Source organism: Pantherophis guttatus, chromosome 18 (genome assembly GCF_059756535.1).
Source record: "Pantherophis guttatus breed Tessera chromosome 18, ASM5975653v1, whole genome shotgun sequence".
Lineage (NCBI taxonomy): Eukaryota > Metazoa > Chordata > Lepidosauria > Squamata > Colubridae > Pantherophis > Pantherophis guttatus.
The window spans coordinates 8,609,911-8,680,000 of record NC_142080.1 but is presented as its reverse complement, the minus strand read 5'-3'; the positions used below and the strand labels follow the sequence as shown (position 1 = coordinate 8,680,000).

The following is a 70,090-nucleotide window of genomic DNA, read 5'->3' as shown; positions in this document are numbered from 1 at the left end:
CAAATCCCTGGTCACTCTGGGAAGCGGAGGCCGGACAGTCCCCAGCAAGTTTCCTTTTTGTATCTGTGCAGCTGCAAATCTCAAAAAACAAGTACAGCTCTCCTGAGTCACGGGGGATGAATGCACAACATTTTTTTAATGACCGGATGTAAGAAACGGGGTTGTTTGTAACAGGATATTGGCCTACTATGTCATCTGCAATTTTGCAAGCTTTGGGAATGAGGACTTCATTCTGGAAACATCCCCTGGCTAAAGTTCAGGAACCAGTGAGCGGTCTCTGAGCATGTGCAGAGAGCTTTTTTTTTTCTCTCATTAAGATGCGGCAGAGAGAGTAGGCACCTCTGGAAGTTTTGGACTGGGCTCAAACTTGGCCCCTCCTGTTAAAGATCTGGTTTTTCCAGCTCTGGTGCCCTCCTGAAGGTAGAACGGGACTACAATGCCCATCGTGCCCTGCTGGTGGCTTGAGGAGTCTGGAAGCAAGCATGCTGGTGCTTCCAGAAATTGTTTAAAAGTGCTAAGGAGTGGGGAAAGCGATGGCTCTCCAAAAATTCCTCGCCTCTGCTCAGAATTACCTGTACACAGGTAAGTCCTCAGCTTACGGCCACAATAGAAGCACCGAATTTCTGTTGCTCACCGAGACATTTGCTAAGTTGAGTTTTAGCCCCGTTTTCCCAATTCTTTCTTTGCCACCGTTGTTAAATGAATCGCTTGCGGTTGATAAATCAGTCACCCGGTTGTAAAGTGGATCTGGATCTCCCCTATTGACTTTGCTTGTCAAGAAGGTCGCAAAAGGGAATCATGTGAGGGCAACAGTTGTAAGTATGAGTCAGTTGCCAAAAATCTTGAATTTTGATCACGTGGCCATGGGGATGCTACAAAGGCCGCAACTGTGAAAAAACGGTCGTAAATCCCTTTTCTCGGTGCTGTTGTAACTTTGAACGCTTCCTAAACTATTGTTAAGTGGAGCATACCTGTAGTTTGGGACCATGGGCTTTGTAGTTAAGCCGGACGGAAGTCACCGTCTTGCTTTGTTAACTTGCCTGGCCTAACGCAGCAAATATTGCTGCATTTTCTTCCCGCTCCAAGCCGAAACGCCGAAGGACCAGACTCCGGCATTAATAATGCAGTAGACAATGTAATTATTCCTGCCTTTTTAAGCCTCAGAAAAATGTGTTTTTGGGTCAGGCGGCTGGCTGCCTCAGCATCCTCTCTGGTTGGCAACTGGGCTGCCGACGAGCGTTAGGATGGCCCCGGATTCCTCTCCTTCTTTGGTATTATAATAAACATGATTAACAATCACAATATAACCCGCCTTCCTAAAACGGGCGTCCTCTTTATTTGAGAAGGAGAAATAAAAGAATAAAAATCAAACGAGGCGGCCGATTTCTTCAGCAGGGTATTTGCCTTGGAAAGCTGCTGCCTTGCCCAAGACAGCTGGGATTAGAGAAACATCTCTGAACATGCGTCCCCAGATAAATGTACTTCCCCCCCACCACTATCTGACCCCCTTTCTTAAAAGGCGGCAACTGTGCTGTCTTGAGCCCCCCTGCACCTTTTCAAACCCCCACAGCGTGAATGGAGCATCTCCACGCACAACGGCTTTTGCATTCCCTGCAAGATGCAGGATGAAATTCCCAGCCTTTGGGAACAAAGGGCTACAAGCAGCAAAGCGGGGTTTTGTTTTTTTTCCTCCCGCTCACGCGTCCTCCTACATGTAAGGCTGCTCCAGTGTCCTTGGAGAACCCTGGTGCAAAGTCACACACGCGTGTGTGCACACCGGAGAAGCTTTCTCCCTTTTTTCCCTGCGCACCCATGCGCCCCCCACCCCACCTCCATCCCGAAGCAGTTGTGGAATGCTGAAAGACGCACTAAAATCCGGGGGCTTTGCCAGCACATGACGCAGGATTGACCGATGGGACATGTCCAGCAGCCCGCCTCAGGGGTGGGGGTGGGCTAACATAAAGCTGCCTGGCCAGAGCTCCTAGGCCCAAACCGTCTCCTCCTTCCTTCATTTGGCAAAAGGAGTTCAGCTCCTAGGAAGAAACTGCAGCACACAGGGGATGCGCATATACCCCGTGGTTGAAATTAAAGGGAATCAGAGCATTTATCTCAAACTGGGAACATGGGAGCTGCATTCACACAAGATGTAGGACAGTGGTGAAATTCACATTTTTTTTTACTACCGGTTCTGTGGGGCGTGGCTTGGTGGGTGTGGTGTGGTGTGGCTTGGTGGGCGTGGCAGGGGAAGGATACTGCAAAATACCCCAACCTTCGTGCTTTCCGCCGTGCCCTTAAGACCCTCATGTTCCAACAAGCGGGGCTAAACATATGAACATGTGAATGAATTTTTTAAATGTTATCTAATTCTGGGTTTTATTTAATTGACCAAACTAAGTAATAATTTTAATTAGCAATTTTATGATGTTTGTGTGTCTATATTTTTCTTGACTGTACACCGCCTTGAGTCCTACGGGAGAAAGGCGGTATAGAAATATAATAAATAAATAAATAAATAAATAAATAAAATCCCCATTCCCACCCCACTCCAGGGGGAAGGATACTGCAAAATCCCCATTCCCACCCCATTCCAGAGGAAGGATACTGCAAAATCCCCATTCCCACGCCACTCCAGGGGGAAGGATACTGCAAAATCCCCATTCCCACCCCACTCCAGGGGGAAGGATACTGCAAAATCCCCATTCCCATCCCGTTCCAGGGGGAAGGATACTGCAAAATCCCCCTTCCCTCCCCACTCCAGGGCAAGGATACTGCAAAATCCCCCTTCCCTCCCCACTCCAGGGCAAGGATACTGCAAAATCTCCTGGAATGGAGATTTTTGCAGTATCCTTCCCCCAAGAGTGGGGTGGGAATGGAGATTTTGCATTATCCTTCCCCTGCAACGCCCACCAAGCCACACCCACCAAGCCACACCACCGCCCACAGATCCGGTAGTTTAAAAAAATTTGGATTTCACCACTGGCCTGGGCCACTCATAAACCTGTCAGCTTCTTTGCCACTTCACACCCATCAGACTTTGGAAATGCAACATCCAACGGTCACAGTTTTAAAGCGAAACCAAGGAGTAAAAGTTAAAAACATGTCGGAGATCAAATCAGCTCCTGGATCAATTCAGTGGGGAGAGTGAGTTTTGTTTGCGGCTCCCACTCAAGGGATGAATTTAAGGCCACTCTGCACAGCTTCCAAGCTTCCAAATACAGGTAGTTCTTGAACCCAACATTTTCATTGCTAAGCAAGACAGCTGCTAAGTGGGGGGTTTTGCCCCATTTTATGACTTTTCTTACGACCGCAGTCGTTAAGCGAGTCACACGATTGTTAGATGAATTCTGGCTCGCCGTTGACCTTTGCTGGCCAGAAGGTCGCAAAAACATGACCCCAGGACATTGCATAAATGTGAACCCAATCCTGAGCATCCAAATTTTTATCACGTGATCATGGGGATGCTACAGCAGATGTGCGAAAAACGGTCACGAGCCACTTTTTTCACTACCATTGTAACTACAAAGAGTCGCTAAATGGACTGTCGGTAAATGGAAGACTATCTGTAAGGTCACATGCCACATGTTGAAAAGAGAAAAAGGACACCAAAATACATTGGGGAAATCCAAAGAAATCCCACCAAAACTTTTACAAAATGTTCTGGACCCAGATTTTTGCTCGCCTCTGGTCTCTGCCCGCTGAATCCTACACCAAATGCATTGGACTACATCTCCAAGCATCCCCTGCAGGGCTTCCGTTATGGAAGTTGCAGTCCAGATATCTGGGTCTCCATTGGGTCCCCCCGATGTACGAGTTGGGAAAGTCAAACGACGAGATCCAGGGGAACTCACTGAATGTCGGCGTTCTCCCGAACCCTAAACGAATCAAACTCACTGCGTTTTACTTTGCATTCAGAGCCAGGACAAACAAAATGACAAACCAAGATCAAAATTAAGTTTCAGGTGTTGTAAGACTGTAGTTAATTCTCTTAGTTGCCCCAGCTAAGCAGTCAAGCCATCACCAAGTTTCACCCAACAACAGAGATGGCAACCAAAGATCTCCGGGGAAAGGCGATAAATTAGAATGCAGCTTTGCTGAGTAACAGATAGAAATAACCCCATTTCCCCGAAAATAAGACCTCCCCTGATAATAAGCCCAATCGGACTTTTGAGTGCATGCGCTGAAATAAGCCCTCCCCCAAAAATAAGCCCTCCCCGAAAATATTTAAACGCAGAGCTGGAAATCAGGTAAGATGGCAAGAGGAGCCCCGTCTTGCTCCACGCGCCCCAAAATAATAAGACCTCCCCGAAAATAAGGCCAAGCGCTTATTTCGAGGTTCAAAAAAATATAAGACAGGGTCTTATTTTGGAGGAAACACGGGTAGTCTTAAAGGAGGAAGGAAGGAAGGAGGGAGGGAGGGAAGCAAGGAAGGGAGGATGGGGAAAAGGGGAAGGAAAGAAGGAGGGAAGGAAGGAGAAAGGTGGGAGGGAGGGAGGAGAGGGAAGGAGGGAGAGAGGGAAGGAAGGAAAGAAAGATGGGGAAAAGAGAAGGAAAGAAGGAGGTAGGGAGGGAGAGAAGGAAGGAAGGATGGGGAAAAGGGGAAGGAAAGAAGGAGGGAAGGAGGGAGAAAGGTGGGAGGGAAGAAGGAGAGGGAAGGAGGGAGAGAGGGAAGGAAGGGAGAAAAGAAGGATGGGGAAAAGAGAAGGAAAGAAGGAGGTAGGGAGGGAGAGAAGGAAGGAAGGATGGGGAAAAGGGGAAGGAAAGAAGGAGGGAAGGAAGGAGAAAGGTGGGAGGAAGGAAGGAGAGGGAAGGAGGGAGAGAGGGAAGGAAGGAAGGAAAGAAGGATGGGGGAAAGAGAAGGAAAGAAGGAGGGAGGGATGAAAGCAAAGGGAAAAAGAAGAATATGCCCTCCAAAATTGATCTCTGATAGAGATCAATTTATGGAAATCAAATGCTCAGAAGGGTTGAGCTGGCACCTCATGCCTGGCACTGAGTACAGCAATAGCCTGATTCCCAAGAAACGTTGCCATTTCCTTTGCAACTTCGCTTGGGCTCTATCCTCTAAATACAGATCGTCTCGACTTACAACCATTCGTTTAGTGACCGTTCAGTTACAACGGCACTTAAAAAAAAGCAACCGTGATGACTATTTTTCACACTTTACAACTGTTGCAGCCTGCCCCCCGGTCAGGTGATCAAAATTTCGGACACTCGGCTGCAGTTTCATATTTACGACGGTCGCAGGGTCCCCGGGTCATGTTTTGTAAACCTTCTGCCGAGCCAGATTCAAATTAACAACCGCATAACTAACGTTAAAACTGCAGCGACTCATTTAATATCTGTGGTAAGAAAGGTCGTAAAAATGGGGACAAAACTCACTGAACAACTTGTCTCGCTTAGCAGCCAAAATTGCAGGCTCAGTCTGTGGTCATAACCCGAGGACTACACATGCAGGAACATGTGAGAATCGCTGTCCGAACATGTGTCTCCACCAGCCTGGAGAAAGGACTGAGAAGCTCCTACTCCCCTTTAGCCAGGGAGCTATGCTGCCTGGCCTACTCTACAGGGTTGTAGTGAGGACCAAGCAAGTCGAGAGAAGCATCATTTAGTGAATCCAGTTAGTTGTAAATTAATCTCGTTATTCCAGTTAGTTGTAAGTAGAGGACATTTTGGAGTCGCACGAACCATTCATTTACCGGTCCCAACAGCAAATGTGTCTTTGGAACTGCCTGCTACAGCAGGGGTCTCCAACCTTGGCAATTTTAAGCCTGGCGGACTTCAACTCCCAGAATTCCCCAGCCAGCGAAGCTTTAAACCTGGCGGACTTCAACTCCCAGAATTCCCCAGCCAGCGAAGCTTTAAGCCTGGCGGACTTCAACTCCCAGAATTCCCCAGCCAGCGAAGCTTTAAGCCTGGCGGACTTCAACTCCCAGAATTCCCCAGCCAGCGAAGCTTTAAGCCTGGCGGACTTCAACTCCCAGAATTCCCCAGCCAGCGAAGCTTTAAACCTGGCGGACTTCAACTCCCAGAATTCCCCAGCCAGCGAAGCTTTAAGCCTGGCGGACTTCAATTCCCAGAATTCCCCAGCCAGCCAAGCTTTAAGCCTGGCGGACTTCAACTCCCAGAATTCCCCAGCCAGCCAAGCTTTTAAGCCTGGCGGACTTCAACTCCCAGAAGCAAAGCTGGCTGGGGAATTCTGGGAGTTGAAGTCCTCCAGGCTTAAAGTTGCCAAGGTTGGAGACCCCTGTCCTACAGGACCCCTACACACAACTCGCTTTGGCCAAAGGCTCAGAAGGTTTCTGGTGTCATGATAAACCCACCCCTCCCACAAGGGCAGGAAAGAGATCCAGGCCAAATGTGGGTTTGTTCCAACTCTGATCTGCTCCCGTCCCACTCCAGCCCCACGCAAGAATTGTATGGCGGAGAAAGATTATTATTAATCTTTTAAAGCAGGCCTTTGTGCTCGGAAATGGTGGGTTAGCAAGAGAGTTATTTTTAGGCCTGCCTGTGTGTTGTGTGTCGCTTCGGGGGCTCACAACTGCTAGCAGAGAAGCCGATAACACCCAGGACTCCTGCTCCATACGACACCAGGCCCTGCAAAATCACCTTCCCTTTGCACGCATGTGTACACAAATTCACCCGCGCAGACCCACCTTGCAACGGATGCACCTCAAATTAAACGCCCAGCCTTTTTCCTTCCCACCCAAGACCCCCTCGGTTGCAAAAGAGCGGCCTTTTTCAGCTGCCACATTGCAAAGCAGGACTTCCCCACACAGACCTCTGCGCGGGTGCTTGCGGGCGCGCACACACCCAGTTGTCGACAGATTGTGTGGCATCAACATTTATCAACGCAGGCAGCTGCTCCCTGCCCCAAAATAAAAACAAAAAACCCAAGAGGACGCATGGACGCACCGAACAGGGTGAGGAGCAGAGACGCTCTTCGTTGCCCAGTTTTTATTTTTTTTTAAAAAAAAAAGAAACCAGCAATCTCAGTTTGTCTGCTTCCAAGCTACTTCCCACTGGGCCACCAGGGCTCCCTCGAGACGCATTCTTCCTCCAGGCGCATGGCACACAGATGCAGTCATTTTATACACCGGGCTCCACGCTGCATTGCACACAAAGTCTCTGGCCATACACACACACACACACACACACACACACACACAGACACATACCCTCCCCAAGGGACACCCACCCACCAAAGGATGCCCCCCCCCCGGGTTGTGTGCGCACCCCAGCTTCTCCCTGGCACATCGTTCCCCAAAAGCCACACACATTTTTAACATTCACAATCCGGGAAAGGAGGAGGATTGGAGAATCCCCAACGCCCAAATCAGGGTTTTTGGGTTTTTAGGGTTTTTTTTTTCCCGAGTTTTTGCAGAGAAGCACATCTGGGTCTTTTGACAGACAGCCATCAGGAGCAACCTGACAGGTTGGATGGTTAAGACATCTCTTCCAACCCCCCTCCCCACTTTTTCTCTTTTAACAAAAGCCCTTTGGAAAATACCCGGCTTCCTTTCACACCCACCCACATGGCTAGAAAAATGTGCCGCTGCTGAGATTTTTGGGGGGAGGGTTTGAAAGAGAGGAAAAAGGGGGTGAAAGAGAATTATTTATTTTTTTTAAAAAAAAACCCATTTTGCACATCAGGACACGCTCAATCCAGCCTGGGCTTGTATTTGGGGTTTGTATTTTATTTTATTTTATTATTATTTTTTGCGTGGTGGCCTCTTCCATTTGAGCTCCAAAGCGGAGGATGCCCGCAAAGACCCCGGCGGCCGGTGCGCGCTTTCGCACGACGACCCAACCCAGGTCAGCCAAAAGGCCAAGCAAGAGGCCAAGCAAGCAGCGGGGCTGAGTCCCCCAGCCTGGAAAAGGCTCCGTTCAAAAGCTCAACCCGCTTTCGCGGAGGTCGTGGGAAGGCGAAGGCGGGTCAACTCGGGTTCAGGCCAGGGCCAACAACCGGAGGAAGCATCTTCTCCATCGGGCTGGGTCGCTTGCAAAGGAGGACAAGCGGCAGGTCGCGATCCCGAAATCCTTCCCGAAACGTTGCGCGGGGCAAAGCGAGGAACCCGCGGCGTCAGCCTGAAAAGCCGAACTTAAGTTTTTTCTTCCTCCGATCCGGGGAAGGACCGGAGAAGCGGAGGGACTCGAGCCCTTCCCCGCAAAGCCCCGGCGGGCTGCGCTTTAGCGAGGAGGCACCCCGGGAGCGCACTCTGTGCATGCCCAGAGGCTCGCTTCCCCGGTGGGACTCCCTCTCGCTTGCCGCTATCCTCTCCTGCGCCTTCCAAGCGGCGAGAGGGTCCGATCCCCTCCCCATCCCGTCCGTCTCGCCCTCCGGGCACTCTGTTCACGCTCAGAAGCACCCTCGCCCTCCCCTCCCCAGCGGCCCTTTCCCTCTTTCTCCGCTCACTCACCGGGGACGGGGCGGCTCGCCTTGAGCGCCCGGCTGGCTGTCCTTTCCGCCCCGGGTTGCAGCGGAGCCCGGGACGCGCAGCAGCCTCGGCTCGCCCGCGGAGGCAGGAGGAAGGTGGGGTGGGGGGGCGGAGAGGAGAGGAGGGGGCGATCCCAAGCGCGTCCCCGCCTCGCCTCGCCTCCCTCGCCCGCCCCCGGCTTGGCCTTGAGTCGCCGCCCGTCGCCCAGCCGGGTTTGGAGAAACGGAGCGGAGAGGAGCGCAGTGCGCAAGGAAGGGAGGCGGGACCCCTTTAGCGGAGGGAGGGAGGGAGGGAGAGGGGAGAGGAGGGGGCGCGGGGCTGGGTGGGTGGGAGAGCAGCACCGTCAGACACCCCCCCCCACCCATCCATTTCCCCGCTCCTGAGCCTCACGCCTCCTTTCTGCCTCCGGAACGAGAGTGCCTCTGGGCGTACGCAGAGCGCTCCCTCTTCTCCGCGCAAGGCAGCAGGCTGCAGCCGCCGCGGTAGAATAAGGGACGGGAAGGAGGGAGGAAAGGAGGGGAGCTGGGGTGGGTGGCGGGGAAGAGCAGCACCATCAGACACCCCCACACACACCCCATTTCCCCGCTCCTGAGCTTCACGCCTCCTTTCTCCCTCCGGAACGAGAGTGCCTCTGGGCGTACGCAGAGCGCTCCCTCTTCTCCGCGCAAGGAAGCAGGCTGCAGCCGCCGCGATAGAACAAGGGACGGGAAGGAGGGAGGGAGAGAGGTGGGTGGGAGAGCAGCCTCCCCCCATCCACTTCCCCGCTCCTGAGCCTCGCGCCTCCTTTCTCCCTCCGGAACGAGAGTGCCTCTGAGCGTACGCAGAGCGCTCCCTCTTCTCCGCGAAAGGGAGCCGCCGCGATAGAACAAGGGAGGGGAAGGAGGGATCCCCCCCTCCCACGCGTGGAAGGAATCCCACAGCCAGCAGCAGTTTGGGAAGCTGGCGATGTGTTCCGAGTCGTGCAACAGTTGCTTTAACAGATGAACAGAACTGGAAGGGACCTTGGAGGTCATCTAGCCCAACCCCTCACCCTTGAATCCCGGTTAAGAAATAGGTAGGTAGGTAGGTGCGCACCATGAAACCCAATAACCAGGCTACAAAAGGAGATGCGCGGAGTTTAGCGCAGTGTGTAAACACGGTGTTTGTGTATGTGTGTATAAGGGGGTGTTAAGATTATTCCGGCTGGGAATAATCTGGTCTCCTGCGGGCCCGTTGGCACGTTTTGGAATCGAGTCCCCGTGTTTCGGTGGCAGCGCGTGACCTACTTCACACAGGTGTGCGCCAAAACAATGCCACGTGATGGACTTTCGTTCTTGCCTAACGCGACCTCCTGCAAGCTTGCTCTTTAACATTCTGGCCGCTTCCTCCAAAGTTTAGGGCGTGAGAGTTGCGAGTTGCGTTCCCACGACCCCATGAAAACGTGAGTAGATGAATTAAGCCCCTTTTGCGCCAAAGGTCTGGGCTGGATTTCCAAAAAGGAGCCTGGATAACTCAGCAGACTAACGCATTGTAATTTAACTCCAGCTGTCTGCAATTAGTAAGTTCGAATCTCGCCAGGCTCAAGGTTGACTCAGCCTTCTGTCCTTTCTAAGGTAGGTGAAATGAGGACCCAGTTTGTGGGGGCAATAAGCTGACTTTGTATAAATATACAAAAGTATGAAGGCTATTGCTTAGCGCATTGTAAGCCGCCCTGAGTCTCCGGAGAAGGGCGGCATAGAAATCAAATTCGATTTGAAATTTGAAAAAGCAGATTTCTAGCCAGGGAAAAGCTAACCTCAGACGAGCAGGTGTGAATGCAGCTGCAAGGTTTTGGTTGTTGTTGTTGTTGTTGTTGTTGTTGTTGTTGTTGTTGTTGTTGTTGTTGTTGTTGTTGTTGTTGTTATTATTATTATTATTATTATTATTTAATCTTTAGTGAGATTCACAGCCTTTGAGGCTGGTTAATAGCTCAGCAGCTCGAGTCCTAACCAAGGACCTAGGAACTGTTAAGGTATCGTCGGAGGATGTAAGCTAAAGCTAGAAACCTCTCTAGGCGTTTATCTGGAGATGCTGGAAGAGGAACCGGGAGCCACACCTCTTTCCTTAAAAAGCAAAACCAAGGTGCCTGTCCTCAGGGCTGAAAAAAACATCATTCTTAACTCCCCGGGTTATCCTTGCTTGCAGATGGTGCAACGGCTTCGCTCTTCCACAGCAAACGGGTGTGCAGATGCACTCTCCCCGCCTTCCCCTCCGTTGTGGGATTTTGCACACCTGGGTGCTCCTATGTTCTCAGGGAATCCGGTTGCCTCCTGTCTCAAATCCTTTTTGTTCTGGGGGGAATGTTATCAATGGGGTGGGGGAGGGGGCTGCAACACCCCACCGGCTCCACTCATCATACCTGAATCTCTCTCCCTTCCCCCCAAAAAAACTTAATCTTAATTTCTAATTTCTTTCCTGCCCTCTGCACATCTTCGATTAGTTTCTCTCTCTCTCTCTCTATCCCTCTGCCCGTCTGTCTATTATCTATCTATCTATCTATCTATCTATCTATCTATCTATCTATCTATCTATCTATCTATCTATTTTTCTACCTACCTTCCTACCTACCTATCTATCTATCTGTCTACCTATTTATTATCAATCTACCTATATTTTTCTATCTACCTATCTACCTATCTATTTTTCTACCTACCTACCAATCTGTTTACCTATCTATTATCAATCTATCTACCTATCTATTTTTCTTTCTTTCTATCTATCTATCTATCTATCTATCTATCTATCTATCTATCTATTTTTCTACCTACCTACCTATCTACCTATCTATTATCAATCTATCTACCTATCTATCTATCTATCTATCTATCTATCTATCTATCTATCTATCTATCTATCTATCTATCTATCTATCTATTTTTCTACCTACCTACTTACCTACCTATTTTTCTATCTATCTATCTATCTATCTATCTATCTATCTATCTATCTATCTATCTATCTATCTATCTATCTATCTATCTATCTATCTAGGCTAGAGAATAGAATAGAATAGAATGCAATGCAATACAAGTAGAATAAAAACTTTGTCACTTTAAATGTACACTAATCAGCATACATTAAAATGAAATTTCGTTGCATTCAGCTCCCAAAAGATAACCATTATGCATATACCCCCCCCCACACACACACACACAACACAGAAACACAGAGAGAGAGAGAGAGAGAGGGAGAGAGAAATTCATCAAGGAGGTGCAGAGGGCAGGAAAAAAATTAAGATTAAGGTGGTGGGGGGGGAGAAGAGAAGAGAGATTCAGGTATGATGAATGGAACTGGTGGGATGTTGCAGCCCCCTCCCCAGTTGGCAACCCCAGCACAATGCCAGATCCCCGGGGGTCCCATGCGTGCCTTACAATTTGGCATTGCAGGCTGCTCCGGTTGCCATGGCAACTGGCTCAGAGCTGGCAGTGGGGGGGGGGGTCTAGAGGGCCGGGTCCTAATTCAGCAGCATCTTCCTTCCTTCCTGCCAGTCCCCAAACGGTGCCGTCGTCGTCTCCGTCATGACGCAGGTGAAGGTGTGCGAGAGAAATCGTGCCCCTTTGTGCCTTACCTTCTGCATTTGGTTCTTCTGGGTCGCCTCCACCTGAATTCACCTGGATTAGCTTGAGTTTGGGCTCCAAATACAAAGGAAGCATCAATCAAGCCAAACAGCAAACTCAGGCTTATCCCCTAACCGAGATCAGCTGCTTGTGAAAAATGCAGCTGCCGAATATTTGAGCCTTGCTCAGGTGTGGCACACAACCTCGGCTAAATTCAACCACCTGAGCCCAATAACTCCCCTCCCACAATGGCCTTAAATCACAAAAGACTCCCAATTGTAGCTCTTCTTGCTGGGTTAAAAACCCAGTCACAGTATGCCCCCTTCTGTCAACGGCTGGCGTTCCCAGGCTAAATGGCAGCCTTGCCTCTGAGCATCCACAGAGGGCTTTTCTCTATCTCTCTTGGGCCACGCTACAAGAACAATTGGAATGAGAGATGGGTCAGAGCCAAACTCTCTGCTCACCAACAATTCCTTGCACAAGTTTTACTTAGTTCCTCCAACAACCAGCATCTGGATGGGGAGGAACAGACCCAGCCTCAACCTATCCAAGACTGAGTGGCTGTGGTTTCCGACATCCCGATATAGTCAGTTGGCGCCATCACTGACTATTGGGGGCGAGTCGTTGGCCCCCACGGAGAGGGCTCGTAACTTGGGTGTCCTCCTGGACTCACAGCTGTCTTTAGAAGAGCACTTGACGGCTGTGGCCAGGAGGGCATTTTATCAGGTTCGCCTGATTTGCCAGTTGCGTCCCTTTCTGGATTGGGACTCGTTAAATACGGTCACTCATGCCCTCGTCACTTCCTGCCTGGACTACTGCAATGCTCTCTGCATGGGGCTCCCCTTGAGGAGCACCCGGAGGCTCCAGTTGGTCCAGAATGCGGCCGCGCAGGTGGTTATGGGAGTGATGTGGTGCTCCCATGTGACCTCCCTCCTGCGCGAGCTGCACTGGCTCACGGTGGTCTTCTGGGTGTGCTTCAAGGTTCTGGTTATCACCTTTAGAGCGCTCCATGGCTTAGGACCGGGGTATTTACGAGACCGCCTTCTGCCACCAGTAGCCTCTCACCGGCCAGTACGCTCCCATAGAGAGGGGCTCCTCAGGGTGCCGTCGGCCAAACAGTGTCGACTGACGGCCCCCAGGGGGAGAGCCTTCTCTGTGGGGGCACCTGCCATCTGGAACGAGCTCCCCCCGGAGATACGGAGGATCCCAGACCTACGTGCTTTCCGCCCTGCCATCAAAACATTTCTATTTCAGCAGGCCGGCCTGGCTTAACTCTCCTCTTTTAAATTGTTTTTAAAAAAATTTTAAATTTTTAAATTTTAAACTTGTCTTATGAATTTGGGGTGTTTTAAATTTCATTTTCCGGGCCAATTATTTAATTGTATTTTAATGGTTTTTTAACATTTATATTATATGTATTTTATTCGGCTGTTCACCGCCCTGAGTCCTTCGGGAATAGGGCGGTATACAAATTAAATAAATAAATAAATAAATAAATAAATAAATAAATAAATAATAATAGTCCAGTGCCACAGCTGGGCTCCCTTGAGCATGTACAGAGTGCCTGTTCCTCACTGCCCGAAGCCAAAAAAAAAATCAACCTCGCTCAACCAGAGTCTGCCTGAGGAGACTGCAGTTCAGAAGTTTAACCGGTTGCATTAAAAGCAAAACAGCTTCAACCTTGTAAAAATGATGCCAGTCAACCCACCTGTCGGATTCGTCAACTGGTGTTACGCAATCCCAGAAAACGGGCTACTCCCCTTATAAAACTGTCTTATGGGACCCGCCCGAATTGTTCTGCTCTGAGCTCATTTCAATTTTTAACCCAACTTTATTAGTTGCATCCTCTTCGCCTTCCATGTTCGAGGTCTACAAAAAAATATATGTATATATGAAATGCAATTTATTTCCGGTTTTGGGCAATCTTTGGGGAGAACCAAATCAAGTTTGTTTCTCCCCCAAATCCTGGGATTTTCTTCCCCGATCCTCAATCTGTCCTTCCTTCTTGGCCTCCGGAGATAAGCATTAAAAAAATTGCCCAGGATCTATTATTGCCATTTGCAGCCCGAAAGAGCAAAATGTACTTCCAAAAATCTCCTCTGAAAGTTTTTTTTTTTAAAAAGCAAATTTAAAAAAAAAAACTAGCTCCACAGGGATTTTGTGTTAGTTTGTTATAGCCAGAAGAACAAAGTGTTTTGGGGGGCAAGAAACTTAGAGGAACTTTTAGAAATGGGTTTATATACAACGTGATGCAAACCCAGCTGGATCAAATACTTTTGTTATGCTTGGTCAGGCAGTCAGCCAGATGTTCAGACTTAGATTTGGCGTTTTTGTTTACCTACTGAGTCCTTCCCAAGAACCTGGGAGAGGCAGATGTGGCTGTCGGATGGCATTAAAAGTATCACCACAGGAGAGAAAGCTTTCCAAGTATACCTGCCGTTTGCAATGGCCTGATAGTGCTCCAGATGTTTTTGGATTACATCCAAGGTGCTTATTACTAATGGGACTAATCTTTCTTTTGTCCCAGTTGTTGTTCTTCTGTTTGCAGGTCTTTCTATTTTGTCATTTTTCTCCAGTTCTAAGACCACACCTGGAATACTGCATCCAGTTTCGGTCGCCACATGGCAAAAAAACATGTAGAGACTTTGGAAGGAAGGCAGAGAAGAGTAACGAAGATGAATAGGGAGGCTAAAACATGGAGAACGGTTGTAGGGATTGGATGTGTCTAGTCTAGTGAAGGGACGCGGTGGCTCAGTGGTTAAGACGCTGAGCTTGTCGATCGAAAGGTCGGCAGTTCGGCAGTTTGAATCCCGAGTGCTGCGTAATGGGGTGAGCTCCCGTTACTTGTCCCAGCTTCTGCCAACCTAGCAGTTCGAAAGCACGTAAAAAAAATACAAGTGGAAAAATAGGGACCACCTTTGGTGGGAAGGGAACAGCATTCCGTGCACCTTTGGCGTTGAGTCATGCCGGCCACATGACCACGGAGACGTCTTCGGACAGCGCTGGCTCTTCGGCTTTGAAACGGAGATGAGCACCGCCCCCTAGAGTCAGGAACAACTAGCACATATATACGAGGGGAACTTTTATCTTTACCTCAGTCTAGTGAAAAGAAGGACTTAGGGTTGACAAAAGCGTCTGATGATAGTGCGGCTCGGCGGGGGGGCAGGGATTTCTGCTACTGGTTCTCCGAACCACCCACCGCCATCGCTACCAGATCGGTCAATCTGGTCCGAACCAGGAGCATTTCACCGCTGCTTTCGGTGTACATAAAAGAAAAGATACGGTTAAGGTTTAGATCTTGTCTTTCCATCTTGTAGAAAAAGGTTTCTCAGTTTTGCCTACTTTAAGTTGAAGTTCACCCATCTTAAAAGTGTCCAAAGTTGAGAAATGCTAGTCTAGTGAAAAGAAGGAGTAGGGGTGACATGATAGCAGTCTTCCAATATTTGAGGGGCTGCCACAAAGAAGAGGGGGTCAGTTTATTCTCCAAAGCACCTGAAGGGCAGGACAAGAAGCAACGGTTGGAAACGCATGAAGGAGAGAAGCAACCTGGAATTGAGGAGAAACTTCCTAACGGTGAGGACAATTAACCAGTGGAACAGCTTGCCTCCAGAAGTTGTGGGTGCTTCATCCCTGGAGGTTTCTAAGAAGAGATTGGACAACATTTGTGAATGCTCCAACACTGGAAGTTTTTAAAAAGATGTTGGATAAACACTTGTCTGAAGTGGAATAGGATTTCCTGCCTAAGCAGGGGGTTGGACTAGAAGACCTCCAAGGTCCCTTCCAACTCTCTCATTCTATTCTATTCTATTCTGACGGATGGACAGGCCCAGCCTCTGCATTCAACTCCTGCCGTTTTAATGCAAAACCTGGGTAGCTTTTCGTCAGCGAAGGAAAATTGTGAGAGCGCTCGCGAGGAGGGGGGGCTATTTTTAGCTTCCTTTTCCCAAATGCAAAAGAACAGCTGTTGCGGCCTGTTTTGCTCGAGAGGGGGGTTAATGAGAGCTAGATTATCCACTCCCTGCCAATTTTTTTATTTTCCTTTTCAAGGGCCCCGTTTGACCTGCTTCGCCAGGCTCTTATTGACTGGGGAAGCGCCCGGGGTGCCTCGAATCCATGTTGTTATTTGGCCCTGTCCAGATGTGTCCAACTCCAAATCTCAGCACTCCCGAATAAGGGCCGGAACACTTAAATCTTCAAAAAAGTGCTTTAAAACTGAAGTTTATTTATCTAGTCTTTCCCAGCAACTGAAAATGGTAGCAAACAAAATAGGGCAAGCAATTACGTATATGTTTGGTATTTATTTCCTCCTTTGCAAACACTTTTTGATTTTTAGGAGTGGAGTTTTAGAGGGGAAAAAATGATTCCAGGCTGAATTCTTTGGCCTTTTTTTTTTTTTTTTTTTTGCAGAAAAAAGCCTGCTGTTAAGAGCTGCATTATTCCAAATGAGAAGATGCTTAGCAATCATATGAGGTCTATCAAATAATTCTCTGCTGATCCGTTTCCTGAATCAAGAATAGGTAATTTTTTTTTAAAAAAAGTTATTTTCATTAATAATTAAGAACCATGTTTTATTCATTATTATTGTTGTTGTTATTGCTATTGCTATTGATAGATAAATAGATATTAGACAGTTATATAGAAGATAGATGCATAGATAATAGAGAGAATAGATATGTATGATCGATAGATAGATAGATAGATAGATAAAAGATAGATAAAGAATAGAGATGATAGATAGATAGATAAAGGTAAAGGTTCCCCTCACACATACGTGCTAGTCGTTCCCGACTTTAGGGGGCGGTGCTCATCTCCGTTTCAAAGCCGAAGAGCCAGCGCTGTCAGAAGACGTCTCCGTGGTCATGTGGCCGGCATGACTCAACGCCAAAGGCACACGGAACGCTGTTCCCTTCTTACCAAAGGTGGTCCCTATTTTTCTACTTGCATTTTTTTTTACGTGCGTTCAAACTGCTAGGTTGTCAGAAGCTGGGATGAGTCATGGGAGCTCACCCCGTTACGCGGCATTAGGGATTCGAACTGCTGAACTGCCAACCTTTCAATCGACAAGGTCAGCATCTTAGCCACTGAGCCATCGCGTCCCTGATAGATACATAGATGATACTTAAATGATAGATAATAGGGATGATACATATAATAGATTAGGTAGGTAGGTAGGTAGGTAGGTAGGTAGGTAGGTAGGTAGGTAGGTAGGTAGGTAGATAGATAGATAGGGATGCATGGATGGATGGATGGAGGTAAAGCTATATAAATATATTCTTTTGCAAAAGTTATTTTGAACCCAAAGGCATGATTCCATGTCACATTAGAGTATAATATCCTGCTAATTAAGCTACATATTATAAATGAATATTCAATGCAATTTTTTAAAAAAAATTTGATTTATATGCCGCCCTTCTCCGGAGACTCAGGGCGGCTTACAATGTGCTCAGCAATAGCCTTCATCCTTTTGTATATTTATACAAAGTCAGCTTATTGCCCCCACAAACTGGGTCCTCATTTCACCTACCTTAGAAAGGATGGAAGGCTGAGTCAACCTTGAGCCTTGGCGAGATTCGAACCTGCAGTAATTGCAGGCAGCTGGTCTTAATAACCAGCTTAATAACAGGGTGCCTTAGACCACTGTACTACCAAGGCTCTTGAGCAGAATAGTAAAATATTTATTTATTAAATATATAAGCCTCCCATCTCACCTAGATGTGACTTAGGTGGCTTCTTGTTGTTAGTTGCGAAGTTGTGTCTGACCCATTGTGACCCCATGGACCACGTTCCTCCATGCCTTCCTGTCCTCTACCATCCTCTGGAGTCCATTTAAGCTCACTCGCTGACTGCTTCAGTGACTCCATCCAGCCACCTCGTTCTCTGCCGTCTCCTTCTTCTTTTGCCCTCCATCGTTCCCAGCATTGGGCTCTTCTCCAGGGAGTCCTTCCTTCCTTCTCCTTAGGTGGCCAAAGCATTTGAGTTTCCTCTTCAGGATTCTGGCCTTCTAGAGAGCAGTCAGGGTTGATCTCCTCTAGGACTGACCGGTTGGATGGCCTTGCAGTCCAAGGGACTCTTGCAGGAGTCTTCTCCAGCACCAGAGTTCAAAGGCCTCCATTCTTTGGCCTTCTCAGCCTTCCTTATGGTCCAACTTTCCCAGCCATCCATTGCAACTGGGAAAACCATAAGCCTTGCTTATATGCACTTTTGTTGGCAGGACGATGTCTCTGCTTTTTAGTATACTGTCTAGGTTGGCCATCTAGATGGCTTAGATCCAATTAAAAGCAAGATAAAATATTATTAAAAAATAAGTGTTAGCATTAATATTTATAGTAATTTTAGTATTATATTTATAATAGAAACAGTAGAATATACTACTCCATTAACATTAAGGCATCAAGCAAGTTTGTTTTGTTTTTTTTCATTAGGAGGCGTCTCCTCTTCCACTTTGTTTTCAGCAAACACATCTGTTCGCTTCTGACTTGTGAACCTTGCCAAAAAAAAAATCCCGGCCAAGCCTTCCCGCACCCGTGCACAAGCGCCATATATTTTTCACCCATCATAAAACCCCTGCTCTCCCGGGCGACAAGCTCATAAAACCTCACCATTCAGTTATTCATGGGCGGCTCCCCACCATCCGGGGCTAACTTGGGAATCTGCTCGATTGACTTCCCCGGCTTCCCGAGGCTCCGTTCCACTTGAAAAAACCTGCTGAGCTTTTAATAAAACTCATCGCAGCTGGAATGCAATCTCCAGTTCCTAATTAAAAGAGCAAACCGACTTTCCGAGAAGAGGTGGGGGGGGGCTCTCGTTGCCGTAGCTCAAGAGCGAGAAATTTTGCTGGAGGGTATTTTAAAAAAAACACAACATACACCCAGTTTTTGCTGGAGATTTTATTTTATTTATTTATTTTATTTTGTGTTCCTCTTTGGGAATTTGTTGCCGGTAGTTCCTGAGTTACGACCATAATTGAGCCCAACATTTTTGACGGTTGTTTAAGTCAGCTTGGCCCCATTTTACAACCTTCCTTACCACAGTTGTTAAGTGAATCGCTGCAGTTATTATTAACATGGATGTTAAGTGAATCCTATTGACTTTGCTGGTCAGACCACGGGTGGGCTGCTGGGGGTTCGCAGGGGTTCGGGAGAAACTCTAGCTAAGATTCTGTGCAGTTCAGAGAACCCCCAAATCCCACTCCTGGCTGGCCCCACCCACCCTGCCCCACCCCTCCCAGGAGTCCCCACGCAGCCCGTTTTGGATGCAAGTAAGTGCAGGCCGTGCGCGGAGGCTCAGGGAGGGCAAAAAACAGTCCTACCTGAAGTTTGGGAAGAAGTTCCAGAGGGCCTCCAGAGCCTGGGGAGGCCGTTTTCGCCCTCCTGGAGGCTTGAGGAAAGCCTCTGGAGCCTGGGGAGGGCAAAAACGCCCACCCACCCCCGCCATGGTGCCACTCCCACCATGGCCATGCCCACCCAGCAACCGGGCAGAGAACCCCTTGCTAAAATTTTTGAAGCCCACCCCTGGGTAAGACGGTTGCAAAAGGGGATCATGTGACCCTGGGATATGGCAGCCATCATAAATATATGCCAGTGGCCAAGCGTCCAAACTTTGAAAATGTGACCATGATGGAGATGCTTTAATGGTGGTATGAAAAATAGTTATAAATCCCTTTTTTAAGTGCCGTTGTAACCGGTCATTAAATGAAAACTTGTAAGCTGAGGTGTTTCTCCCACCATCTTGTCCAAAAAACCTTGAAAGCCTCGTTATCCCCTCCTTAGAGACCCTGTATCCTTGTGGGCCAGGCCTTTCAGTAGATTGTCCTCCAGCACCACAACCACTGAACAGAAAAGAACAGATTAAAAGAGTTGGAAGGTGTTCTGATTTAGGCTTCCTTAGAAAGTATAAAGCACAATCTTAGTCCCGCAAAACCTCTTTTATTCATATGACTGTAAATTACTTTCATTTACAGTCTGCAAGGCTTGATAAACAGTCTTTCAGAGGAAGGTTATCAACACCCCCCTTATCTCCCTTGGAATGCTGCCAGAGAGCTAATTTCCAGACGAAGGGCAAGGCCAAACTTGGCACAAAGTCACAAACACAATTTTCAAATCTTGAATTGGCCAGATGAACTAATTGTTTCCTGCAAAAGCTCACGTCCCATTCGCTCTTCCTTTATATCTTATGGGAGGGACCAATCATCTCCAAGCCTTACTCCCAAGTCGACCCTGTTTCCTTAATTGTTCTTGTCGTCTGGCAGCTCTGCGCATGCACACACTGGGAACAGGCTCCTGCTGTTCTTCTGCCTCGCTGCTGTCAGACTCCAGAGGCTGCACATAACTATCAGATGGCCTTGGCCCTCTCTCTGCCTCCGAGGCAGAGCCCTCGTCCGAGCTTTCCCCAGCCCCTAGGACTGGCCCAAGTTCCTCCCCTACCTCCTCACTGTCTGACTCTGCTGCCAGCTCCGCAGGCCGCTGTCAGACCACAACAGGTGCTTTTGCAGAATAGCTTGACTTCTGCTCTTCTCCCTGCAGTTCTTCGAAGGCAAAGAGCTGCGAAGGAGTATTTCGTGGTGGCCGCCACGCTTCAAGATATCATCCGCCGCTTCAAATCCTCCAAGTTTGGCAGCCGTAATCCTGTCCGCACCTCCTTCGACGCTTTCCCAGACAAGGTACCCAACAAGTGCGGCTTCGGGATGAGTGGTGCATCGGCCAATCTGTGTCCCCAGGAGGTTTTGGTGGGTTTTCTCTGGGAACCAGCAGAGACCCCATCTCGGTGTGTGTGTGTGTGTGTGTGTGTACGGAGTCTTAATGCAGCCTCCGTTTGAGCTTTCGAGTCCTGTTTTTCTTCTCCTCCCTTCTGTGTGAGTAAGAAGAATAATTTCTCTGCTTCCTTGGTTGTATGTCCATCTTTGGTCTCTGGCCAGCCGTGGGGCTTGGACCTAGAGCTTGTAAGGGACCTTGTAAGTCATCTGAGGACCCAGATTGTTGGGGGCAACATGCTGACTCCAGCTGGTGGTTATATAAAGTGCCAATGTGTGGATTTTTATGCAAATTGCAATATAGTATTTTCTACCCATGTATAATTTTAATTGACTACAGTCCCTATAGATTGGAGCTAAAAATTTAAAACACATGACCTGTGAGTTTGACGGAGTGGTTTCTACCGCTGATCTTGTTGCCATTTTGCACTTCAGTTGGTCGTGTGCCAGCTATGTGTCTGGGATGTTTTGGTTTTTTTGGTCTATGACCGCAATAAAGTCTGCTGACTCTGTAAACCACTTAGAGAGGAGGGCTGTAACGCACCGCGAAGCGGGATATAAGTCTAAGGGCTATTGCTATCTAGTCCATCACCACCTTCCCAAGCAGGAGACCTGACATCATTTCTGACCGACGGCAGTCCAGTCTCTTCTTGAAAGCCTCCAGGGATGAAGCTCCCACAACTTCCGAAGGCAACTTCTCTTCCATGGGGTTGATGGTTCTCTAGCTGTCAGAAGATTGAGCTGGATTTACACCAGGTTCAAACGCAATTGGTTAATTTGACAATCAGCAAGCTTTGGAATCCAGTCTTTCGGTTTTAGGGGGTTGTGTGAACTGGCCTTTGCTTCTCCTGGTTCATCCATTATGCCCGTTGCGGGGATTTGTCCAACTGAGCCCACTGTAGAACTCATCAAAGGGATTGGCTGCATTGGCCACCAGGGGGCACCAAACGACCACGTTGATCCTTCCCGGGACTCATCCAAACATACATAGCCAGATGTTGTACAGGTAGTCCTCGATTTACAACCACCACTGAGCCCAACGTTTCCGTCGCTCAGCGAAACATTTGTTAAGTGAGTTTTGCCCGTTTTGCCACCTTTCTTGCCACATTTCCTCAAGTGAATCACCACAGTGGATAAATTAGTAACCCGGTTGCAGTGGTGAAATTTAAATTTCTTTCCTACCACTTCTGTGGGCGTGGCTTGGTGGGGGGGGGGTCATGTGACTGGATGGGCGTGGCTATGTAACCATGTGACTGGGAGATCAAAAGACAGAAATTCACTAACAATGTCCTGCTGGAGCAGGGTTTGACTAGATGATCTCCAGGTCTCTTCCAGCCCTGGATTATCCTCTGAAGCTGCGTCTAGTGCCAGATCTGTAGTCCCTCCTTCTCTCCTTTTTCCCTCCCTTCCTCCCTCCTTCTTTCTTTCTTTCTTTCTTTCTTTCTTTCTTTCTTTCTTTCTTTCTTTCTTTCTTTCTTTTTCTTTTTCTTTTTCTTTTTTTTTCTTTTTCTTTTTCTTTTTCTTTTCTTTCTTTCTTTCTTTCTTCTCTCTCTCTTTCTTTTTCTTTCTCTCTCTTTCTTTCAAAAATGGACCCCCCACCCACCCACCCTGTTTTTGGCCTACACCCCCCGTTTTTGGCCTAGCAGGCTTCAGGGAAGTCTGCTGGGAGCAAAAACGGACACCCCTCCAACCCTCCCCCCCCAGGGTTTTTCAGGAACCCTGGAAAAAAAAGCTTCCGACGATCGCGCACCACAGCTGTGATCATCGGAGCCTTTTTTACCTTTTAAAAGCATTTTTTTACTACCGGTTTGCCTGAGCTGGTAGTAAAAAAAATGCCTAAAAAGTTTTTTAAAAAATTCCAACAATCAGCTGAGCGACCTGCGATCGTCGGAACTTTTTTTTTTTTTTTTTTTTTTTACTTTTTAAAGCATTTTTAACTACCGGTTCTGCTGAACCAGTAGTAAAAAAATGCTGAAAAAGTAAAAAAAAAAATGTTTTACTTTTTAAAGCATTTTTAACTACCAGTTCTGGAGAACCAGTACTAAAAAAATGCTAAAAAAGAAAAAAGTTCCGACGATTGCGGGTCGCTCAGCTGATCGTTGGAACTTTTTTTAAAAAACATTTTTTACTACCAGTTCGGCGAACCTGTCGCATTTTTTACTACCGGTTCGGGCAAACCAGACCGAACCGGTAGCATTTCACCCCTGCCCAGTTGGTAAGTAAACCTGGCTTCTCTGTTGACTTTGCTTGTCAGAAAGGCATATTTCTGATTTGTTTTACTTTTATCTCAGGCATGACGCTGACGGTACGACTACATTTCCACCAATCATGTATTCAAGTTTCTTGTGCGGTATTTTTTTTCCCCTCCCGGATGAGAGCAGGTTCTGCCCCCCTAATCTTTCCATCCATTCTTTTCCGCAGCACACATTGCATAAAATCGAAATTCCTCCAGAACAGGAAAAATCGAAGCATCAGCTTGGCTCCCTTTTTAGCGCGCTTAGTTCATTTATTTTTAATTAATCTTTTAATTAGCACTTAAATGCTCTTTACCGCTATATTCATAAATATTTTAGCCTAGTTTATATTGCGTATACGTCTCATGAAAATATTAACAAAATGCCACCTGGGCTGAGTGTGGAAAGATTTAAAACTGCTTTTTTGGGATCAATTACAGGTAGAAAATTTTGAGCAATGCGTTTAAAGGAAAATCGCTGAGGTTTTTTTTTTTTTTTCTTCCTTAGTGTCTTGTCTCCTCCGTGCAGTTTTAGCACTGGGGCCTCTTTGAGCTCACCATTATTTCCAAAGGAGAGTTAGAGAAGCATTCTCAACCCTAATTGAAATACCAATTTAAAAAGCAACAGGAACACAAGCCTGATGAGCAAATGAGGGCTCCACAGGGAAGGAAAAGCCATTTTTAGCATATCCCTAAAGATTTTAAGGGACGCGGTGGCTCAGTGGCTAAGACTTGTCGATCGAAAGGTCGGCAATTCAGCGGTTCGAATCCCTAGTGCTGCCACGTAATGGGGTGAGCTCCCGTGACTTGTCCCAGCCAACCTAGCAGTTCGAAAGCAGGTAAAAAAATGCAAGTAGAAAAATAGGGACCACCTTTGATGGGAAGGACAGCGTTCCGTGAGCCTTTGGCATTGAGTCATGCCGGCCACACGACCACAGAGACGTCTTCGGACAGCGCTGGCTCTTCGGCTTTGAAACGGAGAGGAGCACCGCCCCCTAGAGTCGGGAACGACTAGCACAGATGTGCGAGGAAACCCCCATTTCTCTGTGGTGCAACAGAACCGCAGCTAAAGGTGATTGCCAACTTCGCAATCTGCTTGACGTGCGAGGAATTGGACGCAACTCAAAACAGGTCTTTTTAGGGCTTTTTTTAAAAAAGCTGACATCCCACCCCACGGCTCCCCAAAGCTGCCCTTGTTTTCAGAGCAAGACACCTTCAAAAATTAAGCAATGTGTTTGTTTGTTTGTTTCTTTTTAAAGGAAAAAGAAAGAGCTTCCAGCCGTCAGGAATGTTTAAAAAGCTTTATTTTTTTTAAATTTTCCTTTTGCTTCTATCTTCCGGTTTGCAACCCCTTTCCTCATTTCACAATGACCGGAAGGATTGTGTTGTTTTTTTTTGTTTTGCTGAGCTCAACTCTCCTTCCCCTTCTGGGCCCGACTCTTTTGCAGACCCTCCCTCTCAAAAGCTGCAAAAGAAGTTTTTTCTCACACTAGGAAGGGGAAGGAAGCACAGGAGAAATACGAAGGAAAGGGTGATGGCGATTTTTTTTTAAAAAAAATACATACCGAGGGGGAAGCTAGGAAGGTGAGGGGGTCCTTCCTAACACATCCCCCTCGGTGACACGTTGGGGGCTTGTCCGAGATGGAGAACTGTGTTGCAGCCGAGCCGCCCCCCAGTTGCTGGGGGGTAACAGGGCAGGAGGACAGAGAGTGGTGGGTGCTCATTCCCGAGGCTCATCGGGGGCAGGGATCTTTGCGCGGGTGGGCTCAACCCCCCAGATCTCACGGGCGTACTGGGCGATGGTGCGGTCGCTCGAGAACTTTCCGGAAGTCCCAATGTTCCGGATCACCTTCTTTGTCCACTCCTTGGTGTTCTGCAGAAGGCCAGAAACAGAGGAATTGAGAAAAGGAAGGAAAATCGTTTTCTGCTTTTTTTAAAAAAAATACATTTTTAGTGGGAGTTTTATATAAAAACTAACACAAACTAAGAGAGAGAAAGGGAAAGAAAAAAAAAAGAACGAAGGAAGAAAGGAAGCTGAGAGAATGAAGGAGAAGAAAGGGAGAGAGGGAGAGAGAGAGAGAAAGAAAGAAAGAAAGAAAGAAAAGAAAGAAAGAAGAAAGGAAATAGGGAAGAAAGGAAAGACGGAAGGAAGATGAGAGAAGGGAGGAGAGGAAAGGAAAGGAAAGGAAAGAAAGATAAAAGAAGGGAAGGAAAGGAAAGGAAAGAAGGAAAGGAAAGGAAAGGAAAAGGAGAAGGGTAGGAGGGAAGGGAAGGGAAGGGAAGGAAAGGAAAGGAAAGGAAAGGAAGATAGAAGAAGGGAAGGGAAGGAAAGAAGGAAAGGAAAGGAAAAGAAAGGAAGAAAGGGTAGGAGGGAAGGGAAGGAAAGGAAAGGAAAGGAAAGAAGGAAGATAGAAGAAGGGAAGGAAAGGAAAGGAAAGGAAAACTTCCATTTTCCATTGTAGCAAATATAAGTACCATCGCGATTTATGACTGATGGGCAGGCTTTGTCACAATTGTAAGTCACATCACAAACAATCCAAATTACTAAAACCATTTAAAAAAGTCACCATTGATGAGAACGTAATCCAATTTACTAAAAAAATATGGCCCCTTATCCGATGCACTTATTACAGATTTGCACTTGCGACTTGCAGCCTCTTTAGAAATGGGTCTCACGGTTTTAAAGAAAATGGTTGATGATGGATAAAAGACCGAAAAACGGGGAAAAAAGATTTTTTTTATCCTTATATTTCAGCATCCGTACCCCTAATCTTTCTCTTTTGTTAGACTAGGCATCCCCAGTTCCTGCAACCGTTCTTAACAAAATGTTGTAACTTCCAGCCCCCCTAATCATCTTTGTTGCTCTTCTCTGCACTCTTTTTCCAGAATCTTTCCTCAACATCTTTTTTTGTATCGTGGTGACCAGAACTGGATGCAAAATTTAATTTTAATCAACTGGATTAACTACCATGTTTCCCCGAAAATAAGACCCTATCTAATATTTTTTTTGAACGCTGAAATAAGTGCTTGGCCTTATTGCCATGCACTCAAAAGCAAAAAATTGGGCTTATTATCAGGGGAATGTCTTATTTTGGGGGAAACAGGGTATCTATCTATCTATCTCTATAATTATATTTATTTATTTATTTATTTATTTATTTATTTATTTATTTCTATCTATCTATCTATCTATCTATCTATCTATCTATCTATCTATCTATGTATCTTCTCTCCCTCTAATCCATCTGTCTCTCTCTCTCTCTCTCTCTTCTCTTCTCTTCCTCTAATCCATCTGCCTGCCTGCCTGCCTGCCTGCCTGCCTGCCTGCCTGCCTGCCTGCCTGCCTGCCTGCCTGCCTGCCTGCCTATCTATCTATCTATCTATCTATCTATCTATCTATCTATCTATCTATCTATCTATCTACTCTTCCTCTAATCCATCTGTCTGTCTGTCTGTCTGTCTGTCTGTCTGTCTGTCTGTCTGTCTGTCTGTCTGTCTATCTATCTATCTATCTATCTATCTATCTATCTATCTATCTATCTTCTCTTCCTCTAATCCATCTGTCTGTCTGTCTGTCTGTCTGTCTGTCTGTCTGTCTCTATCTATCTATCTATCTATCTATCTATCTATCTATCTATCTATCTATCTATCTATCTATCTATCTTCTCTCCCTCTACTCCATCCGTCTGTCTGTCTATTTGTCTGTCTGTCTATCTGTCTATCTATTTTCTCTCCTTCTAATCCATCCGTCTGTCTGTCTGTCTGTCTGTCTCTCTCTCTCTCTCTCTCTCTATCTACCGTTTTCCCGAAAATAAGACCCTGTGCTTGGCCTTATTGCCATGCACTCAAAACCCCAATTGGGCTTATTATCAGGGAAATGTCTTATTTTGGGGAAACAGTAAATGCAAAATTTAACAAAAATGACGCTTTTCTCTACCAGCCTTAGCTTGATAGTAGCTAATACGACTTGGGGGTCCTTCTGATTCTATCGTCCCTTGATTCAAAGGGGCACTAATCCTGCAATTGGGCAAAGATATGCCCCCCTCCGGGTGCAAACTCACCTTGTAAAGGGCGCTGACCTTTTCTTGACATTTAATGTAAGCTTCGTAGTCGGCAAAAACTTTAAACCTGCACCGAGAAAAAAAAGGGTAATTACTGGAAAGCCCAGTTTTCTCATTAAGAAGCTGTGGGCAGGAGTCTCTTGAGGTCATCCAATCCAACCCCTTGACCCGGATTAAAGCACCCCTGACTGATGGCTGTGTAGCCTCTAGGCCAGGGGTGAAATCCAGCAGGTTCTGACAGGTTCTGGAGAACCGGTAGCGGAAATTTTGAGTAGTTCGGAGAACCGGCAAATACCACCTCTGGCTGGCCCCAGAGTGGGGAAGGAATGGGGATTTTGCAGTATCCTTCCCCTGCCACGCCCACCAAGCCATGCCCACCAAGCCACACCACGCCCACCAAGCCATGCCCACAGAACCGGTAGTAAAAAAAATGGATTTCACCACTGCTCTAGGCTCAATGTTTCTCACCCTTAAGCAGTTTTAAGGCAAGTGGACTTCAACTCCCAGAATTCCCCAGCCAGCAATAATCCTGGGAGTTGAAGTCTCACTTGTTAAGGGTGAGAATTTGAAACATCTGGGCTTGCTCGTTGTCCACTGTCAATTTCCTTACTCTTTGGTTCTAACGTTTGGGGTGAACCTGCCCTTGAAAAATTTCAGCCCTCTGTTTTGTCTCCTGCATGGATGAAGATGGAAAAAGGGCTTTGATTCCCAGCCATTTTTTTTAAAAAGTGGGGAGGAAATTCTCATGATTTTTAAAGTTAGGATTCTCAAGCTTTGCTTTAAGCTGCCCCCAGCCCAACGGCAGAAGACACATGCGCGCCACAGCTGAGCTCGCATGCCTACCAATATGTGCCATAGGTTCGCCATCACGGTACTAGCTATTTATGAGCAAATTGCCTATAGATATATACTTTGTATGGATAAGCATAATAAAATATGGGAAGCATTTATATGAAACACAGGTTTTTTTAAAAAAGCATATTTATGTAATGTATGTGTGTGTGTATTCTAATACACTTATATAACTATAATGCAAACATTATAAATCTGCATATTTAATAAATGTTTATTTACAAAATATAAATATAACTATATTTTGTAAATGCTTACTTACAAAATATAAAAGCATTTATTATATTATTACATAATTACATAATACATATATATTATATAATAGATGCATTAGTTACTTCTATACAGAAGTGCAACCATTTTTTGTTGTAACTTTTGTACAATATTTTAAGTGTTTTTATTGTGTTTTTTTTTTGTTGTTCATTTTTTAAGCACTTGTGGTTTTTAATAATGCATGGATCATTTGGGTTTTTTTATCTGTTAACTAACAGAATAACAGGACAGAATAAAACAGACAGAATAACAGAGTTTGAAAGGACCTTGGAGGAAGTGGTGAAATCCAAATTTTTTTACTACTGGTTCTGTGGGTGTGGCTTGGTGAGCGTGGCAGGGGAAGGATACTGCAAAATCCCCATTCCCTCGCCAGTCCTGGAGGAAGGATATTGCAAAATCCCCATTCCCTCCCCGCTCCAGGGGGAAGGATATTGCAAAATCCCCATTCCCACCCCACTCAGGGGCCAGCCAGAGGTGGTATTTGCCGGTTCTCCAAACTGCTCAAAATTTCCACTACTGGTTTGCCAGAACCTGCTGGATTTCACCCCTGGAGTCTTCTAGTACAACCCTTTGCTCAGGCAGGAGACTCTATACCAAATGGCTGCCCACTCTCTCCTTATTTCAAAAGCAATAACATATATTAAAAACACCAGTCACAAGGGAAATACATTAAAGTCACAAGGGAAAAAGAACATGCACGGGTTCGCACTCACCGGTCGTGGTACATGAGCATGTTAACGATGTCCTTAAAGAGATCCGGCTGCTTGGGTGAGAAGAAGCCGTTGCTCAGCTGGTCCATGGCTTGCTTCAGTTCGGGGATCTGGTCATAATAATCCTTGGCGCAGTAGCTGTGGGGAAAAACAGGGTTTATTTAGCCCACAATGGTTGTCCTACACTTAGGCAAGCTGCCCCTCCTTAGCTGCCCTGCACAAATTAAACTGGAGAGAAAAAAAACTTTAAAAAAAAAAACAGGCCTATTTTACCAGCTCTTTTTTTGGGTGAAAAAAACCCAATCTGCTTCTCAATGTTTGGGATGGCAGCTCCCATCATCCTCTCACAGGCATGGCTGCTGGGAATGACAGGCGCTGCAATCCATCACTTTTTGCTGGCAAACCTGGATTGGGCTGTATTTTCTTTCACAACAGCCTCTGAATTTTATTCTGACCAAGAAGGGGCTGCGTGTTCTTGGAACTGAGTCCCCCTTGGGTGGGCAGCTGGGAATGAATGTTGAATAAATGGCATTCAGCCTTTGCTAATGTGCTGGGCATGTTTTAAGGCAGGGTGTCTCCAACTTCGAGTCCCAGAATTCCCCAGCCATGCATTTTTAAGAAGATGTTGGATAACCATTTGTCTGAAGTGGCGTAGGGTTTCTTGCTTAAGCAGGGGGTTGGACTAGAAGACCTCCAAGGTCCCTTCCAACTCTGTTATTCTATTCTATTCTATTCTATTCTATTCTATTCTATTCTATTCTATTCTATTCTATTCTATTCTATTCTGTTTCTACTTCTATTTCTATTTCTATTCCATTCCATATTTTCTATTCTATTCTATTCTATTCTATTCTATTCTATTCTATTCTATTCTATTCTATTCTATTCCTATTTCTATTCCATTCCATATTTTCTTTTCTATTCTATTCTATTCTATTCTATTCTATTCTATTCTATTCTATTCTATTCTATTCTATTCTATTCTATTCTATTCTGTTTCTACTTCTATTTCTATTTCTATTCCATTCCATATTTTCTATTCTATTCTATTCTATTCTATTCTATTCTATTCTATTCTATTCTATTCTATTCTATTCCTATTCCTATTCCTATTCCATTCCATATTTTCTATTCTATTCTATTCTATTCTATTCTATTCTATTCTATTCTATTCTATTCACTATTCTCCTATTCTATTCTATTCTATTCTATCCTCTATTCACTACTATTCTATTGAATTCTATTCTATTCTCTATTCTCCTATTCTATTCTATTCTATTCCTATTCCATATTTTCTATTCTATTCTATTCTATTCTATTCTATTCTATTCTATTCTATTCTATTCTATTCCTATTCCATATTTTCTATTCTATTCTATTCTATTCTATTCTATTCTATTCTATTCTATTCTATTCTATTCTATTCTATTCTATTCCATTCCATTCCATTCCATTCCATTCCATTCCATTCCATATTTTCTATTCTATTCTGTTCTGTTCTGTTCTGTTCCTATTTCTATTCCATTCCATATTTTCTATTCTATTCTATTCTATTCTATTCTATTCTATTCTATTCTATTCTATTCTATTCTATTCTATTCTATTCTATTCTATTCTATTCCTATTCCATATTTTCTATCGTATCCTATCGTATCCTATCGTATCCTATCCTATCCTATCCTATCCTATCCTATCCTATCCTATTCACAAGCCAAGTCAATGGGGAAGCCAGATTCTCTTAACACCCGTGTGACTAACTGAACAATTGCAGCGATTTACTTAACAACGGTGGCAAGAGAGGTCATAAAATGGGGCAAAATTCACTTAACAACGGTCTCACTCAGCAGCAGAAATCTGGGGGCTCAGTGTGGGGTTGTAAGTCGAGGACTACCTGTACATGCTATGTCCATGTCCTAATACTGTCTTATGAGCCTTGTCTTAATATCCTCGTCATATCCTTTATCATGTGTTTATTAGTGTCGTATATCAGTAACTGCCTGACTTCTGTAGATGCCATACTCTAAATAAATAGATCCTGGTGCCAAGCAAGTTAAGACTCATAAAATCCAAAGGCTGGAAAGGACCTTAGAGGTCTTCTAGTCCAACCCCCCATGATCAGCCTGTGCCTCCCTTAAACAGGGATTCTAGCCCCCTTTGGCACGTACCCCTTCTTGTCCATCTCATCCACATCCTCCACGCGCATGCCAAAAATGAACAGGTTTTCCTCGCCGGCTTCCTCTGCCATCTCCACGTTGGCGCCATCCATGGTGCCAATGGTCAGAGCCCCGTTCAGCATAAACTTCATGTTCCCAGTTCCTGAAGCTTCCGTGCCAGCTGTTGAGATCTGCTCAGAAAGATCAGCTGCAGGGATCACTGCGCGAGAAAAGAAGACGAGCCGGTGTAAATGAGATCTCGGGAGTCCAGCTGGAACATCTTAGACTAGAGAAGTGTGCCAAGGATGCTTTTTCCAAAAGGCAACTGGACTTTTGTTTCTCCTCGAAGACGTTTCGCTTCTCATCCGAGAAGCTTCTTCAGTTCTGACTGAATGGTGAAGGGTGGAAGGATTTATATCCTTTGCAGTCCTCTGGTCGTTAGTACTCTTTCTGAGAGTCGCTGAGGCCACTTGGAGGTTAATCACCTAATAATGCAAATGGGTGTGGAACTTTCTTGGAACTGCTGAAAGGATTGTGTTGTGAACACACTGAAACTCCTTTCAGCAGTAGGTTCCACACCCATTTGCACTATTCAAGGTGACCCTGAGTGCACAGATAAACCTCCAAGTGGCCTCAACGACTCTCAGAAACAGAACTAACAGCCAGATGACGGGTTTCACACTGTATTGTGTAAAGAAGCATTCCTTGACAATCCACATCGGGGGATCCCAGCCAAAGGATGCAGGGGTGGGCTGCTGGGGGTTCGCAGGGGTTCAGGAGATTCTAAGATTCTGTGCAGTTCGGAGAACCCCCCCTCCCCCAAATCCCCCTCCTGGCTGGCCCCGCTCACCCCACCCCGCCCAGCCCAAGAGTCCCCACGTGGCCTGTTTTGGATAAGTGCAAGGCTCACGCAGAAGCTCAGGGAGGGCAAAAAAAGGGTCTACTGGAAGTTCAGGAAACGGGCCCATTTCTGGCCTCCAGAGGGCCTCCGGAGCCTGGGGAGGCTGTTTTCACCCTCCCGGAGGCTCGAGAAAAGCCTCCGGAGTCTGGGGAGGGCAAAAACATTCCCCCTTGCTGTGGTGCAGGAGGCCAACTAGGCCACGCCCACCATGGCCACACCCACCCAGCAACCGGGCGGAGAACCCTTTGCTAAAATTTTTGAAGCCCACTCCTGAAAGGCAGGTCCAGCAAGCAAGACGTACCCTTTTCAGCTAGGGAGACTCGGTAGTTTTCCAAGAAGATCACCTTCAGCCGGTCACCAATGATGGGATCGTGGTTGATGATGTCTCCGATGGAGGTAAAAAGCTTGATGATCATTTTGGCCATGTGGTAGCCAGGAGCCGCCTGTGGGGATAAGAAGGGGGCTTTAACCTCCCTTGGGGGGACCCCCCCCCCCATCCAGCTTGGAAGAGAAGCACCTGTTCTACCTACTAAGAGTCTGCAAGGAAATGCCAGGACATCTCCGGTAAAAGGAGCAGGTAATCAGAGCTTCCTGACCAAAACTTGGTTCTTTGTTCTGCTTCTGGAGCAGAGGATATTGGATTAAATCAGGGGTCCTCAAACTTGGCAGCTTTAAGCCTGGCGGACTTCAATTCCCAGAATTCCCCAGCCAGCGAAGCTTTAAGCCTGGCGGACTTCAACTCCCAGAATTCCCCAGCCAGCGAAGCTTTAAGCCTGGCGGACTTCAATTCCCAGAATTCCCCAGCCAGCGAAGCTTTAAGCCTGGCGGACTTCAACTCCCAGAATTCCCCAGCCAGCAAAGCTGGCTGGAGAATTCTGGGAGTTGAAGTCCTCAAGTCTTAAAGCTGCCAAGTTTGAAGACCCCTGGGTTAAATCAATGTTTGGCCACCTCAGTATGTGTAAGATATATGGACTTCAACTCCCAGAAATCTTAGCAATGGGCCATGCTGGTTAGGGAATTATGGGACTTGAAGTCCAGAGATCTTAAAACATGCCGGATGGAGAATTGTGGGAGTTGGTTCACCCATTTTAAAATATGCTGGCTGGGGAATTCTGGGAATTGAAGTCCACCCCTCTTAAAGCATTTGACAAGAAGTAAAGGCCGGAAGGTCGTTAAAGAGAGATCCAAGCTAGAACTACCGAGAAATTTCCCAACAGTGAGGATGACATCACTGGAGGTTTTTAAGAAGAGACTGGACAGCTGCTTATACGGAATAGTATATAGGGCCTGTTGCTTGAGCAGGGGGTTGGACTAGAAGACCTCAAGGTCCCTTCAAGCCGGGGGTGAAATCCAGCAGATTCTGGAGAAGCGGTAGCGGAAATTTTGAGTAGTTCGGAGAACCGGCAAATACAGCCTCTGGCTGGCCACAGAGTGGGGTGGGAATGGGGATTTTGCAATATCCTTCCCCCAGGAGTGGGGTGGGAATGGGGATTTTGCAATATCCTTCCCCCAGGAGTGGAGAGGGAATGGGGATTTTGCAGTATCCTTCCCAGAATGGGGTGGGAATGGGGATTTTGCAGTATCCTTCCCCCAGAAATGGGGTGGGAATGGGGATTTTGCAATATCCTTCCCCTGGAGTGGGGTGGGAATGGGGATTTTGCAATATCTTTCCCCAGGAGTGGGGTAGGAATGGAGATTTTGCAGTATCCTTCCCCTGCCACGCCCACCAAGCCATGCCCACAGAACTGGTAGGGAAAATTTTTGAATTTCACGCCTGCCTCCAAGCCCTATGATTCTTTGATTTGAAAGCTAACAGATGCCAAGAGACCAAGCAGATATTCCCTCTCATCACGCCTCTGCCCCGAGTATCCCAACTCCCATCTTCCCCAACCCTGCCCCGCTGCTTTCCATACTCACCTTGCCACCAATCATGACCGTCCGTGGCACGAAGTGCTTGTTAGGTTCTCTCTTGATTCCTGGCGGAGGCGGAGGGGGAGGGGGTGGGGGTGGAAGAAGAGTCCACGGTCAGATGAGAGACAAAAACCAGCTTCCGGTCTCTCCCTGCAAATCCTCTCAAAGGCAGGATTCTCACAACCGACATAGCCAGAAGTCCTGAATTCTCCTGCGCTCCGGCTCAGTGCAACTCAGAGAGCCATGAACTCATTACTTCGCTGCTTCTGAGACGTAGTGGGTTTGGTGCCATGGGGAAGGGTGCTGGCTAGAAACTGGGTGAGGGTGAATTCTAGTTCTGGCTTAGGCATGAAAGCCAGCTGAGGCAGTCTCTCTCCATCACGGATTTGTGGTGGGAAAAGAGAAGGGTGCGGCTCAAACTGGACCAAGTAAAATCAAGGTGGGATGAAAAATCTGACAATAATGAAATAATCAATTTAATTTAGCTGAGCTGGCACAATGTGTTAGCCACCAAATAATTTGTAAGGCTGAAAAGGAGCTGAGCTTATAATGTGCCCTTGGTTATTTGATGGATGGATGGAAGGAGAGAGAAGGAAGGAAGGAAGGAAGGAAGGAAGGAAGGAAGGAAGGAAGGAAGGAAGGAAAAAAGGAGAAAGGAAGAAAGGAAGGGAAGAAGGGGGGACAGCAAGAGGAAAGAAGGAAGGAGGGAAGGAAGGAAGGAGAGAAAAGAGAAAGGAAGAAAGGGAGGGAGGAAAGAGAAAGGGAGGGCAGTAGGAAAGAAGGAAGGAATGAGAAAAGAGGAGAAAAGGAAGGAAGGAGAGAGATAGAGGAGGGACAGCAGGAGGAAGGAAAGAGAGAGAAGGAAGGAGAGAATAGAGAAAGGGAGGGAGGGAGGAAGGAAGGAGAGGAAGAGAAGGGAGAGCAGGAGGAAGGAAGGAAGGAAGGAGAAAGGAAGAAAGGGAGGGAGGGAGGAGCAAGAGGAAGGAAAGGAGAGAAGGAAGGAGAAGAGAAAGGAAGAAAGAGAGGGAGGAAAAAGAAAGGGAGGGCAGGAGGAAAGAAGGAAGGAAGGAGAGAGATAGAGGAGGGACAGCAGGAGGAAGGAAAGAGAGAAGGAAGGAGAGAATAGAGAAAGGGAGGGAGGGAGGAAGGCAAGAGGAAGGAAGGAAGGAGAGAAGGAAGGAGAAGAGAAAGGAAGAAAGGGAGGGAGGAAAGAAAGGGAGGGCAGGAGGAAGGAAAGAAGGAAGGAAGGAAGGAAGGAGAAAAGAGAAAAGGAAGGAAGGAGAGAGATAGAGGAGGGACAGCAGGAGGAAGGAAGGAGAGAGAAGGAAGGAGAGAATAGAGAAAGGGAGGGAGGAAGGGAGGAAGGAGAGGAAGAGGAGGGAGGGCAGGAGGAAGGAAGGAAGGAAAGACAGGAGGGACAGCAGGAGGAAGGAAGGAGAGAGAAGGAAGAAAGGAGAGAAAAGAGAAAGGGAGGGACAGAGGAGAGAAAGAGGGAGGGCAGGAGGAAGGAAGGAAGGAAGGAAGAAAGGAAGGAAAGCCAGACAAAAAACCGAGAGAATGCCAAACCCACCACTGGCCAAAACAAAGATGGGGGGGAGAGTCCCGAAGGAAAAGGGGGTTCATTCTCCCCGTGTCTGGCTGCCCCAGAGCCGCAGCCGGAGGCCGGCACTCACTGTTGTAAAGGGTGATGACATGCAGGCAATTGAGCAGCTGCCTCTTGTACTCGTGGATCCGTTTCACCTGAACGTCGAAGAGGGAGTTGGGATTGATCCTGACCTTGTATTCCTTCTCCAGGTAGGCGGCAAACTTCAACTTGTTCTCCTATAACCAAGCCGGGGTAGGGGGTGGGGAGGGAGCGAAATTAAGCAGAGTTCAGATGAAAAAGCAAAGCAGTCCGCTACTCCCTCTCCCCAGAATTTAAAGCTTTGACTGAGTGATTTAAGGACAGCGGTGGGCTTCAAAAAATTTAGCAAGGGGTTCTCTGCCCAGTTGCTGGGTGGGCGTGGCCATGGTGGGCGTGGCCCTGTTTGCTTCCTGCACCATAGTATGGGGGAGGCGTTTTTGCCTTCCCCGGGCTCCAGAGGCTTTTCTTGAGCCTCTGGGAGGGCAAAAACAGCCTCCCCAGGCTTCGGAGGCCCATTTCTGGCCTTCCCAAACTTCCGGTAGGCCCGTTTTTTGGCCTCTCCGAACCTCCGCGCACGCCCTGCACTTACCTGCATTCAAAACAGGCTGCATGGGGACTCCGGGGTGGGGAGGGGAGGGGTGGGCGGGGCCAGCCAAGATTTGGGGGTTCTCCGAACTGTACCGAATCTTAGCTAGAGGTTCTCCCGAACCCCCAGGCAGCCCACCCCTGATTAAGGAAGAGGGGCTGAAATATGTTCCAGGTCCAGAGAAGGAAGATAACATTTGGAAGCTACTCAGGCAGTCCCCTCCCTGATTCACGGGAGTATAAGCGGGGGGTTGGGGGGGCAGCACAAATAGACTTACAAGATTCTGATATTCGGCATTTTAGCTTATCTGTGCAATTCTCTGCTCCAATTGGAGCCGATATCTTTTAAAAATATATATATATTTATCCTATGCTGGACCCCGCTTTCTGAACAGAATCAAAATTCCAGCTTCTTTGCAAAGGAGGAGAAGCCAGGATGGGGTGGGGGGCAGGAAGAGGGATGCAGCCAGGAAAACATCCCCAGTTGTATACAGGTAGTCCTCCATCTATAACCGTTTGTTTAGTGACCGTTTGAAGTTACGACAGCCCTGAAAAAAGTGACTGGTGACTGTTTTTTTCACACCACCGTTTCAGCATCATGTGATCAAAATCCAGATGAGCTCAGCAACTGGCTCATATTTATTATTGTGGCAATATTTTCAGGATCAGACTCAATAAAGATAATAGGAGTTAGAGCTTTAAATATATTTCTTTTTAATTATGATAGGCATTCTATATTCACTGAATATTCAAGGTAGAAGCAACGAGAATGGTGAGGGTGGCTCCTTATATATACAAGGGGTGGAGCTAGGAATGGGAGTGGTAAGTTATGAATACATTAAAGTCCAAAGAATAAGTTAACCTCTGATGTTCCATATATACATTATTTACACATTGAAGAATAAGGCATTTACATCTGACAAATCCCCCTCTAAATGCCGGTTCGTTACACAACACCAATTACATTCTGATTCAGGACAATATAATACATATAATTTAGAAGTTAAATATTTGTGTTGTTTAGAAGGTAAGGGTTTTGTTAATATGTCAGCTAATTGTTCAGAAGTATCGCAATGTATTGCTTTAATGAATCCGTCTTGAGACAGTTGTCTCACATGCTTAAACTTTATATCAATATGCCTGGACCTTTGTCCAATTGCATCGGATCTGGATATTTCAATGGCCGCTTTATTGTCTTCATGCATAATAAATGGTAAGGTGGGTTTCTTCCAAACATCAGTGATCAGATCATTGAACCATACAAGGTTATTTGCAGCCTTGGACAAACAAACATATTCCGCTTCTGTAGTAGAAGTGGCTACTAGTTCTTGTTTACCAGTATACCAGTAAACTGGACAATCATTCAATAGAAAAACATAACCAGAAGTACTCTTTCTGCATGATGTATCACCAGCCCAATCTGCATCAGCATAACAAGTAATTTTTGGTTCTCTGTCATTATTGGGTTCCAACATTAAACAAAAATCTAATGTACCCTTCAGATATCTTAGAATTCTTTTGACAGCTTCCCAATGATACAAGGTTGGTTTACTAACATATCTTGACAATAGATTGAGAGGTAATGCAATATCTGGCCTAGTCCAATTAGATATATAAAGGAGTGAACCTATAACTGATCTGTAAAATGTGTTGTCTTTAAACTCAGGGGAAGATTCATCAGTGTTTCTAAGAAAATCAGTTTGCATAGGGGTGTCACAGGTTTTAGCATTATTTAAGTTACATTTGTTTAGGAGTTCGATGATTTTATCTTTCTGTGTAAGTTTGAATCCCCTTTTAGTTTTGTTAATTTGCACACCAAGGTATTTATTCACTTTACCCAGAGATTTCAGTGAGAAGTGTTCATTTAACTTATTTACAAAGATTTCCCTGCTCTCTTTATGCTTTCCAATGTATAAAATATCGTCCACGTAAATTAATACAAATTCAATATGATCATTACTCTTTTTTACAAAGAAACAGTTATCAGCAGTGGTGGCGTTGAAATCCATGGTCTTAAGTACTTTTACCAAGCAATCGTACCATCTTTTGCCGGATTGCTTTAATCCGTACAGACTCTTATTTAATAACCAAATTTCGTTCTTATTAGTGTATTGACTGTGTGGTGCTCTTACATATATTTCCTTATCTAATTTTGCATGTAAGTATGCGGTCTGTATGTCATATTGGAATACGTCCAGATTGAGTGCAGATGCTACTACAAGGGCTGTTTTGACACTCTCTGTTCTCACTGTGGGTGAATATGTATCAGTATAGTCTTCTGGATATTTTTGTGCATAGCCTTGTGCAACTAGTCTAGCCTTGTATAAGGTATTGCCTCCTTCTAAGTTCTTAATTTTATAAATCCACCTGGTACCTATAATTGTTTTATCCTTAGGTGCGATCGCAGGTGTGAATACATTTAATCCTTGTAAACTTTCCATCTCTTTTTCCATAGCTAGTTCCCATTTTTCTCTTTCTTCATGTGGAAGTTTCAATACTTCTTCATATGTATTAGGTGTTATTTGTTCTCCATTCATATGCATTATGTAATCTTTGTATTTATTAGGTATTTGGTTTCTATTGTTTCTAATAGTTCTTTCAGGCTTGCTATGGTTATCATGCAAATATCTAGCTTCCTTTTTTGTTAATGTGTCTGTCTTTATTTTATGCTGACTATTAGTCCAAGTTTTGGTTTTGTTCTTACTTTTGTTAATATTTTGATTTTCTGTTGTTCCTTCCTCGCAAGATATCGTATCTTTACATTTATTAGGAAATATTTCATTAAGGTGCAATTTTGACCAATTGGCCTGTTCATGGAACACAGCTGTTCTGGATACTATAAATTTGTTATTACTATCAATAAATCTGTACCCTTTGGTTCCAGTTTCGTATCCCATGAATCTTAATCTCCTGGATACGTTTTCTCCCTTTCTCCTCAATTGTTTAGGTATGTGTACGTCTGCAGTGACTCCAAATATGTGCATGTGTGATAATTTGGGTTTTCTATTGTACATCACCTCATATGGTGTCTTATTCACAATACTGGACCAGGTTCTATTTTGAGTGTAATTCGAATAATGTAATGCCTCTGACCAAAATTGTTTGCCTAAACCAGCATCCTCTAATGTGCACCTAATCATGGTTTGTAGTGTGGAATTTTTCCTCTCTGCAACTCCATTTTGAAATGCAGAAAAAGGATTGGACGTGAAATGTAACATTCCTCTATCCTTTAACCATTGGGAGAATTCTTTAGACATGAACTCACATCCCCTATCTGTCATAATTTGCTTTATTCTGATATTATGTTGTGTTTCTATACGTTTGTAGAATTCCTTAAATTTCTGAAATGTTTCATCCTTGTGCTTTAATGTGTAAACAAAACCATATCGGCTGTAGTCATCCACTATTGTTAGGAAGTAACGTTTTCTATAGGTAATTGAGGGACTTAATGGACCAACTAAGTCCATATGTACCAAATCAAAAATATTGTTAGTTGATCTGTTAGATTTTTTTGGTCTGGGACTGGTTTTTAGTTTGGTGGACTTACATACTGAGCATTCCAAATAATTTTCACAATTTTTTATTTTGACACCTTCTGCGTGTTCAGTCATTTTTTGTACTACAGGAAAGCTTGCATGTCCTAACTTCCTGTGTAAGATGTGAGCACACTCATCATGAATTGGTTTACCTATTTTTGGTTTCTTTTCCTTGTATGTATTTTTGTGATCATGAGTTATTCTACACTCATCATTGTCACTGTTACTGACATTTTCATCATCTGCTTCAATACAATCTTCCATATTTGAATCAATGTTATGTAAACATCTTTCTTTAGTTATCAGATAGGGTAGACCTCCTTTTATCATTACAGTACCTACATTTGTTTTGTTCTTTTCTATAGTTGCTTTCCCCTTTGAGAAAACTATATTGATATCAGATTCTCTGCTTAATTTTATGGCACTTAGTATGTTGTGAGGTATTTCTGGGATTAATAATACCCCCTCTATTTTCCCTAGACCAGGCAAGGTCACATTTCCTTTGCCTAGTACTTGAACCTTTTCTTGATTAGCTACCTTTATCACAAACTTATCTTCTATAAATGAAGATAATATACTTTTGTTGTTGGTGGTGTGATTTGTTGCACCAGAATCAATAAGCCAATTGTTATTCTCATCCTGCTGTGTTCTGGTGCTGTCTTGTTTATTTAGCCCATTCAGTGACCCAGATTTCCTCTCTTTTGAATTTTCTCTACCCCTTCTACCTTCTTTGTAATTTGGTGGACTTCTATATTTGTGTCTATCTGTGGAAGATTGTCTGTAATTATATTTGCTCCTATATTCTGGTCTATGTCTCTCTCTTGAGACTTTGGGGCAGTCTCTTCTACTATGTTCCCTGGATCCACAATTGTAGCATCTAAAGGCCTCATTATGTTTATCTTGAAAGACTACTTTCCTAAAAGGTTTGTGGTCTGTTTGGTTACTGGATCGATTTTTTCTTGAATTGTCTTCTGCTATCAATTTGTTAGATAGACTTTCTATGGATAAATATCCCAAATTAATGGTATCTAAGTGTGACATAAAGCTATCCCATGATGGATCAAGTGAATTGATAATAACACTTTTCATTGTTTGATCTGAAATCACTTCCCCCCTCAATTGTAGCTCAGCTCTTATTTTGTTTAGATTTATCAAATGCTCACTTATAGAAACCCCTGGTTTTACTCTAGAGGAAAAGAAATCCTTAGACATTCTTGTGGTTGTAGCTACGCTATCGCTGTGAAATAGATTAAACATGCATTGAATTATTTCTGATACAGTTAGGTTTGGTTTGATGCTATGATACATTGCAGGAGACACGCTAGATATTATTATGAAAAATGCTCTATGATGTAAACAATCTATTTTTAAAGTCCAAGGTCTTCTTGGAGGGCTAGTTATAAAGAATAGTAAATTTTCTTTCATGAAAATAACCTGAAGCTGTTGATACCACTCTTGTAAATTAATGCCATCAATTCTAAGTTTTGGGAAGTCACTGGGTAAGTTACCTACATTATTCTGTCCATTACTTACAACCTGGGGCAGTCCGTGATCTCTCAAGTGCAGGAAATTACAGAACGGCATTGGGATGCTTGCAATGAGTCTGCGCGGTTCTCTGGCCAGTTCAAGTCCTTCTGGGTCGTCTACGTAGTTTCGCACATGCGCGTTGCTCATTTCTTCTTTGGTGGCGTCGTGGAAGGTTCTCTCCCTTTCAGCTCTCTCGATCCGCTCCTCCTCAGATGAGTCGGTCTCTGGCTCGGTTTTTGGGGTTCTGGTGGTGGCGACGGTTCTTTTCTTCTTTTTGTGTGCGTTGGTATTCGATTTTGTCTGTGGTGTAGGGCGAAATCGGCATGGCTCTCTGGGCTCGGGCGTCGTCGCTTTCGAAGTCAGGATGGGAGCGTGCAGGTCTTGAGTCGCCGGTTTGATTTCTTGCTTCTTCGTAGATGTCTTGGTAATTTTCAGTCTTGGCCCAAAAGCAGCGAAAAGCGTTTTCATTGCTGATTTTACTTGAGATTTTGTTAAATCGTCTTCACTTTCTGATTTTGGATCATCTGAAGAGTTTGAGGCTTCTTTCTCACTTTCTTCGTCTGATAGTGTTTTTCGCGCCAGAAATTTTGAACTGAGCGTTTTGATTGGCTCTGCTCCATTCTCTTTTGAAGTTCGTTGAAACCAAGATGGCTGCCATTCAAAATTTCGCGCGGGATCACATCTTTTCTTTTTAACAACTATTTTCTCAGTAGTCATCTCACTTACGGTTTTTTGATCTTTGGGTTTTTCTTTAATGACGTTTTTCTCTCTCGCTGCTCCGCTGTTCTTCAGCATCTCCTGGAGGTCCGCGATGAGACTTTCATCATTCTTTTGGCTTTTTAGTATCTTTAATATCTCTGACCTGAGTTCGTTATTTTCTATTTCGATTTCTTTCTGGTCATTATTTTCACTCATTAGTTCTTCTTCTTTAGTGGTGTATTCTTCGGATTCTCTCGAAATCGCATTGGTGGATTCGTTGATCATCTCTTGATCAGTTTCTATTTCTTTGCTGTAGGCCCTGGTGTTGGGCCTATCTTTCTTGGACATTTTTAATTACTTATTGAGTCAATTAACCATCCTCTGCTACCAGCTTGTGGCAATATTTTCAGGATCAGACTCAATAAAGATAATAGGAGTTAGAGCTTTAAATATATTTCTTTTTAATTATGATAGGCATTCTATATTCACTGAATATTCAAGGTAGAAGCAACGAGAATGGTGAGGGTGGCTCCTTATATATACAAGGGGTGGAGCTAGGAATGGGAGTGGTAAGTTATGAATACATTAAAGTCCAAAGAATAAGTTAACCTCTGATGTTCCATATATACATTATTTACACATTGAAGAATAAGGCATTTACATCTGACAATTATGACGGTCACATGATCCCCTTTTGAGATCTTCGGACAAGCAGAATCAATGGGGAAGCCAGATTCACTTAACAGCCGTGTTACTAATTTAACGACGGAGTGATTCACTCTAAAGAAACGTGTCCAGGGAAAGTCGTAAAAAGGCAACAAAACTCACTTCAACAAATTTTCTCGCTTAGCATCATCCGTTTTGGGCTCAGTTGCGGTTGTATAGCCAAGGACTCCCTGTATTTGGGACCAGCCTGGCTAAAATCACCTTTCCATCCTCCTCACCTGTTTGACTTTGGCCACATCCCGGATAAAACTTTCGTCGTCCACAAAATTGAGAAGTTTCCTCAGCTGATCCAGATCAGAGATGTAGTCGTCTCCGATGCGCTAGAGAGGAAGTTACAGAAAGCAAAGTTAGCGCTGTGGCCGAGAGATTTCAGCCAGGTCTAGGCTTCCCAAGAGCAGGAAGCAGGACTCCTTGTCCTGACAAAAAATCCTTTTTTATTAAGTTACTGTGAATTCCTCTCATTCACATCCAGCAAAGTCTTGGAAGGGTACAGACAAAACCCTAACTCCAAACGCAACCGACTTGGCTTAGCATCTTAAACAGAGTTTACACATTCAATTTGTTTTGATTTGAACCAAATCATTTAATTAACCGTTCGTTTTGATTTAAACCAAATCAAATTAACCTAATTCAATTTATTGTGGTTAACCGCCTGCCGTTTAGAGAAAAGGCTTTTTTTAAAAAAGGATGGAAAATTGATGGCCAGAACAGATATTTGGGGAAAGTGCATAGAAAATCTCTTTTAATATAAGATAAATAGTTTAGTGACTAACTCCTTGCTTGATCCCAGGATGCTCTGGATAATTTCGGGCTAATCAACTTTCTCTCCATCCCTGCTGCCTAGACTTCAGCATTTTCTTTTTTTATATATATATATAAAAAGTTTTTTATTTTGAATACATTAAAAACAAACACAAAACAAACAACACATATATACAAATCATTTTTCCGTTGTTAACAGCTCGTTTAAGGTGATCCTTTCTTATTATTTACATATATTCTAACTTTATCTTAATTTACTTAGATAATCTAATTTCCTTTGTGTCGACTTCTCTTTACTTTGATCTTTAGCACATTCAATTGATATTATCACAAAAATAAACAATAAGAGTATTATTTCCGTTCCCTCTTTTTTTTCCCTCCTTATTCCTTTTTTTCGTTTTTCCCTTTCTCGCACCAATCATACCATCTAAACCATACTCTATAGTAATCTGACTTCAGCATCTTCAAGAAAAAAAATAGGCTATAAATAAACAGATCAATAGTAGGGAAAACTGCCAATGGGAAAGGAAGTGGCTGTTTTCATGGATTATTATTATTTTTTTTTTAAAAAAGGAGATCTATTAAAAACCAGAGCAGCAAATGGCTATTAAGGCAGGTCGTAAAACAATTTCTATCGATCCGTCCATCTTTTTACCCTCCATCCCTTCCAGGCTAAAAACCTCCATAAATTTGCCAACAAAGACTATTTTGGCGGATGAGCTAAGAATGGATCGCGGCGGAGATGGGGTTTCATTACACAGGCTCACCTCCGCGATGATCTCAGCCAGCCCAGGGTTGCATAAAACCAGCCACCGGCGTGGCGTAATCCCGTTGGTTTTATTCTGGAACTTGTGCGGTTCGAATTCGTAGAAATCTTTAAACCTGGGGAAGAGAGAGGCAATAGGAAGATAGTTCGATGCAGGGCAGGGAAAACTATTTCCATTTGGCAAAAGGGCAAACGAAGGTGGGAAAAGAAGGAAAAAAAATCAAATTTTCTTTCCGAAGAAGGGAAATGAATTATCCATTGCTGGGGCTGTAGTTGGATTCTGTGAGCGTCTTAATGCAATTCATGTTTTCCCAATCTTGGCTTAGTTTTGGTTTCATCTATAGTCCAGGATCATCCTCTTAATCCAGGGGTCTGAAACCTTAAGCGCTCAAAGAGCCATTTGGACCCGTTTCCCAGAGAGAAGAAAACACCGGGAGCCACAAAACCTGGGTGGGCGTGGCCAACTCTATGTCACTCACTTCTACCAGTCACATGACACCCCCCCTAGCCACGCCTACCCAGCCGGTCATTAGGACAGTTGTTAAAAAGCACCGGGAACCACAAAATCTCTCTCTCCCTCCCTCTGCTCTCCCTCTCTCTCTGTATCTCTCTGTCTCTGCCCTGCCCTGACTCAACGCCAAAGGCGCACGGAAAACTTTGTTCCCTTCCCACCAAAGGTGGTCCCTATTTTTCTACTTGCTTTCCTTTCGAACTGCTAGGTTGGCAGAAGCTGGAACTCATGGGAGTTCATCTCGTTACGTGGCACTAGGGATTCGAACCACTGAACTGCCGACCTTTCGATCGACAAGCTCAGCTTCTTAGCCACTGAGCCACTGAATCTCCCTTTTTAGAGAGCTAATAGCCGAACCCTTTTGTTCCTCCTGTTGGTTGTATTTTCGTTTTGCACAAGAGAGTCCCAAGGGGACGATCTGCTTTCCCTGATTTGTCCCTGATTGTGTGAGAAATTCCCCCCCCCTCCCCAGCTCTGAGACTCCAGATCAGTTGGTGAGATTCAGCCAGTTCTGTCCGGATCGCACAAACCAGTGGCGGCGACTGCAGGAGGCTCTGCTCCGCCCCCCAGATATAATGCGCAACTACTGCGCGCGCGCTTACATTTGCAAACTGGTAGGGAAGGTAAGCAAATCGGGTGGATTCTACTTACCTTTACTACAGGTTCGCAAAGAGACCGTGTAAGCCAGTGGTGAAATCTAAAATTTGTTACTACCGGTTCTGTGGGCGTGGCTTGGTGGGGGGGGGTAATGTGACTGGGTGGGCGTGGCCAATTTTTTTCCCCACTTTTAAAACCATTTTTTCTACAACCTCTTCCGCGAAGAGGTTGTAAAAAAATGCTTTCAAAAGCCTCTGACGATCCCAGCTGAGTTGCCTGATCGGCCGAGACTTTTTTTCTTTTAAATGCCTCTGACGATCAGGCAACTCAGCTTGGCGATCAGGCAACTCAGCTGGGATCGTCAGAGGCATTTAAAAGAAAAAAAGGCTTTTTTTCTTTTAAAAACCTTTGATGATCCCAGCTGAACCGCGTGATGATCAGAGGCTTTTTTTAAAAACTTTTAAAAGCATTTTTTCAGCCGAAGAGGTTGTAGAAAAAATGCTTTTAAAAGTAAAAAAAAAGTCTCTGATGATTGTGCAGCTCAGCTGGGCATGGGGGGGGGCAGGGATTTTTACTACCGGTTCTCCGAACCACCCACCTCCATCGCTACTGGATCATAAGCGCAGAAGCTTCCTGACGACATCCGGGTTGGTGAGCAGAGCCTCCCGCCGGTTTTACTACCGGTTCTTGCAAACCGGTCTGAACTGGGGGCAACCCACCACTGAATCCCACTTCTGCTCCAGATACCTACACGGTGGCCTTCAGGATCTCGGAGTGGATCCAGGCGACTCCGTTGACCGCGTGGGAGCCCACGATGCAGAGATGCGCCATGTTGATCCGCTTGACGCTTCCTTCTTCCACCATGGACATGCGGCGCATCCGGTCGAGGTCTCCCGGGAAGGTGGCATAGACTCTCTACAGAAAACATGGACAGTGCCCCCAAAATGCGGTTAGAACACTTGTGACAAACGCCCGGATTCCACACACAGCCCTGGGAAGGCTTTGCACAAACGGTGGAGTTAAAGACTGTCGGGTGGGAAACAGCTGGAGAACACGAGGTCTCCTCGAGGGACCCAAGAGACGCAGGAGAAGGAAGAGAACAGAGAACCGGCTGGAATGGAGTAGCTGGGCAATGGGTTTGGTTGGTCGGCTGGGCCCTTAGAACATAGAATAATAGAGTGGGAAGGGACCTTGGAGGTCTTCTAGTCCAACCCCCCTGGTTGAGCAGGAGACCCTACATTTCCGACAAGTGGCTGTCTGAACCTCTTCTTAAAAATATCTGCTGATGGAGCACCCACAACTTCTGAAGGCAAGAACTCCTCTCACAGTTTGAAATTTCTCCTTAGTTCTAGGTTGCTTCTCTCCTTGGTTAGTTTCCAACCATTGTTTCTCATCTTGCTTTCTGGTGTTTTGGAAAACACGTTGACCCCCCCACCCTCTTTTTTGTAGCAGCCCCTCAAGTATTGGAAGACTGCTATCATATCTCCCTTAGACATGCCCAATTCCCGCAACCGTTCTTCATATGTTTTAAGAGCCGTGGCATCAGTGGTGAGAATGCAGTACTGCAGGTTACTTCTGCCGGCTGCCAGCAGTTTGATCCTGACCTGCTCAAGATTGACTCAGCCTTCTGCCTTTCTGAGGTGGGTAAAACGAGGACCCAGATCATTGGGGGGCAAGAGGCTGACTCTATAAACCACTTAGAGAGGGCTGTAACACAATGTGAAGCGGTATATAAGTCTTAAGTGCTATTGCTATTCTGGAGGTAAGCCATTCTACTAATTAATTGTTCTCACTGTCAGGAAGTTTCTCCTTAGTTCTAGGTTGCTTCTCTCCTTGATTAGTTTCCACCCATTGCTTCTTGTCCAGCCTTCAGGTGCTTTGGAGAATAGCTTGATTCCCTCTTCTTTGGGGCAGCCCCTGAGATGTTGGAACACTGCTATCATGACTCCCTTAGTCCTTCTTTTCATTAAACTAGCCATACCCAGATCCTGCAACCGTTCTTCGTATATTTTAGCTTCCAGTCCCCTAATCTTCTTCGTTGCTCTTCTCTGCACTCTTTCCAGAGTCTCCACATCTTTTTTTATATCGTGGCGACCAAACCTGCATGCACGATTCCAAATGTGGCCTTCTTAAAGCGGAACTAACACTTCACGTGATCTCCATCCTATGTCCCTGTCCAAGAGCAGTCTATCTTGATCTATTTTACTGCCCAAACTCTATGAGACGTTTGGCCCCAAAGATCTTTTCGGGTGGGGGCTGCACTCACGTCGAGGAAACGCTGGTTGATTTCGTAGATGATCTCCAAGTGACGGGGCAGGAGGGTCTCGAAGAGGTGGACGGGCCAGCGCTCCAGCGCCTCTGGCAGCACAGTGTGGTTGGTGTAGGCACAGGTGCGCACGGTGACATCCCAGGCCTGCAATATGGGGAGAGAGCAAAGCTTCCTTCACAGACATATCGTTTACAAACAGTTGTTTAGTGACTCTTTGAAGTTACTCCCCCCACCCCCAAAATAAATGCTGGAATAGCAAATGCCAGTTCTAGGAAGGGGGTTGGACTAGATCAAGGGTGCAAACTCAAGGCCCGGGGGCCGGAACCGGCTCGTGGGGTGCTTAGATCTGCCCACGGGGCCGCCCTGGAAATAGCGAAGGACCGGCCTGCAGTGCCTCTGCCAGCGAAAACGGAGATTGCTGAGGGCTGCGTGCGGCCCGCCCAACTCCCTTTTGGCTGGCAGAGGGTTGCAGGAGGCTGGTCACAACTGAAAATGGAGCTCGGGAGATGGTGAGTTCTAGTTCCGCCTTAGGCATGAAAGCAGTTGAGTGACTTTGGGCCAATCACCAGGAGACGGTGAGTTCTAGTCCTGCCTTAGGCATGACAGGCATGTTGAGTGACTTTGGGCCAATCACCAGGAGACGGTGAGTTCTAGTCCTGCCTTAGGCATGACAGGCATGTTGAGTGACTTTGGGCCAATCACCAGGAGACCGTGAGTTCTAGTCCTGCCTTAGGCATTAAAGGCATGAAAGCAGTTGAGTGACTTTGAGCCAATCACCAGATGACGGTGAGTTCTAGTCCCGCCTTAGCCATTAAAGGCAGTTGAGTGACTTTGGGCCAATCACCAGGAGACGGTGAGTTCTAGTCCCGCCTTAGCCCTGAAAGGCAGCTGGGTGCCTTTGGGCCAGTCCTTCTCTCTCAGCCCAGCCCGCCTCACCAGGTTGTTGTGGTGAGGAAAATAGGAGGAGGAAGGTATGTTGTATATGTTCACTGCCTTGAGTTATTTGTAAAAATAATCAAGGCAGGATTAAAAATAAATTTAAAAAAAGAAACCGTGGCAAAAAACCCCCAAACAACCCCAACAACCACCCAAAAGAATCGTGTGGCAATTGTGGTGGGGTAGAAAAGAGACAATTTGTGTTGTTTCCTCTTTTTTTTTTTTTCTTTTTTGCACTGTTTATGACGTCTTGGCTATTTCTCAGTCGCTTCTTCGATGCTCACTTCCAAAGCAATCTATTTTAATTCTTCCTTGGCTTGGCATGTCATTCCTCCCCCAAAGAGCCACATTTCAGGGTTTTGTTTGTTTTTTTGCCAAATTACAGGCTCTTACCTTATCCCAATCCAGCTTCTCAATATCCACCAAAATCCTCATCAGCTCCGGGATGGCCAGCGAAGGATGCGTGTCGTTGAGTTGAATGGCGACCTGCGATTGTCAAAACACAACAAAACGGAGGGAAATGGTTGGACTAGAAGACCTCCAAGCAGGGGTGAAATGCTCCCGGTTCGGACCGGATCACCTGATCTGGTAGCGATGGAGACGGGTGGTTCAGAGAACCGGTAGCAAAAAACCCTGCCCCCGCCATGCCCAGCTGAGCCGCGCAATCAGAGGCTTTTTTTTTTTACTTTTAAAAGCATTTTTCTACAACCTCTTTGGCCGAAAAAATGCTTTAAAAGTAAAAAAAATAAAGCCTCTGATAATCGCGCGGCTCAGCTGGGATCCTCAGAGGCTTTTAAAAGCATTTTTTCTACAACCTCTGAAGACCCGGCTCTTCTGGTTTCCGGCATTCCAGATTGGCCGATGCACCACTCATCCTGAAGCCGCACTTGTTGGGTACCTTGTCTGGGAAAGCGTCGAAGGAGGTGCGAACAGGATCACGGCTGCCGAACTTGGAGGATTTGAAGCGGCGGATGATATCTTGAAGCGTGGCGGCCACCACGAAATACTCCTGCTTCAGACGCAGCTCTTTGCCTTCGAAGAACTGCGGAGAGAAGAGCAGAAGTCAAGCTATTCTGCAAAAGCACCTGTTGTGGTCTTCCAGCGGCCTGCGGACCTGGCAGCAGAGTCGGACAGTGAGGAGGTTGGGGAGGAACATGGGCCAGTCCTGGAGTCTGGGGAAGGCTCGGACGAGGGCTCAGCGTCAGAGGCAGAGAGGGGGCCAGGGCCATCTGGGAGTTATGTGCTGACTCCGGAGCCCCCAGAGTCTGACATCAGCGAGGCAGAGGAACAGGGGGAGCCTGTTCCCAGTGCGCGCATGCGCAGAGCTGCCAGAAGGCAAGAACAGTTAAGACGAAAGGGGCGTAAGGCTTGGAGATGATTGGCCCCTCCCATAAGACATAAAGGTGGAGCAAAGGCATGTGAGCCTTTGCAGGAAGCAACTTTGTTCGTTCTGGTCGGTTTAAATTTTGAAGCTCCGTTTTGATTCTGTGCTCCGTGTGGCCTTGCAAAGCTAATTGCCGATTAGGTCTTTGGCAGGGAGATAAAGGTGGGTGCTTATTAGCCTTATCCCGAAGGACTGTGGCAGACTTCTGTCGGGCTTTTTACAAACTCTTTGTGACTCAACACGGGCTGTGAATGAACAGAATTCACAGCCGTTGAAATAAAAAGAGGGTTTTTGGGACTAATCGTGTACTTTTTAGTGTCTTAGGAAGCCTAGGTCAGAGCAGCATCTGAAGGGAGGACAAGAAGCAACGGATGGAAAAAGGCTCTCTCTGGAGATTCTCCATCATCTTTGGTTGTCCCAAAGGCGCTTTTTTTCAAGAGGCAACTGGACTTTGTGGTCTTTGAAGACATTTCGCTTCTCATCCAAGAAGCTTCTTCAAAGAATAACCAGAAAGTCCAGTTGCCTCTTGAAAAAAGCACCTTCAGGACAACGGATTGGAAACGAATCAAAGAGAGAAGCAATCTGGAATCAAGGAGAAACTTCCTGTCAGTGAGAACAATTAACCAGTGGAACAACTTGCCACCAGAATGCTCCAACAGTGGAGCTTTTTAAGAAGAGACTGGAAACTCATCCGTCTGAAATGCCTGAGCAAGGGGATGGACTAGAAGATCTCCAAGGTCCCATCCAGCTCTGTTATTATTCTGTTAGAATGATGGTCGGAGGATGCTCGGCTTGCAGAGAAGTGACTCAATTTGAGGGGTTCACAAATTGCACTAGAGGAAATCCTCAATTTACAACCACAATTTCAGTCGTTAAGCAATTCAATTGTTAAGCAAATCACCATGTAGCCAGACCTGATTTTAATGACCGTTTTACCCCAGCTGTTAAGTAAATCACACAATTGTTAAGTAAAACACTCGTCAAGCTGATGAACTATGATCACCTGACTGCAACCGTCGTGAATGCAAGCTCGATGCTAAGTCCCTGACTTACGATCATATGACCGTAAGGGCGGTCGTAACTTCGAGGACAGGCTGCAAGTCAACTTTTTTGGACTTTCGTAACTTCAAACTGCCATTAAACAAATGTTCTCGTTCCTCGTCATCCTCCTACAATCGGATGACCTCCTTGGTTTTGGAAGTTATCCCCCATCATTCCCAATTTTTTGGCTGAGAACCATGGGAGTTAGAATTGAGCAAATATATCGGCTGGGGAATTCTGGGAGTTGAAGTTCGCATATCTTAAAGTTGCTGACATTGAGAAATGGTGATTTAAAGGTTCCTTGGCACATTGGGGGGGAAAACCCCGGCCCCCCAAGAAAAAGATACTTACGTTATCATTGGGATACAGAACACGGGAAATGTTTTCTGCCAAATTCCGGTCCAGCACAGCCTGGATGTAGCCACCGACATTGACTGAAGACGGGAAGATTTAAAAAAAAAAGAAAATGGAGAAAAAAGAATAAGTTAATATAATTTGATTTAGCCACGGGATGCTTCAAAGTTAAAATAAAAATATCAATAGGGCTAGAAACAGGGCCTTCTCGGTGTAGGTGCCTCATCTGAAGAAAGTCTGATCCGGTATCGTTTTTCTTGAGTTTACAATGTCTATTTAAACCAGGGGTGAAATCCAGCAGGTTCTGACAGGTTCTGGCGAACCGGTAGCGGAAATTTTGAGCAGTTTGGCGAACTGGCAAATATCACCTCTGGCTGGCCCGAGTGGGGTGGGAATGGAGATTTTGCAGCATCCTTCCCCTGCCACGCCCACCAAGCCATGCCACACCCACCAAGCCACGCCCACAGAAGCAGTAGTAAAAAAAATTGGATTTCACCACTGGTTTAACCGCAACCTCAACCGTGGCAAGTTTTAAAATGTAGGGACTTCAACTCCCAGAATTCCCCAGCTAGTAAAAAGATAGGGGTGGGCTTCAAAAATTTTAGCAAGGAGTTCTCTGCCCATTTGCTGGGTGGGGATGGCCTAGTCGGCCTCCTGCACCACGGCGTGGGGGGCATTTTTGCTCTCCCCGGGCTCCAGAGGCTTTCTATGAGCCTCCAGGAGGGTGAAAATGGCCTCCCCAGGCTCCAGAGGCCCTCTGGAGGCTAGCCTTCCTGAACTTCCGGTAGTCCCGTATTTCACCCTCCCTGAGCCTCCGTGTGCGCCCTGCACTTACCTGCATCCAAAATGGGCCACATGGGGACTACTGGGAGGGGCGGGGCAGGGTAGGTGGGGTCAGCCAGGAATGGGATTTGGGGGTTCTCCGAACTTCACAGAATCTTAGCTAGAGGTTCTCCCGAACCCATGCGAACCCCCAGCAGCCCACCCCTGAGTAAAGAATTCTGGGAGTTGAAGTCCACACATTTTAAACTCGCCAAAGATTGGGAAATATGTTGGTTCCTTTGGGTCTTTGTAGGATAAAACCCAGGACAAGGATCAACCCCATACAGGCAGTCCTCAACTTAACAGTTCATTTAGTGACCAATGAAAGTTACGACGGCACTGAAAAAAAAGTGAGTTATCATTTTTCACGTTTACGGCCATTTCAGTGTCTCCACGGTCATGTAAATCAAAATCCGGACACTTGGTAACTGACTCATATATATGACGGTTGCGGTATCCTAAGAGGTCACATCATCCACTTTTGCAATAATCTTATAAGCAAAATCGATGGGGAAGCCAGATTTATTTCACAGCTGTGTTACTAATTTAAGAGCTGCATTGATTCACTTAGCAACTGCGGCAAGGAAGATCGTAAAATGGGGCGAAACTCACTTAACAAACGTTTCGCTTAACCGCAGAACTTTGAGGTTCAATTGCGGTCGTACGTCGAGGACCACCTGTAGATGAGAACTTCATTCCACCAAGAACCCCCAGAGTTCCCAGGATTTGTGAGTCGCCTGAGAATGAGTTTGAATCTCAGGTCGGTGCTACTTACAATCCTTCAGGTTGAACTCGTTGGGAGCCCTGGCAGACCACAAACGCATGGTGTTGACTGTGTTGTTGCGATACCCAGGCACGGGTGTGTCGTAGGGCAAGGCGAGCACCACCTGCATGGAAACAGGGATGGGGAAGGAGAAAAGTAACCAAGATCAGTCCCTAGGGAGGACCCAGGCTGCACTTCAGCTCCGTCAGTTATGGCAGACAGATGCCCAGGATCTAAATTCATAATGTTGGAAAGTTCTGGCCACCTCTTGAATGGACCACTGCAACATGCTCGACCTGGGGTTCCCCTTGAAGAGTTAGATAGATAGAACGAAAGATAGATGATAGATATGGATAGATGGATAAACAGAATGAGAGATAGAAAGATAAATAGAACGATAGATAGATTGATAGAGATAAATAAATAGATAAGAGATAGAACGGCAGATAAATAGAATGATATAGGTAGGTAGGTAGGTAGGTAGGTAGGTAGGTAGATATAGATTATAGATTGATAGATAAATAGAACAAGAGATAGAATGATAAATAGAATGATAGAACAATAGGATAGATAGAACAGATAGGCAGATAGATAATAGACGATGATAGATAGATGATAGATAGATAAATAGATAGATAGATATGGATGGATGGATGGATAGAAGAATAGATCTATTCTATTCTATTCTATATAGATAAATAGATGATAGAGAGAGAGAGAGAGAGATGATAGAGAGAAATAGAGAGAGACAGAGACAGAGATAGATATGGATGGATAGATGGATGGAGAGAGCGATAGATGATAGATAGATGATATAGATAGATAGATAGATAGATAGATAGATAGATAGATAGATAGATAGATAGGGATGGATGGATGGATGGATGGATAGATAGAAGAATAGATCTATTCTATTCTATTCTATTCTATTCTATTCTATTCTATTCTATTCTATTCTATTCTATTCTATTCTATTCTATATACACTGCTCAAAAAAAAAATAAAGGGAAGACAAGCAGAAGACATCCGAGATCTGAATGAATGAAATAGCCTGATTAAATACTTTGTTCGTTACATACAGTAGTTTTGTGTTCCCTTTAGTTGTTTGAGCAGTGTATAAACTACTGTATGTAAAGAACAAAGTATTTAATAAGGCTATTTCATTCATTCAGATCTTGGATGTCTTCTGCTTGTGTTTCCTTTATTTTTTTGAACAGTATAGATACATAGATGATAGATAGAGATAGAGAGATGATAGAGAGAAATAGAGAGAGACAAAGACAGAGATAGATATGGATGGATGGATGGAGAGAGAAGATAGATGATAGATACATAGATAAATAGATGATAGATAGATAGATAGATAGATAGATAGATAGATAGATAGATAGAAGAATAGATCTATTCTATTCTATTCTATTCTATTCTATTCTATTCTATTCTATATAGATACATAGATGATAGAGAGACAGAGACAGAGAGAGATATGGATGGATGGAGAGAGAGAGAGAGAGAGATAATACATAGATAGATAGATGATAGATTCTGTGGGTGTTGCTTGGTGGGCATGGCATGGCTTGGTGGGTGTGGCAGGGGAAGGATACTGCAAAATCTCCATTCCCACCCCACTCCAGGGGAAGGATACTGTAAAATCCCCATTTCCTCCCAATCAGCTGGGACTTGGGAGGCAGAGAAGAGATGGGGGCGGGGCCAGTCAGAATTTTTACTACTGGTTCTCTGAACTACTCAAAATTTCCGCCACCGGTTCTCCAGAACTGGTCAGAACCTGCTGAAACCCACCTCTGGTTGTATCCCTGGGAAGCTGTGATGTTTTGTGGAGGAAACACAAAGATGTGCACGGACACTCACCTGCGCAGGGACCACAAGCCGCTTACCTGCGTGTCAGCCCACTTTGCTTCTCCCTCTCCGTGTTGCACGTGTCCATAGAAGTGGACAGGGATCATGTACTCCGGGCGGGCCTTCTCCCAGGGATTCCCGTAACGCAGCCAGTCGTCGGCTTCCTCCACCTGCCAGCCTCCCAAGACCTTCTGGTTGAAAATGCCGAATTCATAGCGGATCCCGTAGCCGTAAGCAGCCAAGCCGAGAGTCGCCATGGAGTCCAGGAAGCAAGCTGGGGGGTGAGGTTAAAACCCACAAGAGATGACCAGAATGGAAAAGAAGACTGAAGTACATTTGAAAGCAGGAGTATCCAACTTTGACAACACTTAAGACTTGTGGGCTTCAAAGTGGCTGGGGAATTTTGGGAGTTGAAGTCCACAAGTCTTAAAAGTGGCCAAAGCTGCCTCAGAGCATGGTTGGCTGGGGAATTCATAAGTCTTAAAGTTGCCAAGGTTGGATAAAGGTAAAGGTAAAGGTTCCTCTCGCACATATGTGCTAGTCGTTCCTGACTCTAGGGGGCGGTGCTCATCTCCGTTTCAAAGCCGAAGAGCCAGCGCTGTCCGAAGACGTCTCCGTGGTCATGTGGCCGGCATGACTCAATGCCAAAGGCGCATGGAACGCTGTTCCCTTCCCACCAAAGGTGCTCCCTATTTTTCTACTTGCATTTTTTACCTGCTTTCAAACTGCTAGGTTGGCAGAAGCTGGGACAGGTAACAGGGGCTCACCCCATCACGCGGCACACTAGGGATTCGAACCGCTGAACCAGGCACAGTTTGGCCTGTGAAACGAGGGGGGTTGTAGAGATCACTGGCTGAGCATGGCACACCGGAGGCAGAAGGGTCCCCAGAAATCTGTATGAGCTAGTGGTTACTCCTGTAAGCTCTTCTGAAATAGTTGGCGTTAAAATACAGAGCTGGATTGGAGTTGGAAAGGAGACCAACAGGAAATCTTCAAAGGCAGACAGGGTTAATCTCTTCCCTATTAATGGCGAGCAAACACCGTGGAGTGTTCGCGAGACCACCTCAGGACCTCCACTCAACTCAAGTGAGATTGCATTTTTATTTTGAAGACACTCTCCCATTGGTTCTCATCAGGCTGGGCTTGTGCAACAGCACACTCAGGCTGAATTTGCACAACATTCTAGCGTACAAGAGCAGCTCACAAAAATGTTTAAAGATAAAATCAGCCAAATGTTGGAAATGTCATCAATTACCAGGATCTTATTATCATATGTGGTGGACATGTCCAGAAGCTAAAAACTATTGGAATAAAATTAAGACACGGTTGGAAGAAACGATACAACAACGTATTGATTTAAAACCAGAGCTGTTCCTACTGGGTATCCTTCCAGAGAAAATTAGCAAAGAAAATATTTATTTGATTATACATGTAATAACAGCTGCAAGGATTGTTTCTGCACAAAATTGGAAAGCAGAGAAAATACCCTTGGAAGGAGAAGCAATTAAAAAAAAAAATTAGACTGTGCAGAAATGAATAGATGAACTTTGATGATCAAAGAACGAGAGGGTTTAGAATATTTTAAGATATGGGATCAATTTTACCATTGGTTAGAAAAGAGGTATAGGTAAGCAAACTAATAGTTATGTAAGAAAATGGTTTTGGAGAAATGCTGTAATAGATTTGGTGAAAATGAGGACAGAAGAAACGACAAAAAGATGAAGCCATGGAGAAAACACCGAGATGTCACATAGAAGGAATGACTGATGTATTAAATGTTTGTTTCTGTATAAAATAATTTTAAAAAAAAAGAAAAAAAGAGCAGCTCAGACCAAGCTCAGCCTAATGAATACATGGTAGTGTAGATCAATTCCTAAGTGGGTTGTGGGAAACAGCCACTCTATCTGGAAGACTCTGGAATGGTTGCCTCTATGCAATTCAGGGGGTGGACTAGATGACCTTCGGAGGTCCCACCCTAATGACGGTGAGGTTTTTCGAGCAGAGGTTGCCCTGATTTTAAAATCAGGGAGATGGGGAGGAGCTTTTTCCTTTTTTATTTATTTGTATCCTGCCTTTTATCGTTTTTACAAAGAGCTCCATCTCATTCCAAGTTTGGTGGAAGTTTTCAGCAGCTCATCGCTCGATCCGCTGATGAAAACGTCGCCCTGGAATAAAATGGTCATTTTGGGGCTTTTCTCTGCTGCTGCCAAAGGCAAGATCATACAAGATCTCTGCAGGAACTTTGGCCCGCCAAGGGAGGGCGCCGTTGGGTCCCCGATCTGCCCCTCGCTGATGCCCACCTGCCAGTCGCCCCAATCCTCCGTTGCCCAAGCCGGCGTCCTCTTCAATTTCCTGCAGCTCCTCCATATCCAAGCCCAGCTGTAGAGGGAGGAATAGAGAATAATTTCAATTTTGGGACCCAAAAATATTTATCGGTTGGTTGCTTGGTTTATATTCCTCCTTTATTATTTTTGCAATTAACTCAAGGAAGTCAGCATATATAATTTTATTTATTTTATTTTATTTATTTAGTTTGTCAAGCATGTATGAGAAAACAAGTATAAGTATGAACATAACATATAAACCTATAAATATAAGCAGGTATAAGTATATATGTATTCCTTCTCCCATTTTTCCCACCATAACAACCTTGTGAGGTGGGCTGGGCAGAAAGAGTGTGATTGGGCCAAAATCACCCAGATGGCTTTCATGCCTACAGCGGAACTAGAACTCACTATCTCCTGGTGATTGGCCCAAAGTCATCCATACCTAAAGTGGCACTAGAACTCACAATCTCCTGGTGATTGGCCCAAAATCACCCAGAGGACTTTTCATGTTTAAGGCAGGATTAGAACTCACCGTCTCTTGGTGTTTAGACAAAAGTCATCCAGTCAGTTTTTATGCCTAAGGGCGAGACTAGAACTCACTGTCTTCTGGTGATTGGGCCTAAGTCATCTGGCTGGCTTTCATGGATAAGGTGGAACTAGAACTCTCAGTCGCCTGGTGACTGACCCAGTCACCCAGTCAGCTTTCATGCTTAAGGCAGGACTAGAACTCCCCAGCTCCTGGTGATTGCCCCAAAGTCACCCAGCTGGCTTTCATGGATAAGGTGGAACTAGAACTCTCAGTCGCCTGGTGATTGGCCCAATCACCCAGCCAGCTTTCATGCTTAAGGCAGGACTAGAACTTCCCGTCTCCTGGTGATTGCCCCAAAGTCACCCAGCTGACTAGTGTGGATATGGTGGAACTAGAACTCACCATCTCCCACTTTCTAGCCTGGTGCCTTAACCAGTAGACCAAACTGCCTCTTCCCCTTCATAATATTCTCCTTTCTGCAAAATGTGGCGGGGTGGAGGGTGAGAGGGCAGCTTTGCAAACTTTTTCGCCCCCTCTCTGTGATCCCTTTCCCTCCCCAGTTTCCTGCCCCCTCCCCAATCGGGTTCACGAGCCGCTCCCAAACCTGGTAGATGGCTTCGTCGCAGGCGTTTTGCAAGCCCAGGTTCACCATGGTATTTTGGAGTGTCCGTCCCATGTAAAACTCCAGGGAAAGATAATAAATGCGCTGGAAGAAAGGAAGGGAAAAAAAGGGGGGGGATCAGTAAATAGATTCCCTCCTCTAGTGGTGGGTTGTTCCTGGTTCGCACCGGTTCGCAAGAACCGGTAGTAAAAATTTGTAGTAGTTCGGAGAACCGGTAATAACATTGGCTGGCCACACCCCCGAACCGGTCCCTGGCCCGGTCGCTGCTCGCTTACCCCGCCCACCTCATCAGAGGCTTTTTTTTTAACTTTTAAAAGCATTTTTTCTACCACCTCTTCGGCTGAAAAAATGCTTTTAAAAGTTTTTAAAAAAGCCTCTGATGATCGTGCGGCTCAGCTGGGATCGTCAGAGGCTTCTAAAAGCATTTTTTTCTGCAACCTCTTCAGCTGAAGAGACTGTAGGAAAAAAAAATGCCTTTAAAAGCCTCTGGCGATCCCAGCTGAGTTGCCTGATCGTCAGAGGCTTCTAAAAGCATTTTTTTTCCTGCAACCTCTTACGGTTGTAGAAAAAAATGCTTTTAAAAGAAAAAAAAAAGTTGTCCATGCCCACCATCACATTATCCCCCGACAAGCCATGCCCACAAAATAAGCCACGCCCACAGAACCGGTAGTAAAAAAATTAAATCCCCCCTCCCCCCGAAGAAGAAAGCTTTTGGAAATCTACTGGAGATGAATTTGCAAGTTGGAGATTTGCAGAAAGAAGTGGAAATCTGCAACCTTGAAAAAAAATACAGAATAATACACATCCAATACATTAAAACCGAAACCTGGGTTACATGTAGTCCTCCCCTTCCAATCATAATTGGAATCCAGAACTTCCGTTGCTAAGCGAGGCAGTCATTAAGTGAGTGGCACACCATCTTACTTTTTTTTCTTCCGGCAGGCGTTAAGCAAATCACCATGGGTCGTTAAGTGTGGCCATTAAGTGGATCTGGCTTCCTCCCCCACCCGACCCCCCTTGACTTCGCTTGTTTGGCAGCTGACCGGGAAGTTAGCCAATGACCCTGGAATCTGATCACACGACCTCAGGATACGGCAATTGTTATAAAGCCATGTTAGCTGCCAAGTGCTCAAATTTGGATCACGTGACTGTAGGGATGCTGCGACAGTCATAAGTGCGAGGACCGGCTGTAAGTCACTTTTTTCAGTGCCAAAGTTGTAACTTTGAGCAGGCGTTAAATGAATGGACATAAGTCAAGGACTACCTGTCTTGTGTGAACGCACCTTTTGTGTGTTTGGCGGATTATAAGGGGATACAGGTAGTCCTCGACTTATTTCACTTAGTGACCATTCAAAATTACAAAGGCACTGAAAAAAGCGACTCAAGGACCATTTTTCACACTTATGACCGTTGCAGCATCTCCATGCCGTGATTTGCATTCAGATCCTTGACAACTGACTCACATTTGTGACGGTTAGGGGTCATGTGATCCCCTTTTGTGACCTTCTGACAAGCAAAGTCAACGGGGGAAGCCAGAGTGACTTAACAACTATATTTCTAATTTGAAGAACTTCAGTGATTCACTTAAACAAATATGCTGAGAAAGTCGTAAAATGAGGCAGAATTCACTTAGCAAATTTCTCACTTAGCAAGATACATTTTGGGCTCAATTGTGGACGTAAGTGGATGGCTGCATTCCTACATTACGGGTGCCCAAATACAGAAGCCACCTTTGGCTTCAGCACAGGAGGAAAATTCTCACAACCTACCACGAAAATCCTCAAAGGTGGTTTTGGCAAAAGGCAACTGGACTTCCTTGGTTTTTAAATTGAAAACGTTGCGCTTCTCGACCCAGAAGCTTCTTCAGTTCTAACTGGCTGGTGGGGAATGGGAAGATTTATATTCTAGGGCAGTGATGGCGAACCTTTTTGCCATCGCGTGCCAAAAGTGGGGGGAGCATGGGGGGTCACGTGTGCCCATGCCCCCACCCATACATAATTCAGTGCCCCCTCCCGCGCATGCGGGCGTGGACCCCCAGGCTCCCAATTTTGGCATGCGATGGCAAAAAGGTTACTGGTGTGCCCGGTAGATCCAATTTTTTGCCCTCCCCAGGCTCCAGAGTCTGTCTAGGAGCCCTCCCCCACCCACCCAGAGGCTCCCCGGAGGCCGGAAACGACCCGTTTCCCAACTTCCAGTGGAACCGGAAGACCCGAAAATCAGCTGGCCAGCACGCACATGCACGCTGGAGCTCAGCTAGGGCAACGCTCACGTGCCCACAAATATGGCTCCGTGTGCCACGGGTACCATAGGTTCGCCATCATGGTTCTAGGAGATTTATGTTCTATTTTTTTTTAATTAAAAAGTTTTTTATTTTATAAACAAACAAACATACAATTCTTAATCAATCATACAGTGTATCTTCTGAGTACATCTTTTGTATCTTCTTGTTATTCCTCCAGTATTTATCATATCTTAATTTTATCATTTCATTTATTGTGACATTCCCCCCAAATTTCTTACTTTTCTATTAATACATTTATTTATCTTTTTATTTTAGTAAAAAATATTTTTTTCAACAACAGTTTTATCCCCAACCATCCTTCAACCCCCCCTCCCCACACACACCCTGACTTCCCAGAGCAAAAACAGGGTATAACATTTAACAAACATAAGCTAAAATAAACTAACTTACTACAAGATTCAAAACTCCCTCACACTCTTTAACTCCCCTTTTAAAAATTATTCATCAACCTTCCTTTTATAAATTCTCTTATCACATTTCACATTTGTTGCTAAGATCCTTTCCATACCTTCTTATCAATAAGACATTCTTCAAAATATAAGTTTCAAAACTTTTTTTTAAAAAAACTATCCATTAAATTTTAAGTTAACCATTTTAATACTTCAATAAGTTTTAGAAAGCTATCCAATTTTAATTAAGCCTTTTAACTTCAATGAAACAGTAAACGTTTCAGATTTATTACTAAGGTCCTCCTCAAAAGAAGTCTTTCTAGGAGCCTGGGGAGGGTGAAAACTGCCTCCCTCACCCACCCAGAGGCTCCCCGGAGGCCAGAAATGACCCGTTTCCCAACTTCCGGTGGGACCGGAAGACCCGAAAATCAGCTGGCCAGCAGGCATATGCGTGCTGGAGCTCAGCTAGGGCAACGCTCACGTGACCACAAATATGGCTCCACGTGCCACGGGTGCCATAGATTCGCCATCATGGTTCTAGGAGATTTATGTTCTAGAAATCCTTCCATTCCCCACCAGTCAGTCAGAACAGAAGAAGCTTCTTGGATGAGAAGCGAAACGTTTTCAAATGAAAAATCAAGGAGTTGTCTTTTGGGGAAGAAAGCTCCTTTGGGACAACCATGACCTGGACGATTGAGAAGCTCCATGGACATTAGGGTTGCCAGGTCTGCTTCCAAAAAATAGCGGACAAGCAGGGGGGCGGGGGGGGGGGGTAAGTAGTAAAAAAATAAAAAAAAATTACAATTAAATTATATATTTTCTTACAAACATTTTAACACGCCATTTTAGGTCCGTCGACACAAGCTACAATACATTTTAAAAATGTGAACTGTACATAATTTTAGAATATATTTTTATTTTAATCTCATCATTAATTTTTTCGGAGAATCGTGTTCAATGGATATTCGATCTTTGTCTCATTCTAACTTATGAAAAAAAAAGACAAAACGCGATTCTCCTATCCTTATTCTCTTAGACTGTACAGCTTTAGATTACGTACCATTTCCTCATAAAGCTTTTGAATACAAAAAATGTCCACTATTTTGTGAAAAAAAATAGTGAACATAATGTGAAAAAAGCGGACCGTCCGCTCAAATAGTGGACACCTGGCAACCCTAATGGACATACTAAGAAAATAGCTGGGTTTCCCAAACACACATGAACATACATGACCCCATTTATGCCTGGACTAACGTGAAGTGCAAACTCAGCCAATCAGAACTGAGTTTGAGTCCTAAACCCTTTTATCTTTTGTTTGAAGCTGATCTTTGCACACTGCGTAGGCCATTTTTCAAGCGCTGCATTTCCAGCGCTGTTATCAACCATCAAGAGGCAAACCCTGATGCGAGAAGCTGTCCAGAGCCAAAAACTTGGCATCGTCCGGCTTAAAATGTTAGCAGGTTCATCCAGCCTGACCTCAAGTCCTCTTAAAATGCCTCATTTCACAAGGCGGCAGGGGTGAAATCCAGCAGGTTCGGATCTTTGCAATATCCTTCCCCCAGGAGTGGGTTGGGAATGGGGATTCTGCAATATCCTTCCGCCAGGAGTGGGGAGGGAATGGGGATTTTGCAGTATCCTTCCCCCCTGGAGTGGGTTGGGAATGGGGATTTTGCAATATCCTTCCCCCTGGAGTGGGGTGGGAATAGAGATTTTGTTTTTTGTTTTTTTTGTTTTTTTAATTTTTATTATATTTTTATTGTTAAAGAATAACAAAAAGGAAAAAAAATCAATACAAAAAATCAATAGTAAGGAGAAAAAAAAATTTCCCCCCCCCAACATGCTATACAAACAGAAAGGAAGTTTTAGGAACTTGAAGTCTTCAATTCTTCCAGAAATCTCTTTGATAAGGTACTGGTGCCGATTCATCCAATCTCCCAAGTGCAAAGTCCACAAATGGTTGCCAAGTGTTCCAAAAAACATTTTCTTTATATATACCACTTCTAATTTTAATATCACAAGTCAATTTATCATTTAATGCAAATTTCCATGTTTCATTGTACCATTCTTCTAATTTTAAGTCAACTTTTAATTTCCAATATCTAGCAATTATAATTCTCCCCATTATAACCAAAATCCTCACCAATTCTCTTTCTCCAGTTGTTAATGTTGTTTCATTCAATATTAATAATAATATGGTTTCCAATTTCAATTTGACCCGCTTCTTAATTATTTCAAATATTTCATTTTCTATCCTAGACCAAAAAAGTTCAACCCCATTACATTTACACCACATATGAGGTTATGTCCCGAGTTCCACTTTACATCTCCAACACATTTTATCCACTTTATTATCCATTTGAAAAAGTCTTATTGGGGTCAAATACCACTTCCAAATAACTTTATAATTATGTTCTTTAATCCTTATTGATAATGTCCTCATTATTCTGCTAACCCAATTCATATTCCAATTTTGATCAGAAATTTCAATACCCAGTTCTTTTACCCAATTCTCTTTCATTACCCTTTGTGAATTATTATCAAAGTTAATAATTTTATAAATTTTACTAACTAATCCCTTTGGCCCAATTTCATCTTTTATTATTCGAGATGTCAAATTTTCAAATTCTGTTTTCTTTCTACTCTCATCGTTCCTTTCTTTGCATTTCCTATTCCATTTATTCATTTGAATTCTTTCAAACCAATTAATGTTTAATTTTCCATAAATTTCCTCTTTCCTCATTTCATTTTCTATAAATTTCAGTCATTCACTAATTGTTTCCACTTTCTCTTCTATTATAATCCTCTCTCTGTTACTATTTAATTTCATTGGGCAATTCTCTTTCAGTTTACCTAAATACAATGCGTCTGGTATTAATTTTTTTGCTACTCTGTCCCAATTTTTAGTCAAACTATTTAACCAATAATTGCAAATTTTAACCTTACCTTTAAAATTTTCCAAAAACCGTTTGTAACCAAACTTCTTTATTTCCTTCATTTCCAAATTACCCCAAAGTTTAACATCTCCTTTTAAAATTTTTACTACTGTTTTTATATTAAATGCTCTATAATAGTTTAATAATTTTGGAATTCCTAAACCACCTTGTTTTTGGTTCTGATACCACATTTTCTTAATCAGTCTTGGTTTTTTATCCCCATTACAAAATTTATCTAATTTTTTTTGATATACTTCAATGTCCTTCTCGGTTAAAAAAATTGGAAGCATCTCGAATAAAAAGTTAAATTTAGGAAGTAACATCATTTTACATAAAGCTACTCTACCAAACCAAGATAACTTGAGTTTTTTATATTTCCCAATTTTCTCTTCAATTTCTTTTGTTACTATGTCATAATTTAGTTTCTTTAAATTTTTAATTTTAAGTGAAAGTGTAATACCTAAATATTTTAAATTATCCTTTATCCTAATTCCAAATTGATTTTGTAATTTTTCTAATTTATTTTCCCTATCAATTTCCATTAATAATTCTGATTTTGCCCAATTTACTTTCAAACCAGTCATATCTTCAAATTCTTCCAAATGTGTTTGAACTCTTTTTATATCATTTGTAATATTATTTAAAATGACAAGAGTGTCATCTGCATATAAATTAACTTTGACGCCTTTATAACCTATTAATTCTGAATCCTCTTCAATCAAAGTTGTTAAAATTTCCATTGCTAATAAAAATAGGGTTGGAGACAGAGGACAACCCTGTCTTGTCCCTACTTCCAAATTTATATCTTGTGAAAATATACCATTTACCTTCACTCTTGCCATACCCCTCTGGTACAATTTGGAAATAATATGAATAAATTTATTACCAAATCCTAATGCAGAAATCATTTCTTTTATAGTATCCCATTGTATAGAATCAAAAGCTTTAAAAATATCCAAGGCAAGAATACCTATCTTATCACCATTATTCTCAGCAATATCAATAACATTTAATACTCTTCTAACTAAATCGCACATATAACACCCTTTAACAAAACCTACTTGATTATGGTTTATATATTTATAAAATTATTCAATCTATTTGCTACAATTGCAGTAAATATCTTAGCATCTTGGTTAATCAAGGAAATGGGCCGATAGGATTCAATCTTTTCTAAATCTTTACCTGGTTTCGGGATTAAGGATATAATTGTTCTATTCCAGGACATGGGAATATCATCTCCATGTAATATCTTATTATACAATTAATGTAATTTTGGGATCAAAATTTCTTTAAACTCTTTATAAAATTCTGCTGGTAACCCATCCTCACCTGGAGATTTTCCAAGTTTTAGCTTCTGAATCACATCTTTAATTTCCTCAGAGGTAATATCCTTTTCCATTTTTTCTTTATATTTATTATCAATTTTCTTCTGACCATATTTTTCTAAGAAATTTTTTAATTTACAATTATCAATTTCTTTTTTAAGATATAATTCTTGAAAAAACTTTTTAACAATTTCACATTTCTCTATTTTTTTATAACATCTCTTACCTTTTTCATCTATTAGGACACCTATTTTTCTTTTTTAATCTTTCGCCATTCTTGCTAATAATTTTGAATTTTTATTACCATATTCAAAAAATTCTCTTTTTAAATAGCTTAATTTTTTTTAACTATTTCTGTATCTTCCTCTATTTGTTTATTTTTCAATTTTTTAAGTTCCTCCCATAATTTCCTATCCTTAGTCTCTAGAAATCTATTTTCCAGTTCTTTTATCAATTTCTTCTTTTCCTCTATTTTTACTTTATAATTCTTATACTTCCTACTTGATAATTTAATACTTTCTCCTCTAAAAATTGCTTTCATTGTGTCCCAAACTGTTCCATAATTAACTTCCCCATTATCATTCCAATCCCAATTTTCTTCCCATTTCTTAAGAATACGATTCTTATCTTCCTAGTTTTTATATAATTTTTCATCATATCTCCAACAATTTTCTTTTTTCTCCAAAAACATATCTAATTCTAGTAACAATTCTGCGTGGTCAGAGTCTTTAAATATTCCAACATCCATATTATCCACGTTATCCATCAGATTCAGATACAAAAATATAGTCAATTCTTGAATATGAATTAAATACCTTTGAGTGAAAAGTATACATTCTTTCGTTACCTTTAATCTCCCTCCAAACATCTACTACATCATTTTGCAACATCCAATTATCAAGTATCCCCATTTTTCTTATTCCACCATATCGGGTAGGATTGGTACTATCCATCTGGTTTCTAATTAAATTAAAATCACCAGCAATAATTACTTTCCCTACCCTTTCAGTTTGCAACAAATCGGTAATCTTATTCAAAAAATCTTTTTGATTCACATTTGGTGCGTATAAATTAACTAATGTTATTTTTCCTCGTTAATACATCCTGTTATCAAATATCATCCATCAATAAATATCTGCTATTACTTTGTTTTTTTAAATTGGACTCTATTTGATATTAATGTTGCAACACCTCTAGATTTTGAGGACCCAAAAGCTTTTTCATAAACCTGCATCCCTTTTAAATACATCCTGTTTATATCAGATTTCTGATGAGTTTCTTGCATAAAAAGTATGTCAGGAGAATCTCTTTTAATCTTAAATTCTAAACGTCTTCTCTTAATCTGATTCCCAGTACCTTTAACATTCCAAGTCATTACCTTAATTACCCCCATTAATATTTTTAATTTTAACTATTCCCTCTTTTTCCTTTCCGTGACCCAAAACCCAAACGAATATTTGCAATATCCTTCCCCCAGGAGTGGGTTGGGAATGGGGATTCTGCAATATCCTTCCACCAGGAGTGGGGTGGGAATAGAGATTTTGCAGTATCCTTCCCCCCTGGAGTGGGGTGGGAATGGAGATTTTGCAATATCCTTCCCCCAGGAGTGAGTTGGGAATGGAGATTTTGCAGTATCCTTCCCCTGCCATGCCCACCAAGCAACACCATGCCCACCAAGCCACACCCACAGAACTGGTAGGAAAAAAAATTTGGATTTCACCACTGCAAGGCGGTTACCAATGGATGCTACATTTCCCATCAACCCGGTTAATAAGTAAACCACACCTTTTTTTGCACCAAACCCATAGACTCCCAACTTCCGAATATCTGAATGAGAAAACCCTGAATTTTGCAAAATATTTTGGAGAAGAAAAATCTGGAGAGAAAGACCCAGAAAGCACCAAAGAAGAACTCAGCTACCTCCCTCAATAACAGCAGAATAGAAAATCCTAAGAGATTTTGCTACTGCAAGATTTTATTACCTTCTCATTCATTGGGATGATACTATTCCAGGGGTCTCCAAACTGGGCAATTTGAAGACTATTGTGGATTTCATCTCCCAGAATTCCCCAGCTGTCCCATTGGTTTTTATTTCCCCCGGCTGCAGGAATGTTCTTAACAATAACAGAGTTGGAAGAGACCTGGGGGTCATCTAGTCCAACCCCCCTGCTCGCACATGAGACCCGTACTAGGGATTCGAACCGCTGAACTGCCGACCTTTCTGATCAACAAGCTCAGCGTCTTAGCCACTTGGTCAGGCATTGAGTGGGGATTGTGAAGAATGAGCCTGTTCATGCAGCATACAGGCAGCCCTGGATTTCCGACCAAAATCGAGCCCAACATTTCTGTTCCTAAGGGAGACATACATGTGTTAAGTGAGCAATGCCTCGTTTTACGACCATTCTTGCTAGAGTTGTTAAAGTGAACAGCTGCAGTTGTTAACTTCGTAACACGGCTATTAAGCCAATTTGGCTTCCCCCGTTGACTTGGCTTGTCAGAACGAGATTTACACGACCTCCCGGGGGACACAGCACCCGTCATAAATACGAGACAGTTGCCCAAGGGCCTGAATTTTGATCATGTGACCATTGGCCAATCATCGTAAGTGTGAAAAATTTATTTATTTATTTATGTATTGGTTCGATTTGTATGCCGCCCTTCTCCGGAGACTCAGGGCGGCTTACAATGCGTTAAGCAATAGTCTTCATACTTTTTTGTATCTACCTGCTTAGTAGGGCTTTCGGGCCCCCCCCCCAAGCGGTGTTCTTTTTTTATTTTTTTTTATACAAAGTCAGCTTATTGCCCCCACAATCAGGGTCCTCATTTTACCTACCTCGGAAGGATGGAAGGCTGAGTCAACCAGGCAGCTGGTGCTATTTAACAGCACTTTAGTCTGCTGCGCCACCAAGGCTCAAAAATGGCCAAAAGTCTCCTTTTTCCCCCAGTGCCATTGGAACTTGGAACTGTCGCTACACGAAACTTGTAAATCAAGAACCACCTGAATTTTACACCATCGTGCCAAATGGCTGCATTTGCAGAACTTCAAGTTTACGGGTTGCGCGAACGCAACCCACTTGTGCGTAGGAACTGAACGCAATCGTGCAAAACAGACGGGACCCCCAGGAATTGAGCAAATGCAGCTGTAACACCTCCAGCCCCCCTTCCCCCCCCCCAAAAAAGGAGAGAAATTTGTCAAGCGCAGTCTGCTGCAAGCCGGACCCCCCTCTCCTCCTTCCCCCCCCCCCAAGCTGTGCCAGGGGACCCCACCAGCCTGCAGCTCCTTTCCTGACCTTTCCCCCCCCCTCCCATCCAGCTGCCTGGTAAAAGTTTGCAAGCCGTATCCAGTATCTCTTGCAAGGCTCTTGCTGACACAACAAGCATAGCTGGAATCAAATGGCAAATGTTCACAGCCGCAAAATGTCAGGCTGGCTAAATTTAAAAAGTCATGGTGCATTTGCACGGGGGGGGGGGGCGCAAAGGGAGAGAGGGCAGCCCTCGCAAGGCAAGGAAGCCCCCCCTCCTCTTGCGAGAACTTTTTTTGGGGTGGCAAAGAAAGGGGGTGAGACTCCACTGGGCTTCTGCCTTTGCACGCAGGTGTGTTCTGCTTTGCACATGAGTGTGCGAAGGAGACTTTGACGGTGGGTTCCCCCCCCCCCCGCCGGTCCCTCCTTCCCAAACTGGGGCTGTGATTATAAGCGATGCTATCAACAGCTATTAATAGGCCCCTGTGCGGCTTTGATCTTGGCCCTCGCCCCCTCTCCCCATCGCTGCCAGCTTGCCCCCCCCTCAAATAAAAACCCCTTGGAGTCCTGCCTGCCCATAACTGGCTGGTGGGAAAAAAAAACAGAATCAGAATGTAGACCAACGGGACCGCCTTGCTCTTCTTCTCTGAATGCCTCTGGACTACAGAGCCCATCATCTCAGCCGCACGCCTGCCTGGGGATGATAGGGGCTGGGGGGTGGGAGGTTCAAGGGGTGCTGTTTTAGGGAGCCAGCAAAGTAAGAAGTAAGGGGGAGCCCCCCACCCCTTGAACTCAAACTCAACTCCTATCCCAGTTTGCCATCCCAGCAGGGGATGATGGGGCTGGGGGTCGGGCAAAGACCTTTGCCGGGACTGGCAAAGCAAGCAAGCAAGCAAGTTGTATCAAGCAAGTATTCTCACGTCCCCCCCTTTTCCCCTCTGTAATCCGAGCCCACGAGCATTCCACGCGTGGGCAAAACCGGCTTAAGCACAACCTCCCTGCGAGGTAGGCAGGAGGAAAGTGGGGAGGGAGGGGAAGGAAGGACTGGGGGGGGGAGGTGTCCACACCTTGGGGTCCTTCTCGTAGTAGTGCTGCTGGGTGCGGATCCAGCGCCCGACCAGGTGGTCGCGGACGGTGTGGGCGAGGGCGAAGTAATAGTCGCGCGGCGTGGAGACATTGCGATCCTTGACCAGCGTGAAGTGGAGATGCCGGTTGAAGTTCTTTTTCAGGTCGGTCACGTTCTCCACCCCGGCTAAGCCCCGCACGCTGATCTGCTTCCTCTTCTCGTAGTCCGACAGCGGCAGCGACATCGCGGCGGTCCGGAGAGAAGCTGGGAACCGGGCTGGACGGAGGAACTGGGCGCTTCGCCTGGACGCCGGCAAATGCGCCCCGTGACCCGCCTCTCCGGCCTTTTAAACCCCCCCCGGTGATGGATTATTCATGAAGGGGCGTGTCCCCGGCTCCCGAAGCCCCACCCCGCTACCTGCCCCGCCCCCTCCCCTCCCCCCCAATTCAAGGAAGGACGGCGGGGAGGGCTGATTCGGGGTGGCCCCCGTCGGGCTTGGAAAGGATGAGCGTTAAGAAAGCCGTCTAACAGAGTTGGAAGGGTCCCTGGAGGTCATCTAGTCCAACGCCCTTCTCAAGCAGGAGACACCATGACTATACCACTCCAGACCCAAAAGGCTTCTTAAAAAAGTCTATGATGGAGCAAGCCACACAGGTGGAGGCTTAGAATACAGAATCATAGGATTGGAAAGGGTCCCTGGAGGTCATCTAGTCCAACCCCCTGCTCCCACAGGAGAGCTGTGC

General features: G+C 44.8%; 2 protein-coding genes and 1 long non-coding RNA gene across 4 annotated transcripts in view; 1 reads left to right on the top strand and 2 right to left on the bottom strand.

Moving 5' to 3' along the window:
* Positions 1-8,698, bottom strand: part of RASGRP2 (RAS guanyl releasing protein 2) — a 62,644-nt gene extending 53,946 nt beyond the window's left edge. Inside the window, exon 1 of one of the 2 annotated variants that reach the window (XM_034424358.2) lies at positions 8,415-8,698. The gene's annotated coding sequence lies outside the window, so the exon portion shown is untranslated. The remainder of the gene's footprint in view (positions 1-8,414) is intronic. The other variant, XM_087880975.1, reaches the window with a different exon arrangement.
* Positions 8,699-16,414: 7,716 nt separating this feature from the next.
* Positions 16,415-21,272, top strand: LOC148111537 (uncharacterized). Its single transcript, XR_015730405.1, has 2 exons — positions 16,415-16,524; positions 20,530-21,272. It is a non-coding gene; the product is annotated as an uncharacterized LOC148111537 (long non-coding RNA).
* Positions 21,273-24,275: 3,003 nt separating this feature from the next.
* Positions 24,276-69,709, bottom strand: PYGM (glycogen phosphorylase, muscle associated). Its single transcript, XM_087880974.1, has 19 exons — positions 69,349-69,709; positions 58,070-58,171; positions 56,910-56,988; positions 54,648-54,883; positions 52,765-52,876; positions 51,165-51,247; positions 49,287-49,430; positions 48,782-48,874; positions 47,450-47,596; positions 45,935-46,098; positions 44,077-44,191; positions 42,766-42,867; positions 35,524-35,671; positions 33,857-33,915; positions 32,241-32,382; positions 31,051-31,258; positions 28,889-29,023; positions 27,051-27,117; positions 24,276-24,862 (listed from the first exon to the last, which is right to left on the bottom strand). Exons 1-19 carry the CDS (start codon positions 69,589-69,591, stop codon positions 24,710-24,712), a joined length of 2,532 nt encoding a protein of 843 aa, XP_087737100.1. The 5' UTR covers positions 69,592-69,709; the 3' UTR covers positions 24,276-24,709.
* Between the last annotated feature and the right edge of the window lie 381 nt (positions 69,710-70,090).

Excerpts from the sequence above, each read along its gene's own strand:
- PYGM (XM_087880974.1), bottom strand. The coding sequence starts at position 69,591 with ATGTCGCTGCCGCTGTCGGACTACGAGAAGAGGAAGCAGATCAGCGTG. Across the intron at positions 47,597-48,781 it reads AGAAGCTGGATTGGGATAAG|GCCTGGGATGTCACCGTGCG; the intron begins GTAAGAGCCTGT and ends CCCATATTGCAG. Across the intron at positions 31,259-32,240 it reads AGTCTCCCTAGCTGAAAAGG|TGATCCCTGCAGCTGATCTT; the intron begins GTACGTCTTGCT and ends TTTCTCGCGCAG.